General features: G+C 36.4%; 3 protein-coding genes, 1 long non-coding RNA gene and 1 pseudogene across 8 annotated transcripts; 2 read left to right on the top strand and 3 right to left on the bottom strand.

The window, feature by feature from the left end:
- The first annotated feature begins 18,961 nt into the window (after positions 1-18,961).
- On the top strand, positions 18,962-31,397 carry LOC144702891 (mitogen-activated protein kinase 9-like). Of its 4 annotated transcripts, none has more exons than XM_078574898.1 (11): positions 18,962-19,078; positions 19,722-20,130; positions 20,216-20,343; positions 20,427-20,486; positions 26,396-26,545; positions 27,800-27,955; positions 28,041-28,178; positions 28,252-28,325; positions 28,935-29,036; positions 29,776-29,965; positions 31,192-31,397. In XM_078574898.1, the coding sequence occupies exons 2-11, from the start codon at positions 19,725-19,727 to the stop codon at positions 31,195-31,197; spliced, it is 1,410 nt and encodes a 469-aa protein (XP_078431024.1). In that variant the 5' UTR covers positions 18,962-19,078; positions 19,722-19,724; the 3' UTR covers positions 31,198-31,397. The 4 variants fall into 4 exon arrangements, with proteins under 4 accessions (XP_078431024.1, XP_078431023.1, XP_078431021.1 ...); XM_078574897.1 differs by having other exon boundaries at positions 31,011-31,397; XM_078574895.1 differs by lacking the exon at positions 31,192-31,397 and having other exon boundaries at positions 29,776-30,108.
- LOC144702893 (uncharacterized) lies at positions 31,345-33,436 on the bottom strand. The gene is made up of 4 exons (XM_078574899.1): positions 33,272-33,436; positions 33,115-33,196; positions 31,991-32,107; positions 31,345-31,538 (listed from the first exon to the last, which is right to left on the bottom strand). Exons 1-4 carry the CDS (start codon positions 33,388-33,390, stop codon positions 31,488-31,490), a joined length of 369 nt encoding a protein of 122 aa, XP_078431025.1. The 5' UTR covers positions 33,391-33,436; the 3' UTR covers positions 31,345-31,487.
- An 8,813-nt stretch (positions 33,437-42,249) lies between these two features.
- Positions 42,250-44,504, bottom strand: LOC144703513 (small ribosomal subunit protein eS12-like; annotated as a pseudogene). The gene is made up of 3 exons (XR_013581544.1): positions 43,802-44,504; positions 43,246-43,311; positions 42,250-42,512 (listed from the first exon to the last, which is right to left on the bottom strand). The product of XR_013581544.1 is annotated as a small ribosomal subunit protein eS12-like (transcript).
- Positions 44,505-52,213: 7,709 nt separating this feature from the next.
- Positions 52,214-52,838, bottom strand: LOC144703343 (uncharacterized). The gene is made up of 2 exons (XR_013581522.1): positions 52,732-52,838; positions 52,214-52,383 (listed from the first exon to the last, which is right to left on the bottom strand). It is a non-coding gene; the product is annotated as an uncharacterized LOC144703343 (long non-coding RNA).
- A 318-nt stretch (positions 52,839-53,156) lies between these two features.
- Positions 53,157-54,107, top strand: LOC144702873 (chlorophyll a-b binding protein, chloroplastic). The gene has a single exon (XM_078574873.1). The coding sequence runs from the start codon at positions 53,210-53,212 to the stop codon at positions 54,008-54,010; it is 801 nt and encodes a 266-aa protein (XP_078430999.1). The 5' UTR covers positions 53,157-53,209; the 3' UTR covers positions 54,011-54,107.
- The last annotated feature ends 17,982 nt before the right edge of the window (positions 54,108-72,089 follow it).

Genomic DNA, 72,089 nt, shown 5'->3' with positions numbered 1-72,089 from the left:
GAATACTGATTATGAGCACTTAACCACAATCATTTCAACTTATTATATTAAACCAAGATCTTCTCTTCTTCATTCAAGCATACAAACGAATAAACTCAGTACAATATGATTAGTTTTAAATCTATGCACCTTACCTAAAAAAAGACAATACTTATTTATGCACAGATTAACCCTCAATAGATGCAAAATGGGCAAACACATGAACTGACATGACGAATGCATTTTTTCATGAAATAGCAAAAAAATCATCATATTACTAAGTTTAATGCATTAAAATCATCCAGTAATGATGATAATGAAACCACATATGGCACCTTATATTGGGAAATATATTAGTCTAGTTAATAGACTTGATGGATAAATAACATTTATTGGATACACCTTATTAGTTGATATATTACTTATAGATTAATTTATCAAGGATTGATTTAACCAATCTAATTGGTTAAGTTACTTGTGGATGGGGTAGCAAGCTACACCTTGTGCCATAGAAGATACAAAGGAGTATGTCAACTCTCTATGAAAATCTTTACCATCATCTGTTAACCTGATTGTATACTCCATCATTCATGATGGATCATTGATAGGTCCAAATTTAAGGTTTTAATGTCATTATTTTTATTCAGACTTAAAAAGAAATATTTATGAAAACTTTGTGCTTAAGTACTCTATAAAGAATATAGGGCAAGTAAGGGGTCGATCCACGGAGAGGCAAAAATTAAATTTTGGATTTTTTCTGAAGCTTAAAATGAAGGAAATGACTTTAAATATGAGAGATGCATTCTGAGATTTTCTGGTTTTTTAGTTAATTTATATAATTTTTCTGGTTTAAGTTCAAGAAGGAATACAAGGAAAAACGCTAAAAATATTTGACACTAAGTTTTCTAATTTAAATTAACACCAGAAATTGAGAGTAAATATTTTTTATAAGTTCTGGAATTTAATTTTCACCAAAAACCATTAGAAATATTAAAAACCAGAGTTAGAGATTTTTTATATTTTAAAATCACTAGATATTGATTAGTTTAATTTTTGGGGTTTTCCTATTTTTTAAAAATTTTAAATGCAGAAAATAATTTTTCCTAATTGTTTCTTATTTTTCTAATTTTTTATAATTTTTAAATGCAGAAAATGACAAAAATAGCTGTTCCGGTGATCGCCTGCGGTGGCGGTTGTGGAGCGGCGGCATAGTGCAGCGGAGGGGCGGTTTGGGCCTTTGGGTCAGCGGGCTCGATCTCGTCCTTGTAGGCGGCCTATTGGGTCAACCCAATCAGGTCAGCCCAATTAAGGCAGGACTTAACTGCTTTGGTTAAGTCCTTCACAATGAGCTCTTTTGCCTAGTAGGTGGAAGAGCGCTTATGCCACCCACACACTGCATGGCAGAGCACGAAGACGATAGTACAGGCAAAAAACTTGATTTTTCTTGCCCTAAATGATGTAATTCAAATGCAATTTTTTTGAAATGTTAAATGAATAATGTAGGAGGATCTAGAGAGAGATAAGAATTTAATTTAGAGAGAAATAAATGGGGTTTAGGGAGAGAAAATGATTGAAATGAAGAGCTAGATAGAGAAAATGAAGAGAGGCTGTAGGAGTTTGAGATAGAATTTGAAGGTTCAAGTGAAGGATATTTTTGTATGAAATTTTTATGGAATAAACTAGGGATATGGATGAAGATATAGAGATAAAAGAGTCGATTTTAGAGAGAGAACGTAGGGGAAACAAGAATTTAGAGTGAGGATGTGATGGTTTTAAAGGGGAAATGGATAGATAATGATTAAAAAATGGAAATCTAAGTTACTAAAACCTCAATGCAAGCTTAATTAGCCCTCAATGCTGCCTATCAAGTCTGGATACTTATATTTCACTAGGACTATGCATTTTATAATGCAAAAAAGAGTGAAATTAAGAGAAACTTTAATAAACTTACATCAAGCAGGTTGAACAACCTGGAATCGGAGAAAGAGACAGAGCAAGAGAGACATAAAAAAAGATGGAGTCTGAGAGAGAGAGAAAGATAGAGAGTGAAAGATAGATAGAGAGAAAAAACAGACAAGGAGATGGAGTCCAAGAGAGAGAGATGGACAGAGAGATGAAGCCCACGAGAGAAAGAGAGAGAGGGAGTATGAGAGAGAGATAAATGGACAAAGAGATGGAGTTTGAGAGAGAGTGAGAGAGATAGAGAGATGGAGTCTGAGATTAGAGACAGACAGAAAGATGGAGTCTAAGATAGAGAGAAAGAGAGAGCGTCAAGAGAGATAGAGAGAAAAAAAACAGACAAAGTGATGGAGTCCAAGAGAGAGAGATGGACGGCGAGATGAAGTCTGAGAGAGAAAGAGAGAGGAGTCTGAGAGAGATAATTGACATACTAGACTTAGAATTGGAAGGTTTAGGATATGATGACACATGATGATGCCATAAATGTGGAAATACAAGGAAATGATCAACTTACCATTGCTGTTTGCAGAAATAAATGTATGCATTGATGTTATTCATCTACGAGGTACCTGAGCCTTACTGTTGATGAGTTTCAACCCTTCCCTTCCAGTATTGCCAAGAGTCTCTCCAACATTCCTTGTGCTTCTGAGAGAATGCCATCCTTACCATTTGTCGAAGAACCGCTACTTTTTGCAGTATGTTACCGCATGCCACTCATCAGAGAACACACCATAGAACATTGTCATTCACCACTTTACATTTAACTTACTGGAGATCATTTCTGCTTTTCACTGTTGGTCATTGCTAACATGATTTCTCTCTTCCTCATATGGCCGACAGTTGCCAACTACATTACAATTTTTGGATGTTTTCTCTTTTTTTTACTCCATGTAAAGTTAAAGGATACTTGTTGGCCCAATGAAATGTTTTGCATAACAATCTGTAACTATTCATTAGAATCTGTGCATAGATGGCTTTAGTATTTTTTAAAGCCTCTTTGTTGAAGCTTTTATTGTCCATGACACATGTCAGTCCAATGGTGAACAAGTGGCATAACACCACATTTCCTTGAAGCTCTCACTGTAAACAATAGACCATGTACTTTGTATTTTACCAAATATTTATATTTAAACTGATGTATTTAAGGTCTCATAAATATCTCTATCCAATTTTCAGGGGTCAAATGATTGATGGATGCATAGCACCTCATGAAATTAGACTTTAACATGCTTTTTAAAATATATTTCATCAATATCCTCATAATTGCCTATTTATATTATCCTATAAATATATGTGGTAAGGTGTATATATCATGTGTAGTCCTTTCTTCTTGTATAGATACCTAAAGATATCAGTCGTAAACGGAGTCCATCCATCGCTAGTGGACATTATAGGTCATCAAAAAATTCTGAAAAAAATATTTTTATTGAATGAATTCCATTATAACTTTATGCTTATTTCTAATATACACATTTTCACCCATTTTTATGAATCATAGAACAATAATATTGTTTCTCTTACATAGTAAAAAAATGTCCATATATATTCAAAAAATCAAAATATTATTCATAGGATTTGACATTTTTCTGTTTTGACATATGGCATGACAAGGAAAGCAGACCCTAGGGACCATTTTGGGATGATAACATCACAATAAGAGTGTGCAAATAGTTTCTCTCTGGTGTAAAATTGTGTATATGGGGAGATATTGATGAATATATGGAGAGTCAGATGGAGGTATATATCATGAGACATATAAGGGATAAGCGATAAAGGAAACTGAGAGAGACTAGCTGAGATGATAACACATGATGTTCGTCCATGAAGGATTACCCTCCTGTAGTTATGCATGGAAAGAGAGATATATAACAGAGATTGATACCGGAACATATTTTAAATAAAAATACATTGTGAGTTTCTCATTGCATGACACTTTGTTATCATCATCATCATCATCAAGTTATCCGTCTATGTCTTCTATCAACACTTCCATCATTGTTAGAGGTCGAAAAAATCAACACAAAATAGACAGACAATGACTATCCCTAATGATGGCATTAGGGCAACTGAGTGAAAGTTTTTTCAATAAGCTAAGTAGAATTAAAATATTTTTATGGTGGTAACTGCCTCTGCACATCTAGATACATTATCTAATATCATTATATACATACCCAACAAATAATGATAAAGGAACCAACGGAAAATTACACAAATGTCATATACATCAAATTATGGAACGGGTTGACTAGGAAGTGATATCTCTTATTAGGTTAATACCATGAAATTCATAATTTTTTGCATGAAAAATTATATATATGTGGTGTCAAGCCTAAAATAATTAAATATATTTTTAGATTTTTCATATTTACTGGTACTTAAAGATTTTTTATGTCAACATAATCTTTAAGAATTTACTATTTAAGCCACAATATATTTTTCATCAATTTTTTGATGTTAATATTTAGGAAGATATTCATTTTTCAAGTTGTAATCTATATTTTTATGACTAATATTTTATTTCAATGGAATGCATTTCATATTTCTGGTCTAAGTATCATGTGTGGCCATTTGATTTGACGGAATGGTACCCATCAAGATTTTAGGAGATCATTAGCACAGTGTCACTGCAAAAGGTGTCGTTATGGCATCAGAAATTGAGGTGTCATAATGGCCAATGATTAACAGAAACCTTTTCCTTTTAATTCAGATGGGTGATGTGGACCAGAACAAAAGAAAGTGACAAAAATTGTAATAAATGCCTGTGCGGAGGCCGAGAACAATTTTGAGGTTATTTCATCTTTCTCGCCTATTTCCATCTGTGACTTCAGAAATAAACGTTGAGCATGGATATTTGTAAAAATCACCCTCAAACATGGTTCACAAATTAATGGCTTGATTGAAAGAGAGTGAGTTTTTCGGATTCATCAAGCTCATTTTTGGTATTGTGGGTGTTTGAGGAGATGTAGCAGAAAAGAGGAACATCTTACTTTCACTCAGAAATTGAAGAGGAATGGAATAATCAACATTTAATGTCCCTGAATTACTTTGTTTCTTTTCAGCATGACTGTTAGATTATATCCATATTCTCATCACATCATATCTTTGCACTTTCCGTCGCATCTTTCACATCATCTTGTTTTGATTGTCTTACCATTGTTCTACTTACATATAGCTTTCAATCATCGCATACTTTTCTACCAAACTATTATCTATTTAAATATCAAAATTCTTATCTCATTATCTTTACTTGCCTATGTCTCGCTTACTCTTAGTCACTCACATCATTATATCTTTTCTACTATAATTTATATTAATAATGGTAATCTTATTAATAATTATCACCTCCTCCCCTCACATTTTCCTTTTTCAAAATTTCATATTTAATATGAATGTCCCCTCATCTCATTTCTATTTAAAGAATATTAAACATGTAATAACCATTCCCTTAGGACATAATCCATACTAATCACTAGAAGATTTACTTACGAGTAAATCTGTATTAAAAAACTTATGGATTTGATCACTAATATAGATTAATTTCATCTTGAAAGTTCAAATATTTCACATAAATCACAAGAAACTTCCAAAAACCATACACAATAAAAAGAAAGATTGCAACACCTTTGTTCCAATGACACTATAAAACTAGTGAATGCCACATGAGGGGGCACAATACAATTTAATGTTATTTTATTCTTGTTTTTTTATAGAAGCACCTCTTTGGAATATTTTCAGACCCTATATATAAAAATTCAGGCTTTCATTATATTCAAATCATAAACCCATTAAATTATCTTTGTCTCATTGAAATTTCACCCTTAGGGCATCCTTTAGGGGTAAGTTCTTCTAATAAATGGGGATACCAATGGAACTTCTTCCACTGTATATCTACTATGTGCTTATATGTTCATTCATCCCTAACTAGTTTTTTAGCTAAAATATTCTCGCTTCCTCTATTAACTCATTTCAATTTCAAATTTCAAAATAACAATATCCACCTATTAAAACTAACCCTATTCTATTTCCTTTCAATAAATAATTTTGAAAAATATTTTAAAAATAATTTGAAATCTTTGTTTTATAATAAGTCTTTATTTTTTAGAAGCCAAAGTAATAGCTAGCAATCAAATTTAATTTTAGCATAGCCTTTGCGAGAATTCATCAAGGTTTTTCTAATATAATAGATTGTCACCAGTTTCTTTCTTTCCTTTCACCTAAAACATCCCCCCCACTACAAAATCTGATCCATCATAATTAATTTCAAAGTTTAAGCTCCAATGAAATTGAAAATGGAGGGTTGTATAAGTTCATCTTTAGAACATATAAGAGTGTTATTTAGTCTTATATATATAAACGTGAGAAAGTTGAGAGGATGAAAATTCACGAAGAAGATACATGAATATTAAACAAATATCCATATGAAGATGTAAATATTTGCATGTTATCATGATTTAAATTGATTCTAATAGAATTGAGTGTGACTTTATATTTTTTATAGATTTAGGTACTGTTATATAATTTCTTGAATTTATACTGATTAATAAATTAATTTTTAAAATCTGAAAATAAAATTTTAGTCTAATAAGGAAGTAAATAAAACTTCATTATTTTGCTTTTTTTACATAGTTTTCTGAGGAATAATTCATTAAGAAGTTTTCTTTGAAGTAGTGATATATAATTCTATATTTAACAATTCAGTTATACATTATTTTATGGGTTCAAATCATGCTCACCCCGTGTTGCTGACAACTTGCCAATTGTTATCAAATGATTAGTGGACTCAATCATTGGAAGAGGAATCATTGGCACACCTTGGATTCCACAAGGAAGATATCAGGACTTTTATTCTTGTATGATTCTTCTTCATCATTGAGCTCCTTCAACGCTTCTAAAATTCCAAGGCATGGGTGAAATGTACATTCCATTAAAGAATTTTTAGGGTTAAATAGCATCAATTTTTCCTCCAAGATCAAGTTAAAAACACAATGAAATGATTGTAACATAGGTAACCAAATTAATTTCAAATTCAATTAAAAATCATTTCCCCAAATCTTCTCTGGGACATCTCTCCTTATTTTCCCTCTGAATTTTGAATTTTTTTTATAAAAATCAATTCATAATCTAACCTATGTCTTCCTAAAAGTTCACAAAAATTTAATTTTCTTCACCCGAAATTTTAATTTTTATTTTTGTCTTCCGAATTTGGAATGCATACTATTCAAAGTTTAATTTAATCCCAATGTGTTATTCACTTTAATTTTTGTTTCATCTGAATCTAGGGCATAAATTGAGGTTCTAGATTTTATGAATGAAAAATTAAAATCTATAAAATTCCCATAATCTTCTAATATTTTTTAAAAGGATTTTCCTTTTACCCTCCAAAATTATAAGAAAGGATTTTTTATTTTTCCAAATTTCATCGACATCTTTATACAAAAGATAAATTTAGAACATTGTGGGTAATTTCATCCTTGTGGATTAACCCTTTCTTAACCTCTGATTTCTATATTTTTTTAAAAGGAACTATTATTGCATTATTTTAAACATCAATGACATGATTAACTTTAGGGTTAATAGAAGTAAGATAATCAAATGTTAGAGATGTTATCCATTTGTTGAATGGCTATCAAGCTGCTGAAACCAGTTAAATCGAGGAAAAATCAAAATTAAATGAAATTTCTGGGCAGTGGTGTGATCTTGATCACTAAGATATTTACGTTATCCACCACCAGCCTGTTCTTGCTGAATATGTCTTATATCCACTTCATGCACCATTAAATAAGGTTTATCCCGACCTAGTATCATTTATCTCTTCTGGAGATTTCAAGTATGATATGGAATTTATCTATACATGATTTTAATGATGACCAAAAAAGATTCATTCATTTAAATTTCAAAATATCCAGATAAATCTGAAAATAGCATTAGTACATCTTAACATATGGATCGGACATTGCATGAACCGAAGTGCATATTTTGAACTGAGATGGTTCTAAATGGAGAGGTAAATTGGTTTTTTATCGTTAGAATGTAAAATTATTTATATATTACTTGAATAACCATCTATAAGATAAAAATATTTACTTAAAAAATGATCTATAAATTGTGACAAAAAAAAGATAGCGGGAAGTGATCTTTTGTGGTGATTAAGATTTTATCTAATCTTTACATACTGTTGGTTCTGTCAACGATCCAGTTTGTACATCTTGACCTCTATAATTATTTAATGTGTTTATAAATCACTTATTTCATACTGTATTAGCTAGACTAGCCCAATGCATACATGAGGTTCTATTGAACTCATAATACTTTGGGCATTCTATGATATCCTTCTACAACACATCTAACGGGATATGGTTTTAACTACCTGAGGTTCCCAGGATGTTTTATAATTTTATTCCATTTCAATATACATGCCTTTAATATATTCAAATACACATCCTATGGCTGATCAATGCATCTGTAACACCTGAATAAAGTGATCCTCTTCTTTGGGTGCTACAATAGAAGAAGTGAAGATTGAGAGGAAACTTTACAGGGCCTAGTAAATCATACTTTATAGTTAAGGATTTGAATTATGGTTATGGTAAGGTTAAAGGTATATGGTTAAGATTCTTCAATCTCTTAGTGAACTTCTTAAATCCCACATAGTCCTTATCAGAGTGATCATCATAATCTTCTACTTCTCCATAAGGCTCTATGTGCTACAGTCTTCATCAATAGAGATCCGGTATTTAAACTCCCTTGTTAGCTTTTCCTAATATGCTGCAAACTTTGTATGTAGGAAGGTCATCGAACGTATTATATAATAGAATGGCTTAAATTCTTATCCATGTTCATATCAGCCACCATAAAGTCCAGATGAGACTAGAAATTTTCACTTAAATTTATTACACATTTTATCTTCACAAAGGGTTAATCAATTTGTGCATCCTATGTAAGTATGATACAAATTATATATTTTTAATTATCATAAATCTATTTTGGGGTGATGTCCCTATCATTATTGGAACCCAAAATTAAGAGAAGAATCTGGCTCTATCTCACTTTTGATTAAGGATGCCGAAGGATATTACCTCTTCTCAGAAAGTTCATTCAACAGAATAGAACTAGTCATACCATAAATTATATTTTATTATGCTTCTAAATTGATGTACACGAATCTTAAACACATATATGAAGAGGGGATGCACTTGATGGCTTTTTCTAAGGTGATAATTATGATATCATCTTTCAATAATTCTTTCTGGTCAATCTTTCCTATAGGATGATTCTGTTCCTTCAGGTATTAAATGGAAAATAGGGCATTCACTATCGGCTGAAAATAATATTTTACATTTTAAAAATAATATTCTGATTTTACAAAAAAAATTGTGTTTTTTAAATTACATCATATTGATGAAGAATTTTTCTTGAAAAAAAATGGAAAAGAAATAATTTTATAAACCAACATATGTTTGATGGACTAATTTAGATATTTTATATCTTTTAGTAAATTCCATCATATTGAAATTTATTTACGAGATTTACATTGTATGTTAATTTAAATCTGCTCATCCATTAGTCACAATCTGATTTACTTATTTTTCGGTGAATCATCGTCTGAAGTCAATTATTGGTTGTCTCAGTCAATACTATGCATTATTCTAGTTTTGGCTATAAAATATGCAGCCAATAAAAACAGATGTAACATTTAAATCACATTAAATGTTGTCTATGGTGTAGGGCATGTGGTAATTGAAAAAAATAATCAGCTTGTCCACAATAAGCTAACCAAACACGAGTTTTTTTAAATGTGCCGGTGCAGGCGGAAAAATGTGATTTGAAAATGTGCCAGTGTGACATTTCATACACCAAAAATACCTTTCAATTATTCCTCTTTCAGTTCCACATCACGAAATTTTATCAGATGCCTGATTTTAACACTCATTTTCACGCCAATCATTTGTGCTTTTTTGGTGCTTGTAATGAATGACTCGCATCAAGATTCAATTAAAAGGGTGTATTTTCCCTAATAATTTGTAACTTTTAGTGATTTCAAGGAGATGTGGAAGAAGAAGATTAAAATTTATTTCAACTAAATATTTCAAACCAGAATATTTAGGAAATTTGAGGATTTTTCTGCCACATTGGAGATCCATGATGTTGATTGAGGAAGAGAGAAATAATCAACTATCTAAAATTCTCCAAGTCCAAAACATGCTATTTGATTATGTAGAAGAGAGAAATAAAATATCTGATGTTTACCACTGGCTCCTTTTTTCCCTATGCTATACACCCATAGTCTCGGATCCAGGAAAGGAGACAAATAATCTACGATACATAATTCTCAAAATTTCAAAATATGATACCTGATGATCCAAAAGGAGTTGCAAGCTGACATTTTGGGGGTAGTTTTTTTTTAATCTCATCAATCCTATACACATATTATCTATAAATGCATATCCCTCTATGAACGAAAAGAGCCTCGGAGTTTTTTTTCTAATTAAGTTTAGCAGAGTAATTTTATTATTAGTTTTTCTAATTAGGAATTTTTAATTAAATCCCCATAATCATTCTATAATTTTTTTGCATAACTTTGATTAAGTAGGATAAATATTTTCTCACCATGATAGAATTCTTTTAAATTTTCTCCAGTTAACTTTAATTTAATTAAATTAGATCCAATTCCAATAAAACATATAATTAAAAGTATAAATTTAGTTTTTCAACATCTCTCTATAGATTGGATACTTGATGTGTGATTTTAAGGAAAATTCAAAATATTATCTCATAAGAAAGAAGCGTTAAGGTTCCCTCTCTCTTTAGTCTATTTCATCTTCAATTTTTCTCCCCATTAATCAAATAATTAATTTTCATTTCTTAACTTTTGTGATGGCATAAATCTACGTTTGATTTTTACAAATGGAAATTATAGGTGATGGTGTAGGTACGTAATAAGGAGAACAAATATTAAAAACAACACTATGTTAATTTTCACATCAACCTTTTCCTAGGATCATAGTCCATTTTAATAGTAAAAAGATATTACATTAAAATATACTTATGCATTAAAATTAGTGTGATCATCTTAATCGCTATATAGCATGTATAACGTGAGTGAGGGGTTTAAATATAATGAGAGTTATATATCTAGATTTCAATTTCAATAAAGATGGAACAAATAGGCAGAACTAGATAATCAAGTATGAAAATAGAAAGAATATCCTAAATTACTTTTAATTTTAATGTAATCAGAAACAACTTATTTATCTGAGGTTAGAAATGTTTCAATTTCTAAGAAGAATGAAATTCACAAGATACTGATCAGAAATGAAATTTAAACATAATGGGTGATTTTGGATTTTGGCTACCTAATGCTAGAGTTGAACCCCAAAAGATGTTTTCCATGGTTTCTGGTGATCCCTGATAAACCGTCGGTCGTGTATGGATAGACAGGAGAAAAAAAGGATTTCCCTCAAAGTTTCATCATGAGACTTCTTTTTGATCATCAGATAACGCATGAGAAAGTTGGAGCTTACTTAGGTGTTACTTTACCCATCTCTCTTCTTCAGAACACTGCTGAATCAGATAAAATCCTTCACCCTCATCAGTTTCAAAAAATTGCCTATGATTAGACATGGCATCCTATGTTTCCCTCAGCCTTCTCAATCCTAATATGACAGTACCCATGCAAAAGAAATAAAACCATGAGACATTATTCTTAAACATTTAATGTGTGATCTGGCACCATGGCAATGTGTTTTTTCCTTTCAACAAGTAGTCTTGTCACCACGTCTTCCTCTGCCCTTAGCTTTTAATTTGATTTAATATTTATATTTTATCTACCCGCCACTATTCATTACACTCTTGAGAAAAGAGACTTTAGATGCATGATTGACACATTAGAAATCAAGATGCCTGATAACACCCTAAATTCTATGTTTAATTCAACTAATTAACACAATTTTATCCATTTATAGATTTCAAAATAGGGTTGTTGTCATATATTTACATGTTGATTAATTTTCCAAGTGAAGTCTGATTTTTCCCTAATTTTCAGTTAATCTATGAATTTTATATAGATCATTTAAGCTTGGAATAACTCTATTTAAAGGAAATAGTAGGTTTAAAAATGAATATTAATGCTAATTAATGTTGGGATGAATTAATGAATTTTAAAATATTTTTCTAGAATTTATTTAATTTTTGGGAATTTATTCGAAGAATAAATGAATTTTTTTTTAAAAAAGGATATAACTATGAATAAAATAGTAGTTTAAATCAATGTCTGAAGGCGGAGGGATTTTTATAAAATTTTATTTACAAATATGCCCTCAAAACAGCCTTCGGTCACGCATTGCAGGTCTAAAGATCCAATTAAAAATAGTTGAGGGTTTTATCGAAATAATCTTGATTTTTTCTATGTTTTTTAGGAAATATGGAGAAGAGAGAAAGCGGAGGGCATATGCATAAATACTTTTGGGCAGCGACAATATGCACACGTGGATTAAAGAAGGGAGTTTTGCACAAAATGCCAAGAACTAGAGATAGCGGTGATATCTGGCACGATTTCGGCCGTCGGAAGAGAATCCGACTGCTTAAATGTGATTGCCCGAAATAACTCTCTTGGGCAGTAAGTGCACCACCCATGCTGAGCATACAAAGCGTGTGCACGGGAGATGATGTGGCAGCTTCTCATTGGGCGACACTAGTAACAATGCACATGTAAGTACATTTAAAATGTATCATGTGTATTGTTTTCACATGGCGCGCAGAGGATGTACCTTCCAAATTCCTTTTAAAATTCACCAACCAATCAGGGATCAACACACGTTTGTGTGTAATAAGATATTTAAATTAAATAAATGAATATTTATCCAATGGCTCTAATTGGTCAATATTCATTTACTAATGACTTTTGATCCTGAAGTCGGATTGAGCTCAAATTTTTATGGATTTGCTCGTCTTAAAATCCTCTTTCTATATGTTTGGATAATTCAGATCAACCATATATACATGGATAACAAGTAATTACTTATTGGGGCTAAAATGGTAATTTTTACCATTTAACCTAAGTATAAAAGCAGGAATTCGAGTTGAGGAGGTCATTGGGACAGAGGCTTGCTCACATCTGTAATACAAAGAGGAGAACCAGCCTTGATCAAATGTATTTGTTACTTTTTACTGCATTGAATTTGTATTTTAGTGTAATCTGGATCAAGTGTTAGTGAATTTTTTTATTATTCTTCTTGATCTTGGTCTGAATTCCTATCGCTACGCTTGAGCGGAATGTATAAGCCCTTACTAGGATTAAGAGGAGTGAGCATTGAGTTGATCTAACTATTCCAATTGCAAATTAAGAACAAAAAAATTATAAAAGCTTTAATTTCTAGGATATATTAGATTGTGCTTATGAGATAATAGTTACTGATTTGAGTACCCAATTCCACCAACACAACCAAAATCAAACTTTCCTCTTAATCTATCTACTTGACTCTTTTGATCCTTTTCATTGGATCAAAGAAGTCAAGTTAGAGATCCCTAATTCTTCTATCTTCCCATCTCTTCTACCCCCCTTTCTAAAATTTTCATACAATAAGGTTAAATTGATCTTCATTGAATATTCAATTAATCCTAATTAGGGTCAGATTTCTCACTCGGATCAGTAATTGACATATCTTTCTAGCTTTCCTTGGAGGAGACCCATACTTATCACTATAGATCTTTAGTTAGGTTTTTCTAAATTTTATTTTATAAGCTTAGATCAACAACAATAAGAGATTATAAAACTGCATAATTCTCCCCTTTTTTTGGCTTATCAATGCTATAGTGACGACTCTTTGCAATAATTAGTGCAGATAATTATAGGCCACAATACAAATAAAATAGATTGTGATGCCTAGTGGAGAAGTGTTAAATCCCAACAAAGCCCTTTGAATTAATTATTTAATATACTATGATTCATAAATTATTTTATTAAATTCCAATGTCAAATAATTTTGAAAAATATCATAAATATAAAAATTTTAAAATTACACTAAAAAGGAATTCAAACGATTTAAGCTATGACAAATGCATATATGATCCTATGCATCCGAAAGTTACAATATTAATGTGATAAATATCATGGATCATAGTCCCTCTACTGTTGTTTAATTTTTGATGTTGTCCAAGTTGATATTTTTTTAGCTGAAACTTTTTTCTAGCTTATCATTTGCTCCTTTTAATTTCGACTCCATTTTCCTTCCAAATTCTTTAGAATCGTTAAGATATGATTATCCATAAACATGGTAAATAACTGCATCATATAATCCTTTGTTGGAATCCAGATAAAGTTGGAGAGTAGTAAATTCTTTGTTGGAATCCAGATCAAGGTGCCTTGTTCAACTTTGTATTTACATTACCATTCCATGAATTATAGGTTTTATCATGATTAATGACCTGCAACTCCCTAATGTCTTGGCATTATCCATCTACACGGTGCAACCTAAACGTGATTGGTCACACTTATTTATGAAATTTTACATACTTTGAATAATGTAATAATTTATTTTTCATTACCATATTGATCTCGAGATCCATACCTTTAAAATTCAATACCTCCCTCTCTTAAGGCCCATGTTTTATCAATTACAGATTAGCCCCATGTGATGTATGCCATCCTTAGTTTTTTATTGGGTTGACCAATTAAATATACTTTCCCCAAATCTGTTCCTACATTTTCTATAGCATCTTTATTTCTAGATTAATAATTCAACACTTTGTAGAAACTATGCATCAATCATCTGTTTGAGCTTCCATGGTACGGGAAATTCATAATAAATTCCTTAAATTTGTCGCAATGAGAGACGTTAATGAAGATACTTAAGGAATACCTACGAAAAAACCATTGAACCAAGGAGATAACTATTTAGCATTAAAGTTTCTATGATTTTTATAATAGGCATAGGAATTCCAGTAATATGAATCAATAATAATTTTTTCATAAATTATTTCAAGTAGGCACACATATATTATGTAGGGAAACTGTGAAAGCTATGAAAATATTCAAAATGTATTATTAATCTTGAAACTAACTATTGGCACCAAGGGCAAATGAATTGCAATAAATTTTATATTAACCATGGGATCATGTCGTTATATCATTTTCATTAGTATATATTATTGATTCTGAAGTATTGCGCTATCCCTCACTTCGAAGTTCGTCCATTTTTTGAATAATTCCTTAAATTTTCTCTTACAAAGTAATAGTTATCATGAGAAATAGAAATAAAATTATATATATTACATTTCATAAAAGGTTTTTTTTTATTACTAAGCTTATGCTGCAATAACTCATTTAACATATTGAAAAACATTCAAATAAAGCCTTTAAAATATAATCCAAAAATACACTTCTTACTAGAATAAAAAGATTTTACATACCGAAGAAGGTTCACCTTGTTTTCCCCTTATATCATTCTAGTTTTCCCTTATTTTTGTCTTCCCAGCATGGATATCCAAGCTGATTTGAATTTTTTTCTTTTAAATCAACATCCTTGGGATTCTGTCTTTGATCTATTAATGTTTTGGGCCTTTTTTCTTCTTACTGGAATAAAAAGATTTTATATACCGAAGAATGTTCACCTTGTTTTCCCCTTTTATATCATTCTAATTTTCCCTTCATTTTTGTGTTCCCAGCATGGATATCCAGGTTGATTTGATTTTTTTATTTTATATCAACATCCTTGAGACTCCGCCTTTGATCTATTCATGTTTTGGGCATTTTTTCTCCTTCTAATTTTCTGTTAAAAATCATTGTAAAAATTAATCTATTACAATGCACTTCGTGATAAAAACTCAAATCGGGAAAGGTCATTGGATAATATAAGACCTTTGCTACTTGCCTGAAAATTAGGACTTGGGTAATAATTTAATTAAATTAGCATTTCAATTAATAAAAAGTGTGTCCACATTTATTTTTTTGTCATTTATTACTAGTTATATCATTTTAAGGATAAATGTATTTAATTATCCTATACGGGTTCTTATATTATATATTCTGAATTTCTTTATTTTTATAAGTGGTATGTAATCTGATATACCATCCATTATCTTGGTTTTCGATGTTAGATATGACTAGGGACTCTTTTTTCATTTGTCTCAGCATATTTGTACAATAAGAAGGCTCACCGCATTATATATAAGGCATGTGTGAGGTGGGGTATGGATTGATCGAGCTAGCAGTGAAAATGTGTATTCATGTGCCATCCATTAGGCCCAACACCTATGAAATTCACCATGAGCTCCAAAAACTCACCTAATCGAGCATTAAAACTTGATGTGGCATAGATAATACCATTTGATCATTGATATGTGATTTCAACACGTCTCTAGAGAAAGAATGAGAAAGATAAAAAGATGGAGGAGGAATCAAGCAGCAAAGAGCAGTGCCAACTAAAAGATGACAGACATGGCTGATGGTACAATTAGGGAATGTCATGGTCCGGGCTTGGTTTTATCAAAAACCTAAACCAATGCCTTAAGTTTGTTCCAGTCTTGATATGATAAAGTTGAATGGTTAATCTCAAAGTCAAACTAAATATTTAAAGTCATATTTTTAACTAACATGAAGAGCTAAAGGTTAATATTGAAAAGATCTAAGGAGTGTTTTTGAGGGAGAGAGAGTTACCAAGCGGGAGATCGTGATAGGGAAAGAGAGAGGGATTACGAGAAGGAGAGAAATTGAGAGAGGGAGAGAGTGAGAGGGTAAGAGAACAAGTCAAAGAGGGTATTTGGTGAGACGGAAGAGATAGAGTTAGACAGCTAAAGAAGGGGAGATAGTGAGAGGGAAAGAGATAGATAGATAGATAGAGAGAGAGAGAGAAAGAGAGAGAGAGAGAGAGAGAGAGAGAGAGAGAGAGAGAGAGAGAGAGAGAGAGAGAAGTCGGAATGCATTTCAAAATGGAAACGAAGTACATGAGATTCATTTAAAATTTCCAATAGGCTCTGCCGTTTTGTTTCATTGATCAGAAAATAGAAAAATGGTTCACAAAGCAGAAAATTGAAATAGATAAAAATCAAAAACATCGGTACCAATCTGAAAAATACCTCCAGAAGGAATTTAGAAAAATCAACAGGACTAAGATTTCATGCCAACTTGAGAAAGAAGACAAAATAATAGCAAAAAAACAGGAAATTTCATCCCAATGGCATAGAGGAGAGAAGACTAGGGGTAGAGAGGCAACCAAAATGCCAGCTTTCTTTAAAAATATGAGTCCTGATTCTAATGTCTATCTGAATCATTACCAAGATAAAATGAGCGATCAGATTGAAAGACCCAATATTCAATCCAATTATCGATTCTAAGATTGACCATTAGATTTTATCTTAGGTTCAATAAATGCTCAATTACCACCGACGATTGATAACTGGCCATACTTGCCACGTGGTGACACTTGATTAGTCCAACCACTAAATAGCTGCTTGATCGCATCATGGTCCAACCTATAATATTGGGGAAAAAATACACCCCCTAAATCGGTCATTACGGAAGAGAAAAGCCCGTTCAAATATCTTAAATCGACCTAGATCAGCTGTATCTTTCACATGTATGATTAACTTATTATTATTCACGATATCCGATGGGAATATCCAGCCCAGGCCAATCGTGTGGCGGTCGTTCATCGTCAACAGTTGGTCCACGGACGGCACAGGTGGTGCACTGGATGGACGGTGCAGACTCGCCCGTCACATCAATCTCAACGACGATCCGACGACTTGGGAGCGCGCGCCGCGGCCATGCCGTTTCTGGTCGCCGTCACTCTCGAAGATGTTGACCTCCCAAGAGCCGTACAGATGTTTCAAACCATAAATTATGGGGACGGACGACGGGTGACGAATCGCGGATGCCGGAATATGGTGGACGGGACGGTGTATCGTTTCAGTATGCATTAGGAGATGGACGGAACGGATAACGGAATATGGTGGACGGGACGGTGTATCATTTCAGTGTGTATGAGGAGATGGACAGAATGGATGACGGGACGAGGACGGTTGTGAATCTTGAGTTTATTACATTTAAAGTTATGGATCGTTTGGGATGTGGATGATGGACAGGACGGGTCAAAGTTCGTCCTGTCCTACGTCCCAATTGTTAGAGTTTCGTCTAAATTGTTCTCTCGAGGGTTTGTCTCGTCCCATTTTTTCGTCCACGTCTCATCCCGTCCAAGAAATTGTTGTCCTGTCCAACATCCCGGGACAAAACAGGGTGTGCGTCAGAATTAGACCACTCTGAAATTGACATGTGGCGCAGCACGTGCGTCAGGCAGGTAGACCTGTCACGCGCATGCTATACTCCCACAGGACGAAATAACCGTCCCGTCCCCCGTCCAAGGCCCTAGACAAGATGGTTATTTAGCCCAAGAACAAAGCAATCATCCCGTCGGGGGAAAGATTCTTCGTCCCATCAATCGTCCGAAGTCCTGGACGGACGATTTTTTCATCCACGGGCAAAATTACCATCCCGTCCGCGTCCCTGCACTATAATTATGTCTTCCTTTTTGGAGGTCTGGACGGATGACTGATGACAGAAAGGGAGGGAATGAGCCCAACTGCCCAAAAAAAAACTAAACGAGGGAAAGAGCGAGAATTGGGAGAGGCTGAATGCCGGAACTGGAGTGAGCAAGAGTGTGTTATTTCCGTCATGTCCGTCATCTCGGTTCCAGACGAATGACAGAGTGGGACTAATGACATAATGATGAAGTTGATGAAATGCAGAATCTACTTAAATTTCATGTATAAACTATATAAAAAATTTAAAAAATGTATATCCACCCCTTCGTCCAGGACGGGACGGGACGAATGACGGACGACGAACGAGGACGATTGTCCACTTCGGAGACTGACGTAGAGAGATGAGCGCTGACCTCCTAACGAGCTGGCTTCCAAAGCTTGGGGTTTATCGTTATTTATTTAAATATTTGCAGAAGCGTGAGAGATGTGCGGAATTTTATTTTTATTTCCCAAAATGCCCTCGTCATTGGAGTATAAATACCCCTTTTCCTGCAACTGGTTGGCTTGAATCGGCTGCTTTTTCCCTCGCTCGGGTTCATGGTTGGAGATTGAGGCTGGCGTCTCTGCCTCCTGCTCTACCGCCACGCTTCTTCATCTTCCTAGAGTATGATCATTGATTTTAATTTGCTAATTTGCTCATTTGGTATCGTTTTGCTGATTGTATCCGCTTTGCACGGATTTACGTCGAGAGTGCGTCGTTGATGTTTTCCTAAATTATGGTTCATTGGTGATCGATAGGAATTCGCTCTTTTTTCTTTACTTGAGCTGAATTTTACCGCTTTTCAAGGATCGACGTCGACAGAGCGTTGTCGATATTTTCGTGGAGTATGATTCGGTGATAATGGATGGCAATTAGCTCGTTTCTTTCTAGATTTGCTGATTGTAACTTCTTTGCACGGAATTTACGGAGTCATTTTGCTGTTGAGATTTTCCTAGAGTATGATTCAGTGATAATCGATAGCAATTATCTCGTTTAGTTCTACTGGTTGTAACTTCTTTGCACGGATTTACATCGATAGTTTGTTGTTGAGCTTTTCAAGAGTAAGATTCATTGATAATCGATAGCAATTAGCTCGTTTGGTTCTGCTGGTTGTAACTTCATTGCACGGATTTACATCGATAGTTTGTTGTTGAGCTTTCCAAGAGTATGATTCATTGACAAATCAATAATTTTTTTGATTTTCAATTCTGTCTACTAATTGTTTCTGGTCCGTTTGTTCTTGAGATTCTGCTGGTTGTGTGCGCAGATCATGCCTGATTTGGAGTTCTTCACCGACTATAGCGAAGCGACGAGGTATCAGGTGAAGGAGGTCATCGGGAAAGGCAGTTATGGAGTTGTAGGAGCCGCTTTGGACTTGCACACTGGAGAGAGAGTAGCGATTAAGAAGATTAAGAATGTCTTTGAGCAAGTTTCTGATGCCATGCGGATTCTACGAGAGATTAAACTGCTCCGGCTTCTCCGCCATCCTGATATCGTGGAGATAAAACATATCATGCTGCCTCCCTCACAGAGAGAGTTCAAGGATATCTATGTTGTGTTTGAGCTGATGGAGTCCGATCTTCATACTGTCATTGAGGCGAATGACGATCTCACTCCTGAGCATCATCAATTCTTTCTTTACCAGCTCCTCAGAGCTTTGAAATTTATTCATTCTGGTAAGTAACCCTCTCCTCAATCGATCTAATTGCGATTGAATGTATTATTACTTCGATAATGAATCTTATTTTTTATCTTGTGCAGCCAATGTCTTCCACCGAGATCTGAAACCGAAGAACATCCTTGCTAACGCGGATTGCAGGTTGAAAATCTGTGATTTTGGGCTTGCGCGGGTGTCTTTCAACGATTCCCCGTCAGCTATATTCTGGACCGTATGATGTTCTATTATTAATTAAATTAACTTTTCCGCGTCATTCAATGCAAGAACTTGCATGATCTTTTCTTATTTGATTAGGATTACGTTGCAACGAGATGGTACCGAGCTCCTGAGCTTTGTGGTTCCTTCTATTCTAACGTAAGGCGATATATATTTTTGTTCAATTGATGAATCGTGACTAATTCTTATTTTATCTCGCCAAATATGCTTGTCTTAAGGTTATTTACACTCGACCAATCTGATAAGTTCTATGCAATGAAATACAAGAGGAAACACAAACACAGAGCAGATCGGTGCCCTGTTGACTAACGCCGTTGACCAAGAAGTTACTAAATAAAGTCCCGAGGGTATTTCCCTATAAATAAGACGGAGGTCCAGGTATGAAGCAGGGATTTTTCTTGAAAGTAACTCGGCAGTTACGTCGGGAGGCCGAAGCAGCTGGAGAGAGTTCAACAGCTGATCGGAGGGAGGTGCACGACTCGTCGGGCCGCCCAAGAACTAGGAGTCACTAGAAGTCGGAAGATTCGAGAGGCATCGTCAAGATCTTGGCCGATCGCGGAGAAGCAGCCTCGGGGTGAGAGTATCCCGATCCGCGAAGATCTGATCGGAAGAGATCTAGAAGTTGTAATTTCGAATTCGGAAGACATTAGGGAAGAAATAATGAATTTCGAACATTGATACTTCTACTTGTATCAATCTGGTATCAGAGCAAACGATCCGCGGCATCAACCGTACCAAATATCGAGATCGGCAAGGAATTCGACGAAAGCACTCAACGATAGCGGAACAGTGATTGGTCAAGATTTATTTGGGCTTGGGCAAGCTATCCAAGATCATTATGGAAGACAGCAAGGAAAAAGGGAAGGCGATGCAAAGCGATTTAAGTACCTGTACCAGCGGAGATCCTGGTCGGCATAATGCAACAGCTCCAACTTATGAATTCAAACTGGAAACGATTCCAGCTTCGGCGCTAAACCAGTCCCAGAGGAGAACCAAGGTACAATCGAGTCCAGACACTTCAAGACAATCCTTCTGACCAAAAGAATGTATACCGAAGGGAGACTTGCCTTATTTCAATGGCGCCAATGCACAGATGTGGTTGAACTGTGTTGAAAGATTCTTTTCAGTCAACAGACTCACCGACGAGAAGCTGCAGTTAGTCTCACTGCATATGGAAGGACCTGCACAGGGGTGGTTTATATACACCGAGAAGAATTTTGGATTCGATAACTGGCTGGTATTCCGACATTTCTTTGAAAAAAGATACAATTTCTCAGTAAGGACTCTCTGTATTCAGCTTATGAATCTCAAACAGACAGGCACCGTATCAGAGTATCGGTCAGAGTTTGAAGACTTGGTGGCTTTCTTATCACATATACCAGCAGACGTCCAAGAATCGGCGTATCTCAAAGGGTTGAAACCTGAAGTACGCGTAGAGCTAAACAAATATCGTCCCTATGGCATACAGGACATTATGGACTACTCGCTTGAGGCAAAGAGTAACTTGGCCATTTTAGATGGACAAGAGCAATCGGCGCCAGTTGTTCAACCTGCTTCAAGACCAGCTCTCAATAACTATCAGAGATCGGTGGTGGCAGGAAGAGGGGAAGGTCCAGCTCAAAGACACCCCCCAAGAGAGGCACCAAACCCAATCAGACAAGAAATACCTCTGAAGGAAAACAGAAAGAGACTTACTCGACTCTCCCCTGAGGAATTTTTACAAAGGCGAGAAAAGGGTCTATGCTACAATTGCAATGAGAGGTACACTCCAGGTCATAGATGTCAAAAGAAATTGAGTATATATATGCTTCAAGAAGATGTTGAAGAAGAAGAGCAACCGATAACGGAGGAAGACCTCATGCAGCTGGATGAAGCACCTCTGATAAGAGGAGAATTTATGTCAATTCAAGGGTCAAAGGTGGTCACCGGGCCCAGACCCGCTCCTTTCAGACTCTGGGGCCGACTCTACAACCAACGAGTGACTATTCTTATTGATGGTGGGGCCACTTTCAACTTCATTAAACCAAAAGTGATCCAACAGTTGAAGATACAGGTTACACCATATCATAAATTTAGCACTACCTAGGGTGGCGGATTTCGACAAACGGAGGGAGTATGTTTGAATCTCCCAATAGAAATGCAAGGGCTGACATTCACTCAAAACTTCATTCCATTTCCCTTGGGGAGTTGTGATATTATTCTTGGCGTACCCTGGTTGAAAACTCTGGGGTGGTTTCACTGTAACTATCACCATCTTATGATCAAATTTTATCTGGATGGGCAGGTCCATACTATTATTTCCGACCCAGAGCTGAATGCGTTGAGATTTACAAAGTTTGCCATTGATCAAGCTCATCAAGAGTGGGAAGAGTCAATGACCTACATTAACGACGCCAAAGATCAGCCTGCATACTCAACTTATGAGGTACTTGCTCTCTCTCTAGATCATGGTCTGCCTTGGTTAAGAGAATGTTACCCATATGTTTTTGAGCAACCGACTGAATTACCCCCATTCCGTGATTGTGATCATCGAATACATCTGGTTCCCGGGGCTAGTCCAGTTAATAAAAAACCTTATAGATACTCACACACCCACAAAAATGTATTGGAAGAGTTGGTACAAGAACTTCTGGAATCAAAAATTATTCAACACTCCAATAGCTGCTTTGCAAGCCCAGCATTATTAGTCAAGAAAAAGGATGGCGGCTTTAGATTATGTATTGATTACAGAGCTTTAAACCAGTTAACAGTACCCAACAGATTTCCAATCCCCATGGTAGATGAACTGCTGGAAGAGTTGCAGGGGATGACGGTCTTTTCAAAAATCGATCTAAAATCCGGATATTATCAAGTGAGAATGCATCCTAGTGATATTCACAAGACGGCATTTAAAACGCATCATGGCCACTTCGAGTTCCAAGTTATGCCATTCGGATTGTCCAATGCTCCGGCAACATTTCAAGCACTTATGAATTCTATTTTCTACCGACATCTTAGGAAGTTTGTATTGGTGTTCTTTGATGATATCCTAATATACAGCAAGGATTTCCAACAACATGAGCAACACCTTAAGGTTGTATTTGACTTACTGACGAGTAATAAGCTTCATATCAACCCGAAGAAGTGCAAGTTTGGGTGTAAATTCATCGATTTCCTGGGTCATATTATATCAGCTGAAGGAGTGTCCACAGATCCCTCAAAAATAGAGGCAATAACACAATGGAAGACACCTATCACTATCAAGGAATTGAGGGGATTTCTTGGACTGACTGGTTACTATCGAAGATTTGTGTCAAATTATGGGGCCATCGCCCAACCTCTGACCACCCTTCTGAAAAAGAATTCCTTCCATTGGACAGAAAAAGCTGATGCTTCCTTTGAAAGTCTGAAACTAGCCCTGTCCAGGACTCCAGTATTGAGGTTACCAAATTTCTCATTGCCTTTTATCATTGAGACAGACGCCTCAGATATAGCCGTGGGAGCTGTTTTATTGCAAGAAGGCCACCCAATAGCCTATTTCAGCAAGGCCTTTCCCAACCCCACACGGTATAAATCCATACGAGAGAGCTCATGGCAGTAGTTTGGGCCGTCAACAAATGGAAGCACTATCTTATGTTCAACAAATTCATTATACACACAGATCAGTTTAGCCTACGCTACTTAACAGAGCAAAAAGAAGTGCCTACTCAATACCACCGATGGGTGTCAAAATTATTGGGGTACAACTTCGATATTCATTACAAGGCAGGGAAGAATAATGTGGTAGCTGATGCATTATCTCGCTCTCAACCAGAGATCTCAGGAGAGTGCCTCTCACTTTCGATGACACATTGGCTGGACAAGATAAAACTCATGCAAGAAGTCAAAGATGATCCGAAGCTGGGAGAAATTTATAAAAGAATTGAAAGTGGCAGCGAACAAAATTCCAATTACACTATTTACCAGGGGTTACTACTTTACAAGGGAAGAATCATCTTACCGACCAACTCTTCTTTAATTGCTGCGATCCTAAAGGAATTCCATGATTCGAAGGTGGGAGGACATGGGGGTTTTCATAGGACCCTCAAAAGAATAACTCAACAAGTCTCCTGGCCCGGTATGAGAAGGACTATCAAGACATATGTGAATCAATGCCCAACATGTCAACAGCAAAAATCCTCCACATTATCACCAGCAGGACTGTTACAACCTCTACCAATCCCCAATCAAATCTGGGAGGATATCACCATGGATTTCATTGAGGGTTTACCCAAATCGGAAGGGTTTGACTCCATTTTGGTGGTGGTTGACCGCTTAAGTAAATACAGTCATTACATCGCAGTCAAGCACCCATACTCGGCTTCCACTATTGCTGAAATATTCGCTAAGGAGATTGTCAGACTGCACGGGATACCAAACTCCATCAGATCAGATAGAGGCAGCCTGTTTACCAGTCACTTCTGGAAGGAATTACATCGACTGCAAGGCACCCAACTCAAATTCAGCTCATCATACCACCCAGAGACAGACGGTCAGTCTGAAGTCACCAACCGAGGGTTAGAATGTTATTTAAGATGCTTCACTTCAGAGAAACCTAAGAATTGGAAGAATTGGCTACACTGGGCTGAATATAACTATAATACTTCCTATCACACGTTGATCAAGACTACTCCCTTCAAGGCAGTATATGGGCGTGATCCACCTTCACTGGTTCGCTATGGGTCAACTTCCTCCCCTTTCGATTCTATTGACCAGCTGCTGGTAGAAAGGGATATTATGCTCACAACCTTGAAACTGCACTTATCAAAGGCGCAATCAAGAATGAAAATTCAAGCTGATAAACATAGACGAGATGAGGAATTTGTGGAAGGCGATTGGGTCTACTTAAAGATACGACCATACAGAATGAAATCACTAGCAAAAGGGGTGTGCGAGAAGTTGAGTCCAAGGTTTTTTGGGCCTTACCAAATTACTAAAAAGATAGGATCAGTCGCCTACAAATTAGATCTGCCCCTTACTTCCTCACTGCATCCTGTCTTTCATGCATCTTTATTAAAACGAGCACTAGGGTCTCCCCACCAGTATGCTCAACATTTACCCCCTTATCTGACTGATGAATATGAATGGCAGGTATATCCAGAGAAAATACTTAAGGTTCGGCAAACTCCCTACGGAACAGAGGTCTTAGTCAAGTGGACCAAACTCCCCATCAACGAAGCCACGTGGGAGTTGTTACATCGGTTTCGCAAATCATTTCCAGAATTCCAGCTTGAGGACAAGCTGGATCTACAAGGGGAAGGTATTGATAAGTTCTATGCAATGAAATACAAGAGGAAACACAAACACAGAGCAGATTGGTGCCCTGTTGACTAACGCCGTTGACCAAGAAGCTACTAAATAAAGTCCTGAGGGTATTTCCCTATAAATAAGACGGAGGTCCAGGTATGAAGCAGGGATTTTTCTTGAAAGTAACTCGGCAGTTACGTCGGGAGGCCGAAGCAGCTGGAGAGAGTTCGACAGCTGATCGGAGGGAGGAGCACGACTCGTCGGGCCGCCCAAGAACTAGGAGTCACTAGAAGTCGGAAGATTCGAGAGGCATCGTCAAGATCTTGGCCGATCGCGGAGAAGCAGCCTCGGGGTGAGAGTATCCCGATCCGCGAAGATCTGATCGGAAGAGATCTAGAAGTTGTAATTTCGAATTCGGAAGACATTAGGGAAGAAATAATGAATTTCGAACATTGATACTTCTACTTGTATCACAATCACAATAAAAAGTATTTGTTTCTTCTAAAAAACTTGTCAGCTTAGAATCCAAGTTCAATGGAAAGCTCATAGTTTTAGCCCCAAATAATCGATCAAAGTTTGGTTTCAAACGGAAAAATCATTGCTTTCGTTTCATTGGGTTCTAGAAATAATTGAAGATGAATTGAGTTATCTACTAAATGATTTATAGTTTGTGATTGATGAATTGTGAGTGGTTGTTCTTTGATCTTGCCGAGAATGATTGATTTAAAGCGTGCTTGATTGGGAGGAAGTTTGTTATGAGCAGAGTGAGTCTGTGACTGCAGTATACACCGGCGATCGACATTTGGAGCATTGGTTGTATATTTGCGGAGCTTTTAACTGGAAGACCCCTGTTCCCAGGCAGGAGCGTATCTCATCAGTTGGAGCTCATCACGGATCTTCTGGGAACTCCTTCAGCAGTATCCATTTCAAAGGTTTTTGACTGTCTCTCCCCATCTGTTCCTCTCTCTCCCCTCGCTTACCTCTCTCTCTCTCTCTCTCTCTCTCTATTTGTGCCTTTCTCTTCTCTCTCCCCTCATTTTTTCCTCCCTCACTTTCTCCTCTTCTCGTCTGTTCCTTTCTCTTCTCTTTCTCTCTCCTCTTTCCATCTGTTTCATCTCTCTATCTCCTCTTTCCATCTGTTCATCTCTCTCTCTCTCCTCTTTCCATCTGTTCATCTCTCTCTCTCCTCTTTCCATCTGTTCATCTCTCTGTCCTCTTTCCATCTGTTCATCTCTCTCTACTCTTTCCATCTGTTCATCTCTCTCTGTCCTCTTTCCATCTGTTCATCTCTCTCTGTCCTCTTTCCATCTGTTCATCTCTCTCTCCTCTTTCCATCTGTTCATCTCTCTCTCTCTCCTCTTTCCATCTGTTCATCTCTCTCTCTCCTCTTTCCATCTGTTCATCTCTCTCTCTCCTCTTTCCATCTGTTCATCTCTCTCTCTCCTCTTTCCATCTGTTCATCTCTCTCTGTCCTCTTTCCATCTGTTCATCTCTCTCTCTCCTCTTCCCATCTGTTCATATCTCTCTCCTCTTTCCATCTGTTCATCTCTCTCTCCTCTTTCCATCTGTTCCTCTCTCTCTCTGTCGATCTGTTCCCCTCTCCCTCTTTCTTCCTGTTCCTTTCTCTTCTCTCTCTCCTCTTCTCATCTGTTCCTCCCTCTCTCTCTTCTCTTTCCATCTGTTCCTTTCTCTTCTCTCTCTCGCTCCTCTTCTCATCTGTTCCTCCCTCTCTCTCTCTTCTCTTTCCATCTGTTCCTTTCTCTTCTCTCTCTCTCTTCTCTTTCCTTTTGTTCTTTTCTCTTTTCTCTCTCTCCCATCTGTTCATCTATCTCTCTCCTCTTCCATCTGTTCCCCCTCCTTTCTTTCCATCTGTTCTTTTCTCTTCTTTCTCTCTCCCCACCTGTTCCTCTCTCTCTCTCATCTTCCCATCTTTTCCGTTCTCCTTCCCTCTCTCTGTCTCCGTTTCTTTTATCTCTTTCTCACTGTCTGTTCCTTCTCTTCTCTCTCTCTCTATCCCTCTTTCTCTCCTCCAATCAATCCTTTTGTACCCCACTCCGTTCCTCCACCACATCCATGCCTGTCTGTCTTCCTCTCCCTCCTTTGCTGTTGTTGCCTTTTTTCCGCTCTCTGGGATAAAAGTGTAATTAAATTTATTCGAATTGACTTTCAGACATTTTACACTGCAGATCCGAAACGAAAAAGCCAACAAATACCTGAGAAACATGAGGAAGAAGGATCCGATTCCCTTCTCAAAAAAATTCCCAAATGTCGATCGGTTGGCACTTCATTTACTCGAAGGACTTCTTGCATTTGATCCTAAGGATAGACTCAGCGCTGAAGAAGTAAGGTCATTAACGGGGAAAAAGAAAATTAAATGTGCAACTAAGGGCATGAATCTTACTCATTCAGATGAAATCTGACATGTAGGCCCTTGCTCATCCATATTTCCATGGTTTAGCCAACGTAAACTTTGAGCCAGTCATGAAGCCCATCCCCCAATCAGAGTTTGATTTTGAGAAAAAGAAACTGAATAAAGATGATGTCAGAGAACTAATTTATTGTGAGGTATTGAGTTTCACTTTATTCATTTTTTCATTTAAAGCATTCTGAAGTTCATATAAGCATAAATTGTCGACAGATACTCGAGTATCATCCACAGATACGCAAAGAATACAACTGCGGTGAAGACCTGACAAGCTTCTTGTACCCAAGGTAATAACTTTTTTCTTTTCCTTTGATGGTAATTAGTGATTGATTGAGTTTCCGTCGTTTTTTTGCGCAGTCAATAAATTTTTGCGCAGTCAATCATAGATCTGGGCTTGTAGCCATTGTTATCATCTATTGTTTCTTTCTATCGTTTTATCTTCATTTCCAAGACCTTTCTTGATGGAAGCCCCAAGGTCTCTATCAGTGATCAATGATATTTGAAAATTCTCTTCTCTATCGGGAAATTTCTACTCAGTTAATCTTCAATATTTTTGAAGATTTAATGATATATTCCCGTTCATAAGATTCGCCTCTGAAAACAATGGTTGAGTCACCTTTGAAACCCTTCATTCATTTTCCATCTTTTAGTGTTTTCCGGTCTCTTAATTTTTGGAATAAAGAATTAAATCTTTTTCCTTCCAAAAGTCCGGTGAAATATTTATATTTTTACCAAAGTTGAGTTGTTCAGGATGCCTTTCATTATTAATACCTTCAAACAAGCGTATGTATTATCGTGTATTCACTTTTTCATTCTATTTTTAAAATTTGTGTCCTTCGGAGATATCGTATTCTTCCCTAGAAACTTTTTTCTGACCAAGAGGTGTCTTTCTGCAGTGGAGTTGACCGGTTTAACACGCAGTTTACACACTTTGAAGAGAACGATGGGAATCAAGAAACAAGCACGCCTCTCAGAAGGCAGCACGCATCTTTGCCCAGGTTAATAAGAATAAGAAATTAAATGTTTTTTTTTCTAGTTTTACTTTAATTTGACTGGATGTGCCTATTTTGTTTATTTCATTTCTCCCTAAATATTTCCTTATTTAATGTGAATAAAAATTGACATTTATGGTTTTTATGTATTTTAATTTCACTGGACCCACTTATTTCTTTTTTTTTTCCCTCTCTAAAACCATTTCCCTAACACGCAGTTTACACACTTTGAAGAGAACGATGGGAATCAAGAAACAAGTAAAAAATGACAAGTCTCGTCTTACGATTTTATCTTTGTTTCATTGCTTTCTATTCCCTCTTCCCTATTTAATGCAAATAAAAATGTCGTTGATGGTTTTTTGCCTTTTTTTTTCCATTTTCCTATGCCGACATCTTTACGCTGGCTGATTATGCAATTGAAAGGTGACGTCTCGTTTTGGATTTTTTCATTTCTGGCTATGCCATCTTTTCCTCTGTTTTGTGCAAATAAAATGTCTCGTTTTGTTTTTTTAGTGTATTTTAATTTTACTGGACCTGCATATTTTGTGTTTTTTTCGTTTTACCTGTCCTATGGCAACTTTGCCCAGGCTTATTATGCAAATAAAAAATAATTTTCTTGTTTTCCATTTTTTCCTCATCTGTGCAAATTTAAACTGGGATTTCTCATTTAGTGGGTTTATTTTAATTCTCTTGGATTTTTGCACATCTTGATTATTTATTTTCTCTCTCCTCCGTCATCTTTTAGGGAGAGAATTGGCTCTCCGATGGATGAAACTCCCGGCGGCCTAAGCATTGAATCTGTAAAGAGAAGCCCGGCCTCAGTTTCCCCGTCATCGCCGTTGATGGCTGAAAGCTGTGCGAGACGTTTTTTGACGCATAGTGCCAGCATCGGCGCTTCTAGGAGTATTTTGGTCAATGATAGAGGAAACTCAGAAGTAAGGCTTTTCTTTTCAAGAGAGAATATTGAATCTTTCTTTTTAAATTGCCCCATATCTTGGTGTAATCGTAATTTCAGTTTCTTATCAGATTATCTCAAATTTTGGGTCTTCAAATAAATATACGTCAATTCTCTAAGCTATTGCTATGTGTCGTTTATTTAAAAAATTATCGTATGATAACTACTGAGTTTTCAGTTTTTACTGTGTGGACTCATGCGGTTAGCTTTAAATTATAATTCCTTGAAAACATTATTAACAGATAGATGGACTTAGATTGTGTTTTCGATAATCATTCTATTTGAATATTCTTTTGCAGATAATCTTCGATCATAATTTTGGGTTAGTTGGATTTGTTTTTAAATATATTTTATTTATAGGAATAAATCTTAACAGATTGATTGAGTCGGATTATATTTTCAATTATGATTTTTTTGAAATGCTTAGCATGCCATCTTGTAATTTGAGATTTCAGATTGTATAGGGCGAACCATCCATCAAATCCGTGACAATCATCATTTTACTTTTACAATTCTTACCAGATAATCTAGGATAATGGGTTTTCAGATAATACTCTGCAGACTCATTGGGTTAGTTTTAAGTATCATTTATTTCTAAAAAGAATTCTATACATATTGAAATCGTGGTTCGAAATTTCATTCTATTTCGAAAAGTCTTTGCATGTTATTTGAAACCTTGAGATTTTTTACTGTAGAATGGGACCTTGAAATTTAAAATATCATTTTACTTCAAACGTTCTTAGAAGGTCATGCTGTTGACTCGTTGGGTTAAGCTTTAGATATCTGTTATTCCTAAGAAAGATTCTTAACAGCAGATGAAATTGGATTTCATGTTCAAATGTCATTCATTTTGATAATTCTTTGTACATAATCTTATGAACCCATGTTATGACCACCATATATCAATTTTGTTGAAAAATTATCAGCAGATAACCTTGGATTTTGAGATCTCAGACTTTATCATGTGAGCCATTGTGTTGGTGCTAAAAATCATTAATTTTAATTAAAAATGATGTCATAATCAGGGGGGACAGAATGATGAGCCGCCAGAGGACACTGATGGGTTGCGGCAGTGGATTTCTGCGTTGCACGTGTGATGCAATGGAAGACCCATCACTGTTCTGGGTTCATCATAGCGCCCATGTTGGTGTGAATTACCTTTTTTTCTCTCTATCTCTCTCTTCTTTCTCTCTCTGCAACCTGCAGGATTAGGAACTGATGGGCTGATCATACTGGGGAGCTGTGTCTCAAGGAGTCCCCCATGGTACTGTTTATTTACTGTTATATTATGATTTTCACTTTATAAACATAGCATACATGTCAATGATCTGGTACATGACTTCAGTATTAGAATGATAATGGGCAGAACCTCTGGTTTTAAATTCTATCATCACGTTCAATATTTATTATCATCATTGTAATTTCAAGTTTAATTTTCACCTTGGCCGATGAGATTGAAGAAAATCTTGCTCTAATGAATTTATATCTGCAGTCCCGGACAGTCAACCGCTCCCATCTAACTGACCATGCGATAGGAGATGTGCCATATATTGCTGAAAAAAGGGAAAATAAATTTGGTGAGGCGAAAAAAATTCCCAAAATATCACTTGAAACGTTCTTTACAAGAACGTATCATCGGCATTCCAAAGGAAGAAACCCAACATAAAATTCACACGTGCGAATGTTCGCACGTGTGAATTGTGCCGAAAGAATTTTCCAATCGCAAAGCTTATCAGACTCCATTCCAGTTCAAACGTAAAACAATGATTTTTTCTTAATTTATTTTCAGCAAAACAGGAGAAAATCAGGACAGAACTGTTGAAATCTAGGTTTAGAATAACACATATTTACCGACTTTCGTTTCATGATTACGGAAAACAGTTTTAGTAGTGCTCGACGACATCAATTCAAGTAAGCAAAACCAGGTGAATTTGTTGATGAGAAAATAGCGGCGGAGTTTATGTAGAAAAAAATGGAGATAGAATCTGAGGAAGGTGGATCTTACAGAGTGATAAGCGTAAGGTGGTTTGCCTTGACGTTCAAAGTGTTTTGCCATGATGCAAAATTCGATCGGGCCCCATTCTTCTTCCTCGAAGCAATTTCCCAGCGCTGCCTTGTAAAGCTGTTCAAAAAAACCATATTCATTCAAACTTTTTGCGATTTTACTTTGATCGATGCTTAAATTGCCCAAGTTCTCAGATCATCGTTGGCTTTTTTCTGAAGAATTTTCGCCCTAATATCTTACATCACGACGATTTCCCGATTTTCAGAGTGAATACCCAAATCCCCCAATTCCCACGTTCTTCTATCTTGTATTTCTTTTTGGAAAAATTTCAGCCTTTAACTTTCCCCAATCGTTCCGTAATTTCTTCAATGACAACGTGATTACCTAATATCTTCTCTTGTAGAACAACACGGCAAAAAGAAGAACAATAATTTTGCAAGTTTACTTAGATCGATGCAACCTAGTCTTACTTTTCAGCAGAAATTCAGTAGATTTCAGCCTCAGCTTTCCCCAATCATTCTGTAATTTCTCCAATGACAGCGTCATTACCTATTTTCTTCTCTTGTCGAATTGTTCTCACTTTTCAGCGGAAATTCACTAGATTACAGCCTTTACCTTTCCCTATCATTCCGTAATTTCTCCAAAGCCAACGTTTCTTCCCTTGTAGAACAACACCGCGAAAAGAAGAACAACAATTTTGATACTTTACATTGATCGTACGCAACCTAGTCTAGCTTTTCAGCAGAAATTCGCTAGATTTCAGCCTTAACTTTCCCCAATCATTCTGTAGATTCTCCAATGACAACGTGATTACCTAATTTCTTCTCTTGTCGAATCGTTCTTACTTTTCAGCCGAAATTCACTAGATTACAGCCTTAACCTTTCCCAATCATTCCGTAATTTCTCCAATTACAACGTCATTACCTAATTTCTTCTCGTGTAGAACAACACAGCGAAAAGAAGAACAATAATTTTGATAGTTTGCATTGATCGACGCAACCTAGTCCAACTTTTCAGCGGAAATTCGCAAGATTTCATCCTTCGATTCCACTGTTCATCTCAAATACCTTGATTCCCTCTCTTGAGATAAAGATAAAGGCAAAATGAAGAACAATTCGACTAACCTTCGCCGTATCAGTCAAAAGCTCCGTTCCCGCAGGATAAGAGGCGTAGAACTGATCCGCTCTCGAGTATCCCGCCCTCGTTCTGCGCCAAAATCTCCACAGATTCAGAGACGGCGTACAACAAAAAAAAATTCAAATCACGAGAAGAAGATCGGACGTGTTGTTCGTGTAAACGTAGGTGAGGCAGGCGACGAAGGTGTAGAAACCGGCAAAGCCTACCGCGCGCCGAAATCTCTGGATCTTCGCCACCTCCTTCAATCTCCCGTAGAGCTCCATCTTTCCTTCCGCGAACTAGCGCGGATGAAATACCTGCTCGGAATTCAAAACTCGGTTCTTATATAGGGCTCAGGAAAAACCCCGGGTAAATCTTAACCGTCCATCCCTCTACCTGCCTTCTAGGGCTAGGATTGAGCCACTTGGGATGATAGATCTTGGAAATAGTGGTGTGATTCGTTGGCTTAATTGACGGGGATGATTTCGTTGTTGTTGTTTGTCGTCGTCATCGTCTTCCTCCCATTGATGAGAGATGTGACTAGGGTTTGATGGTCCCGGTCCGGTTCGTTCTTGTTTGGTCCCGATCCGGATCGGTTCCAATCTGGTCACATTGAGTAATCAATGTCAAAGTCAAATTAGAAAAGTTATGCTGATAGTAATGTTAAATATCTTTTACATCAAGTGGATGCCCACTAATGTTCAAATATATGGATCTATGCTGAGCTCAAGAGAAGCCTCTCGGTCGAGCTGAATTTGATATTTTTAGAATTTTATAAAAAAGTATTAAATAATATACGTTCTGTTCCGGTTCGGTTTGACCCTTGGACCTAAACCTATTTGGCTAACTGGTCCATTTCCAAATGGAGGACCTACGGTCCCGGTTCGGTCTGGTCAAACTGGTCCCCGGTCCTAAATGTCCAACCCTAGATGTGACACTGATGTCTCTCGTCTCTGGATCTTCTCCACTGTCTTCCATTTTTTGTTTAACGGGTGCTTGTAAAGGCCTAAATGAATCTGAACAATCTGATCCTTCTACCTGCCACTTGGGTTTGTCGGATGATGATTTTGTAATCCTTCTCGTCATCCTGTTTTGGTAGTGTTTGTCCTCACTGATGACCAGCTGTCATTTGTCCGGGTCAGGTTGAAAATGATGATGACTATTGTTGGGTTTCCTGACCATTATTGATGACCTGAAGAGGATTCTCACAGCAAAATAAAAATGAATTGAGACAGACCTTTTAAATCTAAAAGTGAAAACACGTTGGTTGAATTATCTTACATGAAATTGAATTCACTATCTGTTTGGTTCCTTGAACGAGTTGTCGCAGGCCACATAAATGACTGGCCTCTCTATATGTTGACTACATCCTTAGTGCATAGAATCCCATATTTGATATCATATATTTGATAATCACTGCCATTGACCTTGAAAGGATTATCTCACCATTTTGATTGCATTGGGAAGGGGATAGCACCCGAGAGAGGGAGAATGAGGGACACGTGAGAAAAACTTGCATTGGTGTTCTTTCGTATTCGGGATTTATATCCTTCAAAACAAAGGGAGTTTTCATTGGAAACCTTTCATTTTAAATGTACTCTTTTGTGGTCCTAAAAACTGTGTGACCCTATGGGCCAATTTACTAGTCTAGTTATAACTATGGTCGATCATGTGGCCATTGGGATTTGAAGTGAAAACAATTGGGAGAACTCATGATACCTTGGGTGAAAGTTGAGAATAGTGAAAATTTTTTACCACACTCTTCAACATAAGCTTAGGTGTATCACCGAAGCTTTAAGAAGTTATCTTGCAACCCGTATGACAACCAGGACAGTAAAGACATCTTAGTTGATAGCTCAGTGCGAGGAGAACCACTTCCAACTTTTTTTTGGCTACATATAATCAGGAGGAGACCAATACATTATTGACTAGCTGACCCATTTGACCCCCCCTTTGGTGGAGGACAAGTTATCATGACACAACACAGGTTCAGCTGCATCACATAGATGGATTATGGCTCTTGGATATCAAGGAAATGAGATAATGGCATTAAGAGATCATTCTGTCCCTCTTCATTACAGACCCATCACCGTATGTGCACCCATTAGGGAAAGGATCCTTAAAAGTTGATAGAAGATCTCTCAAGAGTATGTGATTATTTCCGCTTACTCTTAGAGACAGAGCAAATGAATGTTTTTAAGATTTTATCATTCTTGAGTCAGAATCATTGGATGAAATAAACAAAGACTTTCTAAAAAAAGTCTGCCCTATTGGTAAGACAAGGATGATAGGGAAGGGCATGATACATTTTTAATGAGAAGGGGGACCATTAAATGAGACGTGGGAGTGATTGAGGGAGTACATTACAACTTGCCTTCACCATGGTGTACTAGAGAAACAATGGATCCTACTTCAAAAAGAATCATATCACTATATGATCTTACTTATTTAAAAATTATGGATTATCTTTTGGTCGTTAGTGTATAGACATCAATGATAAATAATGTGTACTCTTTAGGGAAGGAGTTCACTGATTTCATATGTATGAATCCATTAATGCTATTATACCTAGATGTCAATAGGTTTGATTCATTTCATGATTGTTTGAGTGGTCTTTAGACCTGAGACAACAAAGATGTCTTATGTATAGATGTCTATGTTTTGATTATGCCTAATTTTGGGTTGGGCCTTGATCCAAATGAAACAATTGCAATTCCTGTAGTGGAGGACTTTGAATGGAATAAAAATGAAACCAACAATACAATTTATTAAATCACCTTGGCACAGATTACATCCATGATCTCTTGGATCTTCAAGCGAGATGTATCAAGATGCTCAACTTTGTAGTTTCTAGATGTATCTATAAGGTCTTTAACATGTCAAATCTACTCCCTCTTGATGAGCTCCATTCACACTCCATCGTCATCATTATGTCACCTAGATTGCATCGTAAATGGATAGTGCAAAGGGCAGAAGGGAGAAGAAAGAAAAAAATCCTAAAAAGTTTTGGACTTTAAAATTTCATTCAGATCCTTTCCCTACTTATATTAATTTTAAATTTAAAACAAAAATAGTTAAACTTTAAGTAAATCTTTTGACGTCCAAAAGATAATTTGCATGTAATTATCTAGTACTATGTATCGGTCTAGTTAACGTCTCCAGCAGTCCAATAAGCTTTATTGGCCTTTCAAATTAATTAATTACATCATCATATAGATTAATTTTTTATTGATTAAAACCAATTAATGAATTCCCATTGTTAGGGACTCGTACGCCTTAGTCAAAACAAGGGCATCCATACACAAGATGTCCTTTGGTGTCCAAAGTCCATGGACCACATACAACCATGACATGAATCAAGCTCATTGACACTTAGTTATAATACCATTAAGGGGTTCATATAGATCACATCAGTGAACTCTTTCCCTAATGAGCACCACCCTTTGCCTTAGTGTGACCACATGAATGGCAATAGGACGAACCATATTTCTAATATAACTAGGAAAATAATATTATTTTATCTCTATAACTGCATGTACTTCTTGAGTATCCAATGAATAGGAATATTGGGAATACAGACTTGAAGACTATTGATCATAATATTATGATATCATCATAATTCACTAATTTTTCATAGTGAAGGACCTCATAATAAACATCACACATAAAAAATAATGAATAAAAATATTATTTCAATAAACTTAAATAAATCATGAAAGTGTAATTGTCTTGATGACCACATAATATCCATCACTGAGAGGGTCACACGCATAAGATCTACCAATATTGATGGACAAACTTAAACTTTTAGGGCTTTGTATAAAGCTCTAGCTTAGGTATAGATTGAGGGGGGGAACCATTTTAGGTGCCCATGCTAGACATAAATTCCACTCCTTGTCTCCATCTTCTCAAATAACTCCCTTCAATAGGGAGACTTGATTATGAGAATTGGAAGAGTTGAGGAGGAGATCCCATGTCACATCAATTGTGTGGATACATCTAGAGGTTAAATATGTGCAGGGGTTAAAAGAGTCTCCCATGCAGAAAAATAAGAGTAAAAAAAGTTAAACATAAGGTGATATGACCATCTTTGATTTTTAATCAGTCTGATTCAATTTACATTGATTCCACAACACATACGGATTTTGAGTTATCAATCAAGCCCATAAATTCCCAAAATGATGTATTCAACCACTCCCACGGAGCACATACATATTCTGTTTTAAATGATTCCATATGATGACTTTGGTCAATACAGTGGTGACAATATAGTGAGATGCACAAGTAGTTTTCTATGATCTTGGGCAAGGCGTTGTTGAAAGATATTATGAATTTTCACCTTTTTATCGTACAATAAATTTCATTTTCCCCCTAAATTTGAAAATATTTTCTTAAGAAATATCTTTAGTCTCTTTTCACTGTATATACACTGTATCATAAATAATTACTTCAACAATAGTTCTTTGATAACTAGTATACATTTAATCTGTTTGTATTATTTAATTTGGTTAAATTACATTTCTATTGGTCTCCATACTCTCTCTAGAAAGGGTTATGTGTTTAACAATCCAAATAATATTTTGATATTATTTTCTTGATACATGTGAAAAGTATTTGCATGAAATTCAAAATCTGATCATGTAAACCTCCATTAAAAATTGTATCGAAGGGTAAGGTATGTTTGAACCCAAGTAATATTCTTAGAGCTTATCATGGTAAAAATGATGAAAATCATTTCTTAATAAAATCATTTTGTAAATTATTTTAATTCAATTTCTTTCTATAAAAAACTCTATTATTTTTTTTCCTTTTATTATTCTTTATAATTCATTCAATTCCGCATCTTCAATGATGCCATAGATTTATATAGAATAACCATTAATAATAAATAGACATATGGTATCATGATCCTCGTATCCCCAAATAGATACAATTTAATTACTTCATAATTTAATACTGAATTATATTCATATTATAGAGTTTTCTGTGGATCCATCTGTCCCCTTTATTTCTCCACTTTCATCTGAAATGTATGATTCATTATTTTTATTTGGATATATTTTATCAGTTTCTTATAATTATATTTATTTTAATTAGGGGTTTTTAATATATATTTTATAACACCACACCTGAGACAGAATCCAATTAATAAAATAAGTCAAAACTCTCTCAAATCTAAAAGGCATTATATGAAAATTTTATCTATATTCGTGTGAACATTCAAAGTTAGCTTTGGCATCTATTTGAAATATTCCATTGCACCTTTACAAAAAACATTTTAAAGGGGGGGTTCCATGTGGGAGAATAAATTTGTGAGTCTCACTAAACACTATCCCCAAAACACTGACTTCTTTTGTACTTTCCATTTTCTAATTCATTTCACACTATTCTCATTAATTTAATGTTACACCTTATGATGACATGTAAGATAAATTTCATAACTTCCTTAAATGGTAAAATCCATAATTGGGGTCCAATATTATAATAAATAAAACTATTCGCCACCAAGAATAATCCAAATAAAGCAATCAATTCTCATTGATTTTAAAATTTGAATAATATGGTCCATCATAAACTAAAATTTAAACACCTTTGTAGAACGAAATGGAATAAATTAAACTTAAAATATTTATACATTTTGATGGGTGTATTCTTCTCTTAATCTCCTTATTTAAGATTCGCATGATGATAGTTAATCCTCATTTATTATTTTGTGAAGGATTTTGGTTCACCCATTTGGTATGAATAAGCATCCATTGGCGTAGACAGGTAATAATTTGTCCTTAAGATTTTATTCAATGTGTAGGCTAAAAGATACATCTTGTTTCAAAAGTGCATCGGTCAAGACAATGAAATTTTAGTTATTGGTCATATATCTCTTAAGATTTGTATTTGAAAAATCAATTTATATAGCTATTATTAGTGTATCAGATAATGAATGATGAAATCCATAAAAAGTGGCAATCGGAAACTTTCTTGAATGATATTCAAGATAAGAACTTTGTAGAAAAACTCATAGAATTAGAAGAAAATTTTCTGTTGGATCAATTGGTAAAGAAGTACCCCGAGATAAATTTACAAGAGGTTCGCACCAAGCCAATTATCTCCCCACCAGAAAATTTCTCTCACCATTTATCAACACAAGTATCCAGTAAATATTGTGTCCTCAATTTATCACTATATCAAGGGCATGCGAATGTACTCTGCTGAGGGAACATCAAGAAGATTACACACTAAGTGATTTGAGTTATGACATTCTGAAGATGAAAAAAAAAGATACACACTACCCCTCTCCTCCCAACACCCTACCTAATCAAACACGCTCAATGATTCCCCAACTGTAAGTCACACAACTTGATATCCTACAATTAAAGTTAAAATTATCTCATATAATGTCCAGTTATTTATGTTTTGTATTTGGATATGAAATAGTTTATCCTTTTATGTAATATTTTTAAGCCCCAAATCAGACTAAAATAAAGATAAATAGTATCTATATAGTATTTCTTCATCATGGGTATGGAGATCAGGAGTCATATATATCTTGGTCATTTACTTCAAACTTCATTGTTCCAAGCAACGTTTTTTCATTATTGTACGTAGATTTTGAATTTTACCCTTCCTATGGAGAAATTTTGACATGCATATTTTCAATTAATAGAGTATCCCCCTTTTGATACTAATTTAATATTTAATTGACAATAGCCAACCCCACCCTCTTTTCCTGGTTCTTCCTATTATGTACCTATATGAATATCATAGTCACATTTTTATCCTTGTTTTCAATTGATGATGGGGATAAGAACCTCATCTAATTTATTATATTCGGGAGAGGGGAAATGAAATCTAACATTATTATTGTGTGATAGATTGTTTTGATTTGATAAATTTTACAATTTTCATTTGAATTTTTTTTTAAGAAAATGAGTTTTCAACTCAATGTGGAAATCCTTGCAAAATGTTAACCATTTGGATTGGAATTATTTTTCCGTTATCAAACCAAATTAAATCTGAGAGGAATCTGATAGGCAGTATGGTCTAGCTTAATCTTCATTTTATCCATATTACTTCGGTGTTGGTCTTTGCATAGCAGTATTAATGTCGAACTTCTCTTCCACAACTGTATTAATGTCATTTGAAAACCTGTTCCAGGATCTGAAACAAAAAGACAGGTCATAAATAATCTAAAAGCTTCACCGGTATTTCCAAGGAAATTTTGACAATAGCGATTGCATGGAAAATTTCATGTTACTTGATAAGCACAAATTATGGTATGCATTACTCAATATGACTCTTAAATTATCAGGTTGAACCTAATTTACGCATGATTTAGTGATGAAAATATAATTAGTGCCATTTCACTACCTAAGTTCTTATATTTATTATTTTAAACCCCTTGACTTCCTTGAAACCAACTGGCAATATTGGCCTACATTCTTACAGTTAATTGAGCATTTATGACCTAAGAGGGGTAATAAAGGCCTCAAATAAAGCCAATGACTTGGCCTGAGAAGTTTCACATTTAGTACATTAGGTCTATATTTCAATCTAGAACCTATTTTCAGGATATTGACCAAACGATGACATGGATCTGCGGAGTATGTAAACTCATTCTGACCATCCAGTCTTTGGAATTCAGAAGCAATCAGGAGCAGTGAAGACCATATCTCTTTCTCAATTATAAAACTTGCATTTGTCGAGTGAAACAGCTCTTTTGTTTGTCCATTCTTGTTTGAGGGTGGATTGGGCGAGTTTGAGGGGGCCGAATAAAGGATTCTAGAGTAGGAAATCATTCTACCTAGGACTCACACAAAAATAAGAAACACAATCTTCCCCCTTGATTGTCCTGAGATTTCCTTCCTGACGGGTCCCTTTGATCCCTAGGAAATCTCTTCAACAAATACCATTAAAAATCATAACTATTTGACCATATGAATCTAATCCAAACAATCATAGGCTGTTTGCTTCAGTCACTGCCACCTCTCTTGCTGTCGCTGACCCCTACTTGTGGCCACCAGCTGTGCCGTCACAACCACCAACTGCCACCTGATAATTACATTCCACTGTTAAGTGCACACATGTTATTATTGTTGAAGTAACACACACCTCCCCCCAACCAAGTAGCTCTCCACTGTTGCGCATCACCAATCAAGAATAAGATATTCATTTATTTTGTGCCTAGAATATCATTATTTCCCCCCCCCCCTAAATTACCATCTTAATCTTACCCAATTTTATTCATTAATTAAAATATCATTACCTATTGTATTCATTTATGGAAACCAAAAACTGTTGAAAATCACAATCTTTTAACAAAAAATATTCAAATAATGGGTCTACATAAGATCAGCAATATTCCTCTCCTCATGGCAGGTGTTCAGGATAGTAAGAAGCACTGAAAATGATGAATATAAAAGGTAACTTATGTAATTTCGTAATAGCTTATGAAAATTATTTATAACTCGATTTAAAATTATATGATTTCCATAAGCTATAACAAAATTACGTAAGTTACCTATTATATTCATCATTTTCAGTGCTTCTAACTATCCTGAACACCTAACCACGAGGAGAGGAATATTTATGATCTTATCTAGACCCATCATTTGAATATTTTTTGTTAAACAATTGTGATTTTCAACAGTTTTTGATTTATCTTGTATATTATGGAAATATTATGGAAATATTAAATATATTTTTCAGCATTAAATATATTATGGAAATATTTTTTAAAAATGTATCAGAGAAATAAAAAATTATAATATTAACTAGATCTACACTTCTGATATCTGAATTGTGGAGATTCCAAGATTTCTTGATATGAGATACTAGAACAGAATTATAACAATACTTGGTTTGTAAATAAACAAAATATTCAAAAGGACACACCAGTGACACGAATTGAATTGACATTCAAAGCTAAGTAATCCATTTTTTCTAGTTCTCTGTTCCAACCCCATTTTTCCAAACCTGAACCTCCCTTGGGCCGTACTGATATGAAGTTATCATTAAATGAAAGATTTACAAACCACAATAAAATGAAAAAAATATACTCTATTTTCTGAAAAGGTCAATGTGTTACGTTATCAATCCTTTCGTTGAGTTGCTCTCCGAGTAATAGTCTGAAAGCACAACACATGTGATTTACTCCACAACCATTCTTCATTACTCCTCAAACAGTTCAAAATATAATACCGATAGAAATTTGACACTTTCTCATGATAATTCTACAGAGAGTGAGAGATGCAAAATTTGCCAGGGCAAGAAGCCCAATAAATCGACTGAGAGAAGAGAACCAGGCAGGGGCATATAACACAGAAACAGGGGGCGATATGAAGACCATTTAAATTAAATAATCAATGAGACTTAACATAATGTGGAGGCCTTCCGACTCCTCTCCATAGTCCTGCAAACATATTCACCATCATCATTACCGCCATCATCATTATCATCACTATCACTATCTTAATTCAAAAAAAAATCATCTCTATCACCATCACCACCATTATCATCATCAGCAACATCACAATCACCATCACCACCATTGTCATCATCAGCATCATCACAATCAGCTTCACCACCATCATCATTACCACCACCATCACCACCATTATCATCATCAATCATTATCATCATCATCATCATCACCATCACCATTATCATCATCATCACCATCACCATCATCATCACCACCATTATCATCATCATTATTATCATCACTATCGCTATCACCATCACTACCATTATCATCATAATCATCATCATCACTATCACCATCATCATCACCACCATTATCATCATCATTATTATCATCACTATCGCTATCACCATCACTACCATTATCATCATAATCATCATCATCACTATCACCATCATCTTCATCATTATTATCATCACTATCGCTATCAACATCACTACCATTATCATCATAATCATCATCATCACTGCCACCGTCATCATCACCATCTTCATCACCACCATCATCATAAATAATCAATCATCATTACCACCACCACCACCACCACCACCACCACGACCATCACCATATCAATCATCAGTCATCATCATCACCACCACCATCACCACCATCATCACCATCATCATCATTATAAAAATTCGAGTTTTAAAGATTCACAAACCTTGACGACAACGCAGGAGCAGCCCACCACTTTCCTAGCCTTTCCTTCTGAATCGATCTTGCACAGCTGAATCACCAGAAACGAGGGTGAGAAAGAATAAGGAGAAACAGACGAAAACAAGGGATAAATTCAATCACGAACGGGTGATAAAACAGAATTGGGAACGCCTGAATTCGATAGTTTAATTCCTCAAAATAAAAAAGTCGCTAAATGTCAACATAATGTAAATCGAGAATCACACAAAGAACCTCAAATCCTCGCTAATCAATTAAACCACCGACCAAATCCAAATGACAAAGAAATTCAACGATCAAATAAAACGCAGTTAATCTAATTTTAAGCACAATCGAGTACGAGTCGAACATCAAATCTAAGAAAAACACAAGACTATTACAACTATAAAAGTGTTTCATTGACAGCTTCACGTCTCTAAACAATGAAATACAAAATAAAACAGCCAAAACAGGATCCCCAAATCAAAGAAAACAAAACCCACGAATCGCCACGAACTATCAAATAAAAAAAACCAGGAATTGCATTGATCTAGGAGACTTACACCAGCCTACTCGCCGAGGGTTTTGGCGCTGGGGACGGCGACGAGGTGGACATTGTGCTCAGCGCAGAGGGCCTTGACGAGCTCAACATAGTCGGGCTGATCGCAGTCTTCGGCGAGAAGGCAGAGCTGAGCAGCGTGCTTCTCAATGGCTTTGGCGCCTTCGTGGAGACCGCGGGCGACGCCGTCGTGCGCGAGCGCCTTCTTGATCACGATCTGTAGCGCTGTCATCAGATCCAACGGCTCTCCGATCGCCGGTGCGGACGATTCCGCCGCCGCCGCCGCCGCCGCCTCCGCCGCCTCTTCGCCGCCTTCCATCGTCGCTGTATCTCTGTTTCTGGAACTGCCACCGGGGCTTTATAGGCGCTAGGGTTCAGCGTCAACGATGACGAGTGGACGGTGACAAATCGTCATCCGGTTGGTGTTCGGCTCCAACCGTGACGAGTGGAGGGGACCAATCGTCATCCAATTGGTGTTCTGACTAGGGATCGGCACGCGTCATGGTGACGGAAATGTGAGGGATGAAGTGACAGTGACGGTTTTAGAGGTCCGTGACGGTGACGGTGACGGATGACGAAGTGGTCGTGATGGGGACGTGACAGTGACATGATGCCCAGGACACGAGACATGATGGAACAGCCGTCACGGATGATGATTGTGACGGAATTTTTTGAAAAGTTAAAAAGGACAGAAGATACATATAAAATCATTATTTTTAATCTTTCTGACAGCTGAGATTTCGCAACGTGACGTGGGCATTTTTATTTCCTGGCATTTGGCGCAGAAGTCCCTGTTTTTTTTTGTGCGACCAAACCGACTCCGCCTATAAATAATTAGAGATATATCCCTCTGTTCAAGTAGGGTTTTATTCACGTCACTGGTGACAGTGACGCCATCAAGGTGATGAGGACGTGACGGGACGCCCTATGAAGGGACGGTGACGGAAGGTGATGGTTTTTTTGGCATATGCTGGGACGCGTTTTGTCATCCATTTCGTCATCTGTTCCGTCTCGTCCGGGGTTAAATATAATTTTTATTGAGTAATCTCAATTACCAACGATGAAATTAAAACCCCTAAATTGAGATTATCAATGCTCCTCATCAAGTTTGGATTGCTTCTAAGCCATTGGATCGTCGCCTCATGATCGGGTGCATTTGCGGCCATCGGATGTGATGGACTAACGTCCATCACTCTTGATTTCACCACATGTCCCATTCAATCTGCAGAAAAAGACAAAGAAGGTAAGTATAATACTTACCTTTGATAGATGATCCGGTGGCCTGCAACATGCCATGTCTCCTCAACGTAAGTACATGCACACACTCACACACATGTGCGTGCCACCTGTGTGCTCCTCGGCTCACCCTTGGCATGCCACTTTGGTGTGGCTGCCTAGTAGTCTTTCCACGTCAGCCCAGTGGAATATGGGCCCCCTTTTGTATTTTTTAACCTAAAAAATACGTACAAAGTATCAAACAAAATAAAAAAAGTTCTATAAAATTTGAATTAAATATCTTCTAATATACAATTAAAATCAAATTTTCATCGAAATAATTATTTCTAAATCTATTTTCCACTTCGACAATAATAAATCTCAAAATGTACTCAATTTAACGTAAAAACAGTGTTTAAGTGGACTTATCTATTTTTGGTGAAAATTACATAAAAATCATGATAGCATGCATATAAATGGGTGAACTATGCTTTTTAACTACATGCTCAAGCATGAGTTCACATGCCTAATTTGTATCTTATCATAGCCTTTTGAGGATTTCTGGTGTCTACTCCAGATACCTTTTTCAAAGCGTCAAACCTTTCGATCTTCTCCCTTGAGTAAAAACGGATCCAAATGATATTAAAAAGAGGTTCTTCCCTTAGAGGGTTGACATTGGGAACGAAATTAAGGTTGAGACAATCAAGAGAGAAAGAGAGATTTTTGAAATAAAAATTCAAAGACTCTTGATCGTGGATGAATTCTAAGGTTTTGAGTGAGAAGCATTGCTTCAGATGCACATTCAGAGCCTCCTAGAAAAATTTAAGCTTAATTACCTTTTGAAATATTGAGGAATGTAAGTCCGTGTCTTGAACTCCTTATGTAGGCTATCTCTAATGGTCTTGACAAACTCCAGACTCTCTTTTTCCTTAATTGTTCACATCAATTATATTTTACATATCTACATCCTGAATCTTAGTTGAACATCACGAATACATTTGAGTAAATACACTTTAGTTGATGAGCCAGATGGGGTTAGTCTTAAAACCTTAAACAAGCACATGAAATAATCAAATGCAGGACTTAGGGCGTAGTTGTTTATTCCTTTAATTATCACAAAATTTGATTTAGAGATGTGTTTTACCATTTTTATATGATAAGTTAATAAAATTCAGCACATAATTATTGTGAACTCTTTGATGTTGTGTATAGTAGTACATTTGAGATAACCGAGTAGATCTGTAAGTGATGATCATTTTTTTGCATTTTGATGATGCAATTTTAACATGATAACTTAACAAAGAAGCACATATCTAGTCTTATAGTCTTGTTGACATATTTGAAGGCACCTAAAACATCTCGGTAAAAGTGTCCATCTAATGTGACATAGTCATGATTAATTAAATAAATAGAAGGAGAGATTAGACACGATGTGCATAATGGCTTAAAATTTTACATCTTAATTCTATAAAGCAAAAAATAACTTTAATTTTAATATAAAAGGTACCCATTCGTATAAATAATGAGGATAACGCCGAGAAAGAAATGGGCTGGGCCTAAGTCACGAAAACAAATGCTATTTTGAAGATAATGACATTATGTGTTTCATTAAAAGCATATAATAATTGACTATAATAATATTATTATCCACTCTTGTATGTAAACTATAGAAAGAGATGAATGGAGTGTAAAAGTGAAGGATGGGTTAGTTTTTTAGCCAGTAATATAAAGTTTTGGAGAAAAATAGCAAGTTCCTGAACCATGCCGTAGGAGTTTTTGCGGTTACAAAAATTTGCACAGTTTAAAAAATTAATAGGAAATGATGGATCTTTGTAACCAGGTCGTTGTTCCATTTAAATTACCTCAGATAGATCACTATAAACAAATGTGTTAGAAATACGTAGTTAATTAAAATTCTAGTGATTGCTCACTAAAAAAGACTGAAAAATTCGGATGCTAATAATTGGTGCATTCTTACTAGAAACAAAATTTAAGAGAAATAAAACTCTTCCTATTAAGCGCATCCTTTTTTATTATTTTTTTTTTGTAAATATACAGTTAAAGGGCCACATATGTCGGACCTCTAACTGTATCCATGTGGTCATTGGAACATCAAATCCCCTTGTTGTAATTTTTGAGAAACACCAAAAGCCCATTTATGCCAGACAATATTTACATAATTTTTGACAAAAGCCTATTTTTAAGAAACACCAACAGCTTTCCACATTTTAACAATACCTCCAAAGATATGTAAATATTGTCTGGGAATTCTAATCACTTGGAAACAAGGCGAGTGCTTATGAGCTTTTTGGTGTTTCTCAAAAATGGGCTTTTGTCTTTTATATTTAAAAATTTATTAAAACCCCCTACACTTTAAGTATATCCTTCAATCCTAATGAAATATATATCTGTGACACAGTAGGCCAATATACCTATCAAGTGAATGACTCTTGAAAGTGACGTAAATATTTATCTCCTAAAAATGAATTGACTATATCTAATCTATAGATGAATTAATCATGTGTTGTTTTAAATTAACTGATAGGTTGAGTACCCAGTATAGAGGTGCCAAATGAAACCATACTTTTGCCATCATTTACCATGTATGCATTATCCTTCGTATGTGTGCCACTTCTAGAATGATTTAGGGTACTGTTTATTGTTAAAACCAAATTGGTCATCTCAATTAGAACTGATGCATTAGAAAATCATTCATAAATTCTAGCTCATATGCTTCCATGACCTTGGCCGATGACTTCATTGTATCATCTTCCTTGAGGTTCTCTCCTCTTAAATAGAGGGAAGAAAATCCCATCTTGATCTCAAAATTATCTTCACAAACTTATTGCTGCATCCGAGCTAAGATCATATATAATCCCTAATTAGGGCCTGATGGGTCATAGCGTTTGTACAACTAGCCATCCTGATGCCGGACGTCGTCGAGACGTCGTCCGGTCGTGACCGAGGATACGGGCTCGGTATCAATTCGAGGACTAATCGGACTACGTTGATTGACGTCGTCTGACGGATGCTAAGGACAGGTAGTAATGATGACGTGCAATGCGAAAGTCCCTACGTGTTGTACGTGTGTGCGCTGACGAGCAGTGGATGCCATTCCAGAGAATAGATGGGATCACTTTGAGTGAAGTCGAACGGACCTCCTGAACCTCGCCCGAGAGGGTCGAGGGCAAGTACGTTGCCGAACGGGAGAACCCCGCTGTAGTGCTCACACGCGTCGGGAGGACCCGACTCGTACCAGGCAGTTAAGACTCTTGTAGTATTTTCGTCGTTATCTCAACCTGTCTCTCGCTCACCTATCTAACCCGAGAGCGGAAGAGGCGAACCGAAAGTGCACTGAAGAAAGTAAAGGATGTAAAGGGGAGCGAATGAGGGGTACCGTTGTCGCGCTGGCGACGAATATGCGCAACTGGAGATCCGTAGGAGTGCAGGAGTCCGGATTGACGGGCAGGGCGCCAGGTGAGAGTCGGCGTCGTCAGCAGACAATTCCAGGCGCGATCTGGTCGTCGACGGAATGGGCCAGATGGGCCGGTGGAGGCGGGCGGGGCCGCGCGGGCGTCAGGCGCCGCGGGCACGATCACCAGTCACGCTGTGGCAGCGAGGCAGGTCGCCAGCGCTAGCTGCAGCGTCCACAACCGGCGTGCGGCAGGGCGAGGGGAAGGCCAGTGGACGGGCGTAAGGTGGGCGCGCTGGCGGCGTGCTCTGCGTGTGCGGCCGGCTGCTCCCGGGCCGCACGCAAGGCGCTTGTCCGCCGAGGCTGCGGCGCTCGCGGTCGGCGAACGGCAGGCAGCAGAAGGCTCCGCGAACCACCGGCAGCGGAGGAGACCCCGGAGCAGATATCCGCGGATCGCGGGCGTAAGATGGAACGGCGAGGAAGGGATCGACGGGAAGAACGGTGGGAGGCCGGCAGAGTGGCGGGGTCGATGAGATGCACGGGCGCGGATGGGCGGCAGACGGACGGTGGATCGGCGGGGGTCGAAGAGACGGGCGGGAACGCGAATGGGGCTGCGGGAGAACGGGAGATGGCTGGGACAAGAGAGAGGGAGGGTCGAGGTCGTCGGCGGGCGAGGGATATCCAACGGCAGTCGAGCTGCGATCAGCTGCACGGGCAGCAGCGGCCGGCGCGGCGGTTGGCGGCGCGGACGTCGCTGGGCGGGCGGCGGAAGGTGAGAAGGACGACGGCGTCTTCCTGCTTTCCCTGCTTCTCTCTCTTCTTCTCCTCCTTCCTCCTCCTTCTTCTTCCTCCTCCTCCTTCTTCTTCTTCTTCTTCTTCTTCTTCCTTTCTTCTTCCTCTTCTCACGTACGTGACTCTTCAAATTCTCAACATTTCATAACATAAAATTCAAGAGTGTACTCTTTAAAGATTGATTAAGTGTACTCTTTCCCAAAAGAGCACCCACTGAGTTTCCTTTTGATAAACCAGAATTTTGGATAAATAAGTCATTTTAACGCTCTGATTTATGCAGCAATATTTTACATAATTTTAACTATTTTCCAAAGAGTAAATCAACAAAATGAAGGAAGACTAGTCAAAACTACTTTAAATAAATTAAAAGTATTTATGTTGTTTCTAATGAGTTCTAATTATTTATTATGATTTTAAAGAAACTTTTAACATATTTTTAGAGCAATAAATAAATTTTAAGGACAAATAGAACCTTAGGCCGCCCTTAACGTGATGAAATTGTGGTAGAAATGGGTAGTGAACAAAAAATGTTGTAACCTTTGCTACATGACAAATGTTTTAGTACCGGTTGATGAGTTGGATAGCTTGAAGTCTGTGGTATCTTCTAGAACACTCATCTAGATAAAAAGGTGAGAAAATTCAATTCAAACATTCATGAGATCACACAAACATTGTTTTTACTTCCCCCAAGGGCCAAGAGGGGCTCTTTCTCCAAGAATCTAGATCACCCTTGAAATCTCTTTCCCAGACTCTTGTAGAACAGGAATAGATCAAATAAATCTGACTCACTTGGCCTCCAACAACATTTTGGGAGTAGAAATCCAAGATGAGATACAAAGAGAGGGGAGAAGAGATCAAATAGAAGTGCGCCGACTCTCCCAGCCATTTTATTATAAGATTTTGGCGGGACACAATTACTTGATTTCCAAACTTAATCAATGTTATCTCCTTCCCAGATTTGAAAAAAGGCATTTCAAATTCAAATTGTGATTTAGCTCCACAATTCTTGCCTTTAGTTGACCTGGTTCTTAATGAGGTTTGAATGGGCTCCTAGAGTGGGCAGCTTGTGTATTGGACTTCTTATTATATAGTAAATGTCTTGGGTATCTCCTTTCCTCCCATCTGTATCCCAAATTTACCATTTTATTTACCTAAGTCCTGTATTTTAAGTAAAAACTCCAAAAAGATGTGAGAAATCCACTTGGTTCCTCCGAGTTGAGTGGGGTTAGTCTCAAAAAATAATAAATACGTAAACTTTTTATCTTAGAAAAATAAATCATAAATTTCTCATTTTATCCTTAAATGGTGAATAGTGCAATTGAAAATAAAAAATAAGTATTAAAAATAAAGCATAAAAACATTTTTTTATTGACCTAATTTGATGCTATCACCTTTGTATCTCCGCACTAAAGTGTTTAGGATCAACCATACTCATCATATGAATGTTAGGTGATATAATATTTATCTGTATATTTTGATGCACTTCTTGAATAAGCTATCAATAAGAATATCTAGAACATATGTTTATAGATATGTGATTAAGCCATTATGATATCATTATACTTCACTAATCATTGCCCATATTGGTGCCCTCAATCATAGACATTACTCACGAATAATAATGAATCTAATTTTTTCAAAGAAGTTAAATATAAAATTATGACTGGATTGTAGGCCATATAAATCTATCATCAACATATTTTTTCTTTGCATTATATGAACTTATATAAAGGTCCATTTGGATCCAATCATGTGACAATCACGGAATCTGAAAGCTAGGGATGAAGTATTATTTTTTATAAATTAATTAGATTCATTTGTTGTTTGTTTCTCCAAGTGAGGGTCTTTTTGAAAGACGGTAAAACTTAGAATTATAGAGTGATGAAGAGTAGAAGTGAAGGGTGCTCGGGTAAATTTTTTGTTTTTTGGCCTACGATATTGTCATTGTATTGTTGAAGTTTTGGAAGGGTGATGTCATAATGAATATTGATATCTTTAATAGACAGGATATGGTAGGTATAAACTTAATGATGCATTTGATGGAATAGTTATGGAGGATGGGTTTAGAATTTATGAATCATTGATTATGTCTTGGTAAGGTATAATGTCAATGATAATAGGTTCATTGTCATTAATAGGATGTTGGACTCCATTAGGTGGATAATTTTTTTCTTGTGGATGTGTTCAAGGCGGGTCATTGACCTAATTCGTATGAATGTCAATATATAAATATAGTTTATGAGTATAAATTTACAGGACAATAACGGAGAGTCACTGGATAAATAAAAAGGGTATAAGATAATGTGGAGTGAAATTATCATATAGAAATGGTTTTTCATAAAAAATGAGGTGTGTAATAATATAAACTTTAACTGATTTGAGTGATGTATATTGTTTTCCAAGATGGAGATAAATATACCAAAACATGTAAGCATATCCGATATTTTAGTAAGATTATTTTATACATGATGGTATATATTTGGGTAACAGAATCATTCAAGAGTCTTTCAAAAATAATAACTAGGTAAAGTGGATGAGAGAATTGTATATGATTATTGATTTTTTAGAATCAGAGTTGGTATATTTTTTATGAGATATGTACATGTGGCTGCTGCTTGATCCCAAAATTTGTGGAATGGAGGATTAATCAATAAGAGGAATAGTGATTATGGTGATTTGCCTTTAATTTCTTTCTGTAGTACCAGTTTGTGCTGGAGTACATAGACCAGTTTCTGTAGTACCAGTTTCTGTACTCTATTTAATACCTTGTTGTGTAAGGTAGGTTGAAAACTGTCTTCTTCTGTGAAATTCAAAAATTATGTTAAAGCATCATTTTTTTGTTTGAGTGGATAATGCCATGTAAGCTTTTTAAATTCATTGATAAAAATAACATAATATAGGAAACCAAAAAGAGATAAAAACTGGGGCATCCCTTCACCCCCCACCCCAACATGTGCATGAATGAATCAATTCCAATGGTTTGTTTGAGGTTATAGATGACATTAAAAGCAAAGTTTCTGTATTGTAGACAGACAACCTGATTTTCAGAGGTAGTGTTTGAGAACATTCATTCAACTCATTCGAGCTCATAAATTTTAAACAATGCCAACAATATCTTTGACTTCGATTTCTTCAATCGCACAAATCATTTTATCTGACCTGTGAAACTATTAAAACTCGTGTAAATATATTATCTAATAGTCGATTTGCTTTAAATAGGTCAAACAAGGATAATCATAAAAAGAATAACCAAATTGATGCAAAACATGGACTCAGGTTGTTTTTGTGAAATACATGAATATGCACTGCCAAATGATAACATGCAAGATATTCATTACTTTAATACGTTAGCTGATATTGAATACAATATAAATGCCATGATTAAATGCATGTTCCTCTTGTAACTTGGAGTTGGATTGAGGAATCGATGCAGATGTCAAAAGAGAGTGACTAGAGTTCATATTTAGGAACTGAGACATGTACTGATTAGGATTGGGATTGCGAAATTAAGATACCTTGGGAGAGATTGACTTGGGCTGGGAGCGTAGATGATGATTACGTTGGATCCGACACATATTGGATAGTAATAATTTGCCAAGAAAAATGAAGGTTTTAATCGTTGTTTTCTCAGAATTATATGTCGACTCCCAGAATCTTAAACTACGAGATATTTCACCCGGAGATCGCCCATCCTTCCCCGACTAGAAACAATCTAGACCAAAAATCGTTGTAAATATTCTTGTGGCCAGTAGAAGAGCCAGCTGTGGCCGGCCTACCCAGACAACCACAAGTCCAGAACGGCTAGATACATTGAGAATATATCTCGGCCAATGAGAGGGGAGCTACTGATTCTTAACCGGATAAGGGTATCGCCGCTCCTCGAATCAGCTTCAAGGAGAGTCCGATAACGGCAGTATAAAGAAACCTTCTTTCCTCTCTTCTCAACATCCAAACGCTTCTTCCTACAAGCAGAGCTCTCCACCTTCTCTTTCAATGGCGGCCACCATGGCACTGTCGTCTCCGTCTCTGGCCGGGAAGGCGGTAAAGCTGGGGAACAACTCCTCGGAGGTGCTGGGCGAGGGGAGGATAAGCATGAGGAAGACGGCAGCCAAGCCCAAGCCAGCGGCGTCGAGCAGCCCGTGGTACGGGCCGGACCGGGTCAAGTACCTGGGCCCGTTCTCCGGCGAGGCGCCCTCCTACTTGACCGGCGAGTTCCCGGGCGACTACGGCTGGGACACCGCCGGGCTCTCGGCCGACCCCGAGACCTTCGCCAAGAACCGCGAGCTGGAGGTGATCCACGCCCGCTGGGCCATGCTTGGCGCGCTGGGCTGCGTCTTCCCCGAGCTGCTGGCTCGCAACGGAGTCAAGTTCGGCGAGGCGGTCTGGTTCAAGGCCGGCTCGCAGATCTTCAGCGAGGGCGGGCTCGACTACCTCGGCAACCCCAGCCTGGTGCACGCGCAGAGCATTCTCGCCATCTGGGCCACGCAGGTTATTCTCATGGGCGCCGTCGAGGGCTACCGCGTCGCTGGCGGGCCGCTCGGGGAGGTCGTCGACCCGCTCTACCCCGGCGGTAGCTTCGACCCGCTGAACCTGGCCGAGGACCCCGAGGCCTTCGCCGAGCTTAAGGTGAAGGAGATCAAGAACGGCCGCCTCGCCATGTTCTCCATGTTCGGCTTCTTCGTCCAGGCCATCGTTACCGGCAAGGGCCCTCTCGAGAACTTGGCCGACCACCTCGCCGACCCCGTCAACAACAACGCCTGGGCCTACGCTACCAACTTCGTCCCCGGCAACTGATGGGGTGACCTGGTTCGACCCCTCTGAGACGCGGATAGCGTCTTCTGTATATTACTCTTTTAGCCGTGCTTGTGGGAATGATCTTTCGCAGTGCTCTCGGGATCTGTTGCCACTTCCTTTCTCAGCTCCGCGGTCCTTGTAGCGTGGGGTGTTTCATTTGGCTAAGGGCGTGAACCGTAGTCCATTGCCCATTAGCGCAATACCCTAGATAGAATTGAAGCTCAAAGCCTGTCTGAAGCGGTCGCATAATTTTGGACGAGCTAGAGTAAGAAAGGAAAATCGTACCCCGAGGACTTTGATTTGAGTAAGAGACTATAATATTTAAGAAGAGAGGGAGAGAGGGAGATAAGGAGAGAGGGAGAGGGGGAGATAGGGAGATAGGGAGATAAGGAGAGCGGAAGGGAGAGAGAGAGAGAGAGAGAGAGAGAGAGAGAGAGAGAGAGAGAGAGAGAGAGAGAGACAGAGACAGAGACAGAGACAGAGACAGAGACAGAGACAGGGAGAGAGACAGAGACAGAGACAGAGACAGAGACAGAGACAGAGACAGGGAGAGAGATAGAGACAGAGGGGGAGAGAGGGAAAGATGGAGAGAGGGAGAGAGAGAGAGAGAGAGAGAGAGAGAGAGAGAGAGAGAGAGAGAGAGAGAGAGAGAGAGAGAGAGAAAGAAAGAGAAAGGAGAGAGACAGAGAGAGATAGAGACAGAGACAGAGACAGGGAGAGAGATAGAGACAGAGACAGGGAGAGACACAGAGACAGAGGGAGTGAGAGAGAGGGAGAGAGGGAGAGAGAGAGAAAGAGAGAGGAGAGAGACAGAGAGAAAGAGAGAGAGACACAGAGAGAGATAGAGTCAGAGACAGAGGGAGAGAGACAGAGGGAGTGAGAGAGAGAGAGGAAGGAGGGAGAGAGAGAGTGAGTAAGAGAGAGAGAGAGAGAGAGAGAGAGAGAGAGAGAGAGAGAGAGAGAGAGAGAGAGAGAGAGAGAGAAAGAGAGATAGATAGAGATGTGTTTATTGATCGTAATCTCCCAACAGGTTTTATTCCAAATCCATATTTATATTATTTGCGTGTGTGGTTATTTTGTTCCTTATGTGTATGTGGTTACTGAAAAGATTGAGAAAGTCTTGGCCATTTATATGTTACCATATACTTATTTTGGTGTGCGAATTTAAATCCTGTTAATCTCTAGTTAAGTTTTATTTGATTGGTTCATTGACTGTTAACCTACTCTACTAGGTTTTAGTCGTGTGTTTGATTAGTCGATATTTCTAATTTATTGTGCTTTGATTACCCCCCCACAATCCCATCCACAACAATTATATTGGCTTAAACATTGACTTCTGCACCAAGAACAGTGCTACTACTTGGCTGGGGCTTCTAGTGTGTAGTACAAGTTGGCTGTCCCAGAATCATAACAGTTCTCTTCTAATTTTTATACGTTAATTTTATTTCTCTTTTGATTGCCTATGCTTCTGAATGGATTGGTCATTATTTGGGCGATACAGTTTGACTTGACTTAGCTCATGGTCCAAAATATATCATCTGAAAATATATCAATATATTTGGAGCGGGCGGAATATTTTTAATGTATCATATCATTATAATTATGATGATAATTGACTGTCCAAATTATCTTCAATGGTTCAAACATTTGGTTATATATCATTTTTATTACATGAATATTAGTTTTTATGCAGCCTCATTAAATTCTTCGTCAACCGGAATCACTGTTGTCATATTTGGAGCTGAGAAACTTGTGCAGACTGGTGGAGAAGGATTAAACACCTCATTAACCCTATATCCACCCTTGTGCTCATGTAAACATAAGTGGATACAATTATTGCATTACAACTCAGTGCCATATGGGCTAATCACTAGTTGACACCTTCGTTTCCTAATGTGCAGCAGCAAGTGGCAAAATTAAAGAAGGAATACTTGAAATTATAATTGATGCGAATTTGGAAAAAAAGGGAACATACAGCACAACCAAAAAATATTTTTATTCACTTTAATTCTAATTTTAATGGTCGAGAAAGTGCTTATACATGTCATTTTTTAATTTGTTGATAAAGTAGCAACACTGATAATAAAACACACTTTTTTGAAAATCTGAGGAGATACTTTTGGCCAACAAACATGGATCAAATTTTGATACAAATATAGAAAAATTTGACATAATCTTTGGAGGGTAGAGGACGCAAGATAAAAATCAATGAGGGGAGAGAAACATCTGACTAGTAAAAATAATTTAAATTCAAATCTCAATTTACCACACTCCAAAATTTTTTTGACCTAAAAGTTTAAGAGTAGCTCTAAATATTTCTCCTCTATCCATTCAGAGATTCTGAATAAAAAGTAGACCCCCTATCTGTATTTAAATAATCATCTTAGAATTGTTCCTACATTTTTAGCACTGGTGAAAGAATGTGATTCCAAAATTCATCAAGTTTTATTTGTGTACATTGGTGATCATAATTATAAAGTGAAAGGGAAGTGGACTTCTCCGATTGTTGAAAAGCATGTTGACCCATCCATTCCTTAATCTTGAATATATGATTCCAATAATGAATTATAATTAAATAAATGGAGAAAATTTAGGTATTTACATGAGATAAAGGAAAATTTCATGTCTGATTAATTTCCATATGATTTTATATGGATTAGAAATAACCTTTCTAGATTTTATTTCATATTTCAAGAATTTAAATGATATAAAATACCTCTTTCATTTAATTATTTGAGGACAAAATGGGCTTTTGTGATTTGAGGTGCAAGTTAATTTGGGAAGTAATAGGACTTAATACATTAAAATTAAAGTAAATCATAATTTTGGCTTAACTTGATAAGTTTCTCTTGAACTTCAAAAATTCATTATTTAATTAAATTTATGGATCATCGTTAGCTAGAAAAATCAAACCTTATGTTACTTTTGTCAAGAGAGACATCCACTTTCCCTCTAGTGCTCTCTCTTAATGTCGACCCGAATTATGTGACTGCGTGAATAATAGAGTTGTTTTAATCTTGAAAAAATTATGAAATTAACTCCTGGAGATTTGGCTTTTTGGGTTTCAGATAACTGACAACAAGGAGCTATAGAAAAACTAATTATGATCATCAAGAGCAGCCATTCAAAACTTCATAATTTTTTTTGGTTGAATATAATTTTTCTATTTTTTGTGTCTGCTAGGTCTCCATGTCTTCAAATAGTATCCATAGAGAAAACAAGTTATAATAAATGTATATTTAGGGGAAAAGAGAGGGTACTTCCAAATACTAATATATGCATTTTGCGAATATAATTATCATATTATACGAATAGATAATATGGAATTAATTTTTTCTTGGGGTATTTGCAATGCCTGGGATTCAAGATTTTGTTGAAGAAACTGTTTATTAGCATATAATTCATGAATTAAGTTTAATCTCTGAGCGTAAAGTATTTCGAATAGATGTTTGAGAGTAGTTCATTATTAGATATGAAGAATCACACACATATTTATAATTGAGAAATTAAAATAGGGATTACTTAAGCGGATAAGTAAGTTATTAATATAAAAATTTAGTTCCTTCGAGTTAAAGACAAGTTATGAAAAGTATCATGGATCGAGGCACACAAATACCTCTCTAAATGATCAAGATTACTGCTGTGCTAAATTTGCGTTAGATTCAACACTAATTAAAGATCCATTTATCACCCTAAGGTTAACCAAATGCTTTATGAGAACATCACTGAAGTGCGTGTGGAATGAGAAAAGAGGTGTAAGAATCCTTTCCATCATCAAAGGGGAGACATGAGGTGAATTCCTGATGTCATTTCCTCACTCAAAATAAGGCAATTCAAATGAACTATGGGAAATCTAGTGAGTGAGAGAGAACTTCAAAAATAGGGAGGATGATAAGGATAACTGAGACCACCATGAATCAATGATAATTAAATTCAGGGATATGATAATTTAGATTCAAATTCAACTACTGGAAAAATATATTGAAATTTAAATTTATGTAAAATAAGTGACTCAAGGTTTATCCTCTGATATAACACTGATTCATCAATTTCAATTACATCTTCATTTTTAGTATTTTTACGATAATGTAATAAGTCTTCAGTTTCAAATCCCTTTGTCGAAGCTTAGATCTATTGGAAAAATAAACATCACGTCTTAGGTCATCAGTTTTGGTGGAATTCAAGGGTCTCCACTTAAGGTAAAAAAGACAACACTCTAGAATGATAATCAGTTTTTCCAATTCCAAAATATTAGAGCATTTTTGGATGTACATACAATGAAAAATAATACTGTTTAAATGAGTAATTACAAGATATTCATCTCATTAAAATCATTAGAGTGTTATCTCGTGATTTCATTTCAGACTACCCTTATAATGGTCTAATCCTTGATTAATATGTTAGGTTGATCCTCTTCTGAGGTGGCCCATTGTGCGACCTCTCTAAACGGGAGTGTTGTGGCTGACATTCAATGTCTTTGATAAATGGATTTTTAGTAGCAAAATTATACACATTTTAGCATCATTATATGCATAAATTTACTTAAATTATCTCTATTCTACTATAATTTTACTCTCTATGCATTATTTCATGGAAATTCTGAAAATCTCCATATTTTGTATTAAAATCCTATTCAGTGCTTAAAATAAAAAAGGCTTTATTATTTCATTTGAAAATACTTATGACCATTAAAATGAAACCAAAAGTACAAAAAGGGGGGTGTTTCCAATCTAGGGGACCAGCTCAACGGCCCTCAAGCCAGCTGCCAAGCCAGCGAGTGCAGGGCACTCAAGCCATCCCAGCTGCCAGCGAAGTCCATTGCACAAGGAGCCCAGAGGAGGTCCATAGTGGGACACCACCAGCCAGGCCCACTCAGATCATGAATGAAGAGGTGAACTCACATTCAAGAGGTAATGTATTTCATCTTTTTACATTTCACAATATGGGATTATACCCCATTCTCGCTTTCAGCATCGAGTAGGGCCGGGCCCCAAAATAATGGAACTGATTGCAGCCCAACAGGTAACGATATAATGAAATTTATAAAACAAACTATGATCAGGCTTCGAGCTGACTTGGCCGAAGCCTGTATCATTTCGGGCCATTTTAAGTATAAGTATATGATCTTTTCTGTCTGATCTTCTCAAGGAAGATCGAACAGCGAGATCTATCTGATCTTTTTAAATTTTTAAAAATCTTTTTCAGGTCCTTTGATTGTTTGTTGGACGTTGATGAGGATTGCGGGAACCATGAAGGGCAAATCAAAGCACGTGAAGCTGATGGGGCAGCTGATGAGGCCTGCTGATGGGACAACAAAGGGGTACACCAATCAGAATGGGTCCACGGCTGCGACTTAATCGCAGCCGTCGACCCAAAATAAAAGGAGAATCCGATGGTGGGGGAAATCTTGTCCTTTTGAGCCCTCGGCCGTCCTTCTCGTCAGCCGGCCCATGCAGGCCCTCACCGACGAGGCCACAGGAAGGTCCAACGGTCTCAAGAAGGCCGTTGGATCAAGCCTACCCCTCCAAGGCATCGAGAGAACCTCTCTAAACCCTTTAAAAGGGGGATTTGGACACACGATTTTCATCTCTCGTCACAGGAACAAAAATGGAGGCGGAGGTCCCTTCTGAGCTTGGAAGCAAGACGACGACATCGTGATGGCATTGGTAGCTGTGGAGGACTCGGGAAGGCTTTAGGAAAGAGCCATGAGTGATTAATTATGTGCCAGCAAGGGAGAGAAGAGAGGGGGAAGACGCATACCGACGCTAGGCGGTGGTGATCGGTGCTGCCACTCTCGTTCTTCAATTTAGGGCAGAATCTGGTAAATTCGAGCTCTTCTCTATTGACATTCGGTAGTTTGATAATTTAAGTTTGATTCAGGTTTGTTCAATTAGCAATCTAGTTCAGTTCGATCACGATACATCATCGGGATAAAATTTGGGCATAGTATCGAACACCTGGTGTGTTTGATGATTCATCTTCAATTTCATATAAGTTCATTTTTGAATACTTATTGAACATTAAATATATATCTCTATCTACCGGACTTATTACAGGCATTCTGTCGAACACCTCATGGGCGTTCTACATAATTAATCTTCTTAATTTGATTTCTATCGTAAAATCATATAAAAAGATTTACATAGATTATCACTGTTGGGCATTCTGTTGAGCACCTCAAGGGCATTCGACAGAACTGCCCGTTAACCACCTACTTTCAACTATAGATAAGCGTCTATAAAATATATAAAGCATATAAGATCAAATAAAGTTTATAGTTATCTCATTTCGACCTCCTCTTAAGCTTTTGGTCAAACACCTCTCGGGTGTTCGACTAATTCGCGTCTTACTCCAAACTTTTCCCTAAAAATTTATAAAAGAATATGTAGAAAATATTAATTCATACATATCAACATATAGTAACTACTAAACACATAAATTTCTCTTATAACTAACTTCTAGTAAAAATATTATTTATCCTTCAAAATCTTATTAATATCTTTACTTCCTCCAAACGTTCTTCTTTTCTCTTATCACTATAACTTCTTTCCTCTTCTCAACTGTTAATCCCTCTGTCCATAGATTCTACTCAAATTCGCATAGAGCTTACTAGTAGTTAAGTAGGTAACCTTTTTCTTCCATTCATAGAACATTATTAGATCTTATTAAAATTCCGTGCTTACTTTATCATTCTATTAATACTTCTCATAACTCTCACTACATCTCTGATTTCTTTATTATTACTAGTATATCTAAGTATAAATAAATAATATAATAGTCTATCACTTACTAGTTATTCATCTGCCACTGCACCTACAATCTCATTAGTAGTTTTACTATTATTATCCCTTCTTATTAACTGGTAACTCAAAAATATTGAATATCTCTCTAAAGGCCAGTCCCTGTGGAGACGACCTTAATCCAAATATAAATTTGACTAATTTCTATATTTGATAGTAGGCAAATTAAATTTGCAACGTCAATTTAAAATATTACACAATTTGCCTCCGTTAGTCTTCACGTGGAATCATTAGGTTCATGCTGATTTTTTTTCAATCATCCCATAGTGTTTTCCAATATGAAATGAAAAAAATAATATCTCATCTGACATGAAATAGGACTCATTTACAGATAAGTTCATACATGTGACTAGGTTAAGGTATAGTCAATTGATTAGGTTTCCCCTTATGCAACTGTTTGTAGAGCGTAAAGCTTCCCCCTAGCGGTGTTCATCTTATAACATGAACATAGATCATGCTTTTATAATTCATTTTTTTTATTTTTGTCCCATAAATTGAGTCAAAAAAATGGAAGGTAAACTCAAGTTATACATTTATTCACACGCATAAGCATAAAAGTGCCAAACTGTATGATTTTGAGATTATTAACTTGAAAGCATTATGATAAAGTAAAGTCTACACTGTATTCTATGGCTTCCCTTGAGTCATTAATTTAATAGTTTTTAGGAGTTTACAATGCCAATATATATTGTACTCTACTTTCTGACTTGATATAATTGTTTATGTATCATATCATCTGAGCAGGCTGATGTATCAGCAAAGCAGGTCAACATGTAAAAAAATGAGTTCGGGGATAACGTATATAAGAGCTAATGCAAAGTGATGCACTAGTTCACAAGGTATGCCTAAATTGTATGTCTTTTCTTAAAAGGGTAGTTGTATGTGACATGCATATACAAGATCATGGTGGGAGATATGTGGTGAACCAGTAATTAAACTAATTATGTGGTTGAAGATTTATAGTTTATGCGACAATATTATAATTCATCTTACAAGTACAAATAGAGTAAGGGTCAAATCTATAGAGAGAAAATATTGCAGAAGTTGAATTTAAATTTAATTTCTATTTTATTCTATGTATTAATCAAATATAGTTAATAAAATCAAAATAAAGAACAATAATTCACAATGGTTATAAATAAAAATTTTAATTAAAATTTATAATGAGAAATCCTTATTAATTCTAATTACATACCTTAATTGGTGCTTCGGCAGCACGACTGATGGCTGATGACAAAGGATGTGAGTTGAGTGGAGTGCACATGATACTTGTGCCAATTGCGACAGAGATGGTGGAAGATTTGCGCCTACAAGCGGCAAAGTGGATGTGAGTGATTACAATTTTACCTTTGCTGGTGGAAACAAAGACAGCGGCATATATTCACCAACAAGTAGTGGACTTGGTCGATGTCATGTGTGATGGTCGAAAACCTCGGCTATCGATGACAATAACCAAGGAAAAAGGATGAAGATCTGAGTTTTAGAACTAGGAAGATCACACTATCCTCGACTGATGCCCAATATGCTGAGAAGAACTTTTTTTCATCCTAAGGATGCAATAAATTGTTTTAAGCCTTAATAACATGCAATTATGATCATTCAAATGAAAATAAAGACATAAAACACATAATTTTTTATCAAGTTTAGAGACTTATCAGATAAACCTTGTTAGGAAAAGGATTTTGATGATTTAATATAATAGATATTAAATGAAATTAATTACGTAGTTGAATATAGCAGTAATATATAGACATTTATATATTAAATAGATAAATATGTGATGGAGTATATTAGGGATAATACTTTTATAATTAAGGTAGAAGCCCAATAAGACAAGGGAAATTGGGCTCAATAAGGGTTGAAGGCTATAAATAGCCATCTGTATTGTTTTTTTCTTTCACTTTTTGAGCGCCCTCTCTCTCTCTCTCTCTTTTGAAAAGCTGTGATCTCTCTCTTCAACTGATTAGTTCTTGAAAGCTGTGGCTGGCTGTGAAGAAATTAAAGGCTGGTGAATCTCATCATCTGCATGTTTGGGAATTCTAATTCTTCAAGAAATTCCTGGTTAGATTGTTCCATATTTTATTGATTCTACAAATTCATAAATTTTCAGGTGCCTCTTTCTGTTGAAATTGATTTGAAGGTTCTTGAAATTCATTGATTTTCAGAAGTTAGAATCTCAAATCAAAATTTAACCATTCATAATTTGAAAAATCGATTTTGATCTTGGATTTTATGAAATCTAAATAACAAATCTATTTCGGTTTCTTGATTTTGTGAAATCAAATCTAAAATCTAACTGAAATCTTGATTGATATAGATTAAAGATTAAATCGCTTTTACTACATAATTAAAATTCAATTCGATTTTAAAGTTTACTATTATTTGAAATCATATAACAAACTTTCTTTGACTTCTTGATTTTTGAAATTGATTTGAAGGTCTTGAAATTCATTGATTTTCAGAAGTTAGAATCTCAAATCGAAATTTAATCATTCATAATTTGAAAAATTGATTTTGATCTTAGATTTTCTGAAATCTAAATAACAAATTAATTTTGGCCTATTGATTATGTGAAATCAAATCTAAAATCTAATTGAAATCTTGATTGATATAGATTAAAGATTAAATCGCTTTTACTACATAATTAATTGATATGGAATTCAAGTCGATTTTGAAGTTTGCTATTATTTGAAATCATATAATAAACTTTCTTTGACTTCTTGATTTTTGAATCTATTGACTGCTTTAAATTGATTTGAATTCATTGATTAATTCAAATCAGTTTTGAATTTGATTTCAAAATCTTGGAATAATTTCAGGCGCCCTAATTCTGATTGGTTTTAAATAAACTTCTTGAAATTCAGTGTTCTTCAGATATAAAAAATTCAATTCTAAATTTTTCCTTCATCTTTTAAATTTGAATTTGAGTTTGAATTTTGGATTGTATGAAATCTAAATAACTATCTAAATCGATTTCTTGAATATATTAATTTAGACCTTCAAATACATTTGATATCTCCTATATATATATTCGATCAGAATTGATATAACTGTTTGATTTGAATTGATATATCTTCATTACATTTGATCAGATTTGATACAAGTGTTTGATTTAAATTGATATCATCTAATTACACTAGATCAGAATTGATATAACTGTTTGATTTGAATTGATATCTCCTAAATCACATTCAATCAGGATTTACACAGTTGAATTGTTCGATTTAGTTTGATATCTGCTAAATCACATTCGATCAGATTTACTATAATTTCTTTATTTGAATTGATATTTGTTAATCACATTTGATTTGAGTTAAGACAGTTGATCTTTTAATTTTGATTGATCTGATTGTCTACTTTGAATATTTCTGATATTAGTAAACATCAATTGATCTCATCAGACTATCTTATCACAATTGAGCAGATTTATTACCAGTTGATATTATTTTAGATTTTGACTGCATTTGATTATATATATTGGTAGTCGACATTGATTGACATTTGATACACTGTTTGTGACTTGAAAGTGGGACAATAAAATTCAGAAGAAAACTAGGGTTAGGAGAAAAGTTGACCTAAGGTCAACAAAGATATTGCCATCATATTGCCTTTCAGGGAAGTGCACTAAAGGGAGGAAGATCACATCCACTTGGACACGGGAAGGTGTCCAGAGATGTGAGGACTTCGTCAGCACATAGTGGACTGAGGGGGAGGCTCAAAATGCAGCTAGAAGCTGAGAAGACACTCGATTGAGGTCGAGGGAGACGTCGGCACTAAGCAAGTGTTTTAGTGTGTGATCACTTGAGATTAGTGCGAGCGATTGTACATCGTGAACAGTTTTTTTTTCTCTCACTTTGCATTTGCCAAAGTGATTAGTGGAGTCAGGGCGACTCCTCAGGTGAGGCGTGTGATAAGCCGAAAATAGGGGTGAAAATTACGCAAATTTTTAGCCCTTGTCGTTGTGAATTTTTGGCTTATGCAATAAAATTTATAAAACTCTACTTAATACGTATAGTGATAAGTATGAGTGTCGTCCAAGGGAGGCAAGTAGGAATTTCAATTTGATTTAATTTTTGGTGTTTTAGATCCTAATTAGAGTGAATTTGATCTTCAATGAGGATCAAGTCACCCTAATTAGGTGAGAATTTAGAGAGGGGGGTAGGAGAGATGGGAAGATTAGAAGAATTAAGAGCTCTAAATTTCCTTCTTTGATCCTAATTAAAGGATCCAAGAAATCATTTAGAGAGGTTGAAAGGGGGTTCTTAAAATGAGTTGGGTTGATTTTTCAGATTGATAATTCAGAACTAAAATGGGGTAAATTGAGACTTCTAAAAATTAAAACTAAAATTTTTTATAATTTTCTTTTGTAATGCAATTGAATGCCCAGGTAAAATTCCTCAATTTCTCCTCTCAATCCTAATCAGGGCTTGTACATGCCGCTCAAGCCAAGCGATTTAGAAGTTCAGACTAGAATGGAGATGAAGAAACAAACAACTTAACCTATTTCATTCAAAATGCACAAAAGTTTGAATACAATGAAAGAAAAAAAATACCAAAACTGTTGATCCAGGCTGGGACTCCTCTCTGTCTTGCAGCTGTGATGAAGCACCCTCCAGAATGAGCTCCCCCTCTCGAAATTCAGCTTTTATACTTAGGTTATAGGGTAAAAATCACCATTTTACCACCGTTTAGTACTTAATATTTATCTATCAATGTAGGATAGATCTGAATGATCTAACCATACAGATAGAAAGAGGGGATCAAGACAAAAAAATCCATAAAAAAATTATTTCAATCGGACTTCAGGATCAAAAGTTATTAATAAATCAATTTTAAACCAATTTAATCCATTGGATTTAAAATTGATTTATTTATTAGTTTCGTTTTTAAACACGCAATGACGTGTCGCTCTCTCATTGGCTGGCGCATTTTGAATCCTCCTTTTTGCAGAAAAGTCCTTAAAAAGCCTGGAATTGCTTTTGGACGCCGCCCAAAAGTAATTGCGTATATGCCCCTGGCGCACTCTCTCTCCTCCGATTTCTCCTAAAACATTAAAAATATATATTAAAAAGTGCAATAAAACCCTGAATGATTTTAAATAGGATCTTTACGCCTGCCGTGGCGACCGAGAGCTGTTTTCAGGGTCTTTTTGCAACGTTGCCCCGAAAAGTCTAGAAATTGCATAAATACATTTTTTTCTCCTATAAATATGCCCTTTTTTCATAGAATAAATGCATTTCTTCTTGAAATAAATCCCAGAAAATTCCTAAAAATTCGTAAAAAATTCTAGAAAATTTTAGAAAATTCCCTGATTAATTCCCATGTTGATAAATGTCGAAATAAACTTTTTAATGTGCCATTTTCATCTAAAAATAATTATTTCGAGCTTCAATAAATCCTTAAAAATTCATATAATTAACAGAAAATTAGGGAAAAATCAGAAATTACTTGGAAGCATTATTTTTGTGTAAATATATGATAACAACCCAAATTTAAGCCTTTTAAATGCATAAATCATGCTAATAACATGAAATAAAGACTGAAATTAGGGTGTTATCAGCGTGGCTGCAGTAAAGGCACATTAGTGCCCCGAAGCAAGGTAAAAATTTATTGTCCTTTGAGTGAAGTAAGAGAGATTTAAACAAGGAATCTATATAATTAAAAAGAAGTGGAACTAATTCACCCCCTCTTAGTTCAACAAACCTGATAATAGACTTGTCAGATCTGAACTATATCATCATCTTTGTGTCCAAGATTATTTTTTAGACATTCATATTCCACTTCTCTCTTTATTTCTTTGTCCAGTGATACACTTTAGTGGTTTAATATTTGTGAATTATATATGTTAAATCAAAGTGAAGTTTTCATTTTTTGAATGCTAAGACCCAAGTTTTTCTTTGAAATGTATAAGAAAATAAATATTTTGAGAATCAGTAGTTATATGAAGTATTTAATAAAGGGTCTGTCACAACATCAAACCAATATATGAAGGTTTTGATTTGAAAAGACGATCAAGAAGTTTCCTAGAAGAGACCATGTTAGTGTCTGTTTTCCAAATTGTTTGATGTAAAAATAAAAAATAAGGTTAATCAATAGCTCTTGTTTTTAGAACAACCTATTGTTGAAGGACCTTGAATTACCTGTTTGAATCTGGTTTATCTGATTTAATTAACCTCCATTCATCACATAAAACATTTGAAAAAATACACTATGAATGGATTGAATTGCTGTTTTAACCGATTCTTTATTTTTTATGCATATGTTATATTCTCTAGAGTGAGTTTTTACATTCCTGGATTATCAGTCACCACTCTTCACAAAACGTATAATCTTTTTTATCTGGATTCAGGAACCAATCTACTTGATTCGATAATCCTGAACAAAGAATCGTTAAGACTCATGATCTATCCGTAGTTGCAAACCTCAGATCGTTCGAGACTTCATATTCAATTTGTACTCATTAAACTCTCATATTACAATTTATCTGTTGTTTCCAAGAACTGGGACACCTTCAACTCATTGAGTCTTCTCTACAAGCACCTACAAATACCCTCCCTTAGGATCATAGAGATCCTTGAAGAACTTACACCTTCAATCCTCCTACGAGGACTTCTGAGATATACCTTCCAATTTTCTGTGCTTCACACTAAAAAGTTAATACAATAGCCCCTTGGTAGATTTTACTTTCATAAATAAATTAACAACAAGAATAATTCCAATTTCAATAAAAGATTGATGAAATGGCTTCTAAAAGAATATATTTGGAAACTAAAGTTTTTTGAGTATGTTTTGTGCTTTCTATCTGAACAAAATACTACAGTTTACTTTCTGATGTAAGATTATAGAAGGTTCCAAATATGTTTTTTTATCTTCTGTCAGAATTCCTCGAAATACTAAATGTTCTCTATAAAGAAATGAAGACGAAGCTAGTAGTAGATATAATCAAGTATTTAAAGTGTTGAGCTTCGATACTGGAGATAAATTTGTAGAAACAATGTTAAAATTTAATGTTCCAGAATAAGTAAAAAATATTCAGAAATTTATGGAAAGATGAATGACTACTATGATATTGGAGAAAAAATGGAAAGATGATTTCACAGTTTGGTATTCAAAATTCGTTTGGAAACAAATTGTAATTATGCTATTGCAGAAACCTTTGTAAGATGATTTCACATTTTGCTGCTCAAAATTATTCAGAAAATAAATTCTAATTATGTCATTCAAGAAACATTTATAAGATGATGTTAAAGTTTTCTTGTCATACTTATTTAAGAATGAATACTTGTGAGATAATTTCATAGTTTGCTGCAGAAAATTCTTCAAAAAATGAATTCTTACTATCATATTGTAGAAATATTTATAATATGATTCCACAGTTTTTATGCAGATAAATCATGAAAAATAAATTCTAACTATGATGTCCTAGAAATATTTCTAAGATGATTTAACACTTACCTGTACAAAGTTTATTGTAAAGGAGTTCAGACTATGGGGTTCCAGAATTTTTTATAAGATGGTTTTACATTTTATATTTTTAAATTTCTCAAAATGAATAATGCCTTTAAATTTTCATAAAATAGAATATAAAAACGTTCATTTTCAAATATGAATAATAAATAGATGGATTAATGAATAAATATTTTCAAAAGTTTCAAATTAAACTGCTGCAAATCATAATTCCTAAATTTAGAGTAACCTTTGCAGAACTGAATACAAAGCAAACTGGATTACTGGTACAGTGGAAGAAATTTCAATGGAAATGAAATATGATTTCAAAATATTAATTCATGGACCAATCGAATGAAACAAAGCAAATCACATCAAACCAGCTTCTTGAATCTTGCGATAGAAATGTTCCGTTCGGCAGAAGCTTGCAGGAACTATCTTGTTAATGCCATCAGGAAGAATACTCCAAGAGTCTTCTTTTTTTTGCAACCCGAGATGAAAAATTGTACCAAGTCCGTCCGTGCATGTTGACTTCCAACTTTCCAATCACAAACAAGAATCCCACCCCTAGTTTTACAAGAATAGCCACAAAACAATTTTCTAATCTGAACTTCCAATTTTCTATGCGCCAGCAAGAACCAGAATTCCAACCCACTCAATTTGAAAACTTAATTCCCAAAAGCCGAATCCTGTCCATGTAGCATCTCACGTGAATCATTAAGAAGACAACCACCATGGTTGGTTCACTTATATTTTTACCAATCATAAAAAATGATAAAATTGTTTAAAAAAATCTAAGAAAAATTTAATATTATTGGGCCTTCTATTCAAAAAGCAAAATAACATCTCACATAGTTAAAAACCCATTCATATTTTTATAAAAAATAATGGTTTAATAATCCTAAAACAAAGTTAATTACCTTACTTAAGTATATGTCTTCATTTTGTCTTCTAGATTCCTTTTCATGAAAAATAAACTCATAACCATTATTATTATTCTTATACCAGAATAACACAGACAACAAAAAACTCAAAACATCACAATCATTAACAATAATAATAATATCAAAAAATTAAAGAGTACAGTTTTCAAGAGAAAACAAATTCACCTAAATTCTGATGGAAATATGAAAAATAAGATAATATCAGTAAAAAATAACTAAGCTTTCATGATAAATTGCAAGTATACAAATATTGACGATGAGAAAATAAAGCAACCCAGAATTGGAAACCAATTTTCTCCTTTAATACTTGATTTTATTCATTTTATTTTACTTTTATTTCAACTCTTCCATAAATTTTGAAATAGTTCAGCTAATTATTTTTTAAAAGGAAAATCAAAATTATATCCAAACATTTAACTTCATTACAAGCACATAGATATTATTTGACCATTAAAATTTTATGAAATTCCACTAGTTATCATAACATATTTGATGGCGGATGACGGTGGTGTCGTCGTTCGGACGGGTATCGAGACGATGCTCTGATACCAGTTTGATGCCGGACGTCGTCGTGGACGTCATCCATTCGGTCTCGAGGATGATGGCTTGATACTGAGATAGTCGTGTCGGACATCGATAGCATCGTCGTCTGACAGATAGATAAACCCTAATGGGTGTATGTAACTACGATGCACGATGAATGCGTCCTACGTGTTGTATATGCAGGCTCTGACTTGAGGGAGATGCCGAGCTCCGTGCTCCGAAGGGGTCGTCGTGTGATGGCAACGGTGGCCTCTTGAACCTCATCGGAGGGATGAAGACGTCGACGACCAAACAGAATCAATTCGTAGGGTTCGCACGTGATGGACGGACTCATCAGTACCGGTAAGACGCTCACTTGCGTTCGTAGTTTTCTCTCAATTCTTTCCTCTCTCACCCACCTAGCCCGAGCGCGGTGGAGTCAAGATGAAATTACACTACAAAGGATAATTGAAGGAGCATTGAGGAGGACGACGTACCTTGATGGCGCGTGGCTCGTGTGCAGTTTTTTCCAGTCGTGGCAACATGCGTGAGTGCAGTGGAGAGGTGCCGGAGAGGGGGTCAGCGTAGCTCGACCGACGGCTCAGATGTGACGCGAGAGAAATGGGGGAATATGGAGGCGAGTCATTGAGAGGGGCGTTAGGGCAGTATGGCTCAAGCGATTGTCTAGTCCCGACTGTGTGTTGGACCGCGAGTCGAAACACAACGGAATGGGCAGCGGATGCAAGCGAGTAGCTTACAGCGATACGATGCCTCACGAGGAGAGTTGATGTGGGATAGGGATCAACGATCCAAGCCATCATAAGACGGCGCACGGGGTCTGTCAACAGGCTTTACGGGGAGCGTGACGTTCCGGGAACACCAGTGGATACCGCAAATGCAGCAATGGGCACTAGCTGTTCCACCTTCTTCCCCTCTTGGGTGGGAGTGCAGGCAGTGCCACGATATGAGCGGGGTCAATTCCCGCAAGCCTTCGTTGACCCTGTGGCCAGGATGAGCGGTCACAACCATGGACTCTGGTAGAGGGCCAAGAGTCCACGTCTAGGCCCGACCAGGTCGAGAGTGGATCCCGCGCCACGCGGTATGGCCAGGGTCCCCCGCAATCACCCACCGGAGGCGCAGCTTTGGGGATGATCCTCAGGTTGGCGCCATTTTCCCGTCGACCATGTGCTTGCGCGGCGGTGAGTCCCAGCCACGCACGGAGGGGTGGGGGACGAGGTTCACGGAGTAATTCCGTCGAGGTTGACTCTCCCACATGGCAATTAAGCGTCACGCCCTGGTTTGACCACAAAAATTGGTCGGGAATCCAGTCGGACGCAAGATTACAAGATCCTACTCCCTTCCTTCCCCACTCTTCCGCGCCTTTTTTTTTCTCCCGATCTTCCTTCTTCCTTCCTGGTTCTCGATCTCTCTCTCGTACCCCCCTTTCTTTCTCTCGAGGGGGTGAGACCAGAAAAGAACATAACAACACTTCAACAATACTTCTTCCTGGTCTGATTTCCTTAGAGCGCCCTCTCTTCCCTTATAAAGGGAATCAAAGTGGGCCTACGGAGGTCAACACAAAGGGGCAGTGGTGGTCCATTAAGGGGGGGCCTTATATAATGGGCCCCCATTACAAAAATTAAGGGGAGATGAAACATAAAGGAAGGGGAAACAAGGGAGGGAAGTCCAAAATGACTAAGGAACCCCTCCCACATGATGACGAAAAAACATGAAATGTGACTAATGAAGACGAATGAAACCAACATACGATAAAACGAGCTTGATTCACCCGGGCTGTTGACGATGGAGGCCGCGGCTCGGATGACTCCTTCAATGCTTCACGATGGCGTGTGCCATCAATATCATATATCAGAAACATATTGACATGTAAAAGGAAAACTATGTGTTATGCCTCTGACTTTACTAAATGATTAAAAAAATGCTGCAAATAAATCATTTTAAAAAGCTCAATCATACATCATACTATCTATCACAGAAAATGGTGACCACATTAGCTTGGTCGTCTTGCAAAATTCAAGGGAGAGAATGACGAGAAATGGAAAATAAATAGAGCCAGAAGGGGGAAGACTTCATAAGTCGTCTTGACTATTGGAACACTTCATTTTGGGAAGTCCCTTTTTCTGATTTGTTTTTGGCCTATCTAATGCTCCTTTATCTAGACCTGTATAGATGGCACATCTCTTTGGTACAATAGAGAGGTTAGTTCCAGTTAGGAATTAGAAAAAATGAAGATAACATATAAGGAATAGGGGAAGAGTACATAACATATAAATTTCGAACTCTACTCTTAGATGGATGCTACTCAGCTTTCTCCTTGAAAACATTGATATCTCTTCAGCTCCAACC

The sequence above is a fragment of the Wolffia australiana genome, chromosome 5 (assembly GCF_029677425.1).
Source record: "Wolffia australiana isolate 7733 chromosome 5, ASM2967742v1".
In the NCBI taxonomy this organism is placed as follows: Eukaryota; Viridiplantae; Streptophyta; class Magnoliopsida; order Alismatales; family Araceae; genus Wolffia; species Wolffia australiana.
This window is presented reverse-complemented; position numbering and strand designations above follow the sequence as displayed.

Bases quoted from the DNA above. Each gene is read 5' to 3' on its own strand.
- LOC144702891 (XM_078574895.1), top strand. From the start codon at position 19,725: ATGCCTGATTTGGAGTTCTTCACCGACTATAGCGAAGCGACGAGGTAT. The intron at 20,487-26,395 runs GTAAGGCGATAT...CTGTGACTGCAG, and splicing joins GTGGTTCCTTCTATTCTAAC to TATACACCGGCGATCGACAT. The intron at 27,956-28,040 runs GTAAGGTCATTA...TCTGACATGTAG, and splicing joins ATAGACTCAGCGCTGAAGAA to GCCCTTGCTCATCCATATTT.
- LOC144702893 (XM_078574899.1), bottom strand. From the start codon at position 33,390: ATGGAGCTCTACGGGAGATTGAAGGAGGTGGCGAAGATCCAGAGATTT. The intron at 32,108-33,114 runs GTTAGTCGAATT...TTTTTTGAACAG, and splicing joins TTTTGACTGATACGGCGAAG to CTTTACAAGGCAGCGCTGGG. The intron at 31,539-31,990 runs GTAAGATCCACC...CCCTTTTTTCAG, and splicing joins CACCTTACGCTTATCACTCT to CAATATATGGCACATCTCCT.
- LOC144702873 (XM_078574873.1), top strand. From the start codon at position 53,210: ATGGCGGCCACCATGGCACTGTCGTCTCCGTCTCTGGCCGGGAAGGCG.